Source organism: Pistacia vera, unplaced genomic scaffold, assembly GCF_008641045.1.
Source record: "Pistacia vera cultivar Batoury unplaced genomic scaffold, PisVer_v2 Contig760, whole genome shotgun sequence".
Taxonomy (NCBI): domain Eukaryota; kingdom Viridiplantae; phylum Streptophyta; class Magnoliopsida; order Sapindales; family Anacardiaceae; genus Pistacia; species Pistacia vera.
The window spans coordinates 137,237-209,325 of NW_022196624.1; the positions used below are offsets into that span (position 1 = coordinate 137,237).

General features: G+C 33.9%; 6 protein-coding genes and 4 pseudogenes across 7 annotated transcripts; 3 read left to right on the forward strand and 7 right to left on the reverse strand.

Annotated features, from left to right (window-relative positions):
* Positions 1-8,150: 8,150 nt before the first annotated feature.
* LOC116116099 (mitochondrial import receptor subunit TOM5 homolog) lies at positions 8,151-10,065 on the reverse strand. Its single transcript, XM_031402207.1, has 2 exons — positions 9,913-10,065; positions 8,151-8,419 (listed from the first exon to the last, which is right to left on the reverse strand). The coding sequence occupies exons 1-2, from the start codon at positions 9,997-9,999 to the stop codon at positions 8,342-8,344; spliced, it is 165 nt and encodes a 54-aa protein (XP_031258067.1). The 5' UTR covers positions 10,000-10,065; the 3' UTR covers positions 8,151-8,341.
* A 742-nt stretch (positions 10,066-10,807) lies between these two features.
* On the forward strand, positions 10,808-30,458 carry LOC116116073. The gene is made up of 3 exons (XM_031402173.1): positions 10,808-10,847; positions 29,445-29,628; positions 29,873-30,458. Exons 2-3 carry the CDS (start codon positions 29,467-29,469, stop codon positions 30,290-30,292), a joined length of 582 nt encoding a protein of 193 aa, XP_031258033.1. The 5' UTR covers positions 10,808-10,847; positions 29,445-29,466; the 3' UTR covers positions 30,293-30,458.
* LOC116116072 lies at positions 10,814-11,862 on the forward strand. The gene is made up of 2 exons (XM_031402172.1): positions 10,814-11,031; positions 11,277-11,862. The coding sequence occupies exons 1-2, from the start codon at positions 10,870-10,872 to the stop codon at positions 11,694-11,696; spliced, it is 582 nt and encodes a 193-aa protein (XP_031258032.1). The 5' UTR covers positions 10,814-10,869; the 3' UTR covers positions 11,697-11,862.
* LOC116116060 lies at positions 11,844-16,798 on the reverse strand (annotated as a pseudogene).
* Positions 23,076-26,097, reverse strand: LOC116116061 (annotated as a pseudogene).
* Positions 30,440-36,628, reverse strand: LOC116116071 (nuclear transport factor 2-like). 2 transcript variants are annotated; one of them, XM_031402171.1, is made up of 9 exons: positions 36,467-36,628; positions 35,293-35,472; positions 34,288-34,591; positions 33,946-34,151; positions 33,666-33,846; positions 33,275-33,396; positions 33,130-33,192; positions 31,140-31,203; positions 30,440-31,024 (listed from the first exon to the last, which is right to left on the reverse strand). In XM_031402171.1, exons 2-9 carry the CDS (start codon positions 35,470-35,472, stop codon positions 30,741-30,743), a joined length of 1,404 nt encoding a protein of 467 aa, XP_031258031.1. In that variant the 5' UTR covers positions 36,467-36,628; the 3' UTR covers positions 30,440-30,740. The 2 variants fall into 2 exon arrangements, with proteins under 2 accessions (XP_031258031.1, XP_031258030.1); XM_031402170.1 differs by having other exon boundaries at positions 33,946-34,181.
* A 5,976-nt stretch (positions 36,629-42,604) lies between these two features.
* On the reverse strand, positions 42,605-47,148 carry LOC116116062 (annotated as a pseudogene).
* A 3,213-nt stretch (positions 47,149-50,361) lies between these two features.
* Positions 50,362-52,199, reverse strand: LOC116116063 (mitochondrial import receptor subunit TOM5 homolog). Its single transcript, XM_031402164.1, has 3 exons — positions 52,134-52,199; positions 51,930-52,019; positions 50,362-50,469 (listed from the first exon to the last, which is right to left on the reverse strand). Exons 1-3 carry the CDS (start codon positions 52,197-52,199, stop codon positions 50,392-50,394), a joined length of 234 nt encoding a protein of 77 aa, XP_031258024.1. The 3' UTR covers positions 50,362-50,391.
* Positions 52,200-54,071: 1,872 nt separating this feature from the next.
* Positions 54,072-59,401, reverse strand: LOC116116064 (annotated as a pseudogene).
* A 4,020-nt stretch (positions 59,402-63,421) lies between these two features.
* Positions 63,422-66,537, forward strand: LOC116116086. The gene is made up of 2 exons (XM_031402194.1): positions 63,422-63,897; positions 66,245-66,537. Exon 1 carries the CDS (start codon positions 63,511-63,513, stop codon positions 63,889-63,891), a length of 381 nt encoding a protein of 126 aa, XP_031258054.1. The 5' UTR covers positions 63,422-63,510; the 3' UTR covers positions 63,892-63,897; positions 66,245-66,537.
* Positions 66,538-72,089: the final 5,552 nt, after the last annotated feature.

The window sequence follows — 72,089 nt, forward strand, 5'->3', positions numbered from 1 at the left end:
TTGGGAATGTTGAACAGAAAGTTTTGATTTTAAGAAAGAGGTTGAACAACTCCAGCGTGCGGTTGATCTTGAGCCTTTTAATCGGGATCCTTCGAGCTTGTGAAGCTACCTTTTCGACAGCCCTTGATGCTGCTCTCTTGGATAAGAAAGCTTTGGAAGCAAAAGACAAAGATTCTTTGGCTCAATGTTGGTGACAATAATTCTTCTTATTTCCACAGCTTTGAAAAGTCTTCAAAACAAGCGAAGAGTGAGCGCATCTTCTCCGAAGAGGGAGAGATGTTGAAGGGCCTCAATTGTTGGAGCTTTTTTTTGTCCTTTATCAAAAGCTCCTAGGAACCTCTAAACCAATGAACAATCGCAAAACTTAGAGGATTTATTTCTCACTAACTGTCTAATCACCAATAGGATTTCATGGTTAGTCCCATTACTGATTTTGAAATTAAAAATGCTATGTTCAGTATAGGTGGTGATAAGTCCCCTGGGCCAAATGGCTTTACTTCCAATTCTTCAAGGCTGCTTGGATGTTGGGAAAGATACCTATAAGTTATTTAGATTTTTTCACATATGGGTGTCTTCTCAAAGAGTGAACTCACCTTTATACTCTGTTCCTAAAAAGAATCCCCCCTTCCTCGTCACTAATTATCGACCTATTGCTTGCTATAACGTTTTTATATAATGTTTTCAAAGATCCTTGCTAATAGAATTAAAGTTGCCTTTGGGAAATTGTTGATTCTACTCATGTCCGCTTTCATTCCAAGAGAAAGATTAGCGATAATGTCCTTCTTGCTCAAGAAATCCTCAGAAATTACCATCTTGATAAGGGTCTTCCCGATGTGCTCTCAAAGTCGACATTCAAAAAGCTTATGACTGGTAAGTGGAACTTTTTATTCGATGCGTTGGAGTTATTTGGTTTTCCCTCTAGATGATCCCTGTTGATAAAGAATGTGTTACTTCTCCCTCTTATTATGTTTCCTTAAATGGTGAGCTTCATGGGTTCTTCAAAGATACGGGGGCTTCGGCAAGGGATCCATTTCATCATACCTTTTTACTATTGTTATGCAGGTGTTTTCTTTATTGATTAATAGAAGGATGAAGACAGTAACGATTCAAATTCCATTTCGATGTGCTTCATAAGAAATTTCTCATCTTAGTTTTGCTGACGACCTGGTTTGTTTGCTATGGCAACTTAGTTTCTGTTCAGTTATTGAAAGACGCCTTAGATGATTTTTCGAAGCCATCAGGTCTCTACCCCAATTTAACAAAAAGTTCTATTTTTACCTACAATGTTAGTCAGGAGCTTAAAACCCTTTTCAAAGGTATCACGGGCTTTTCTGAGGGCCACCTTCCTGTCAGATACTTGGTTGTTCCGCTCATCACAGCAAAACTTAAGTATAATGAATGTCTTCACCTGATTGAGAAAGTTGAATCTAGATTACATCCTGGAAAAATAAGAGTTGATCTTATCGAGGAGATCCAACTTGTTATATATGTGCTCTCTATCAAGTCTATTGGGCTTCTTGTTATTATTCCCAAGGCAGTGACTAAGGCCATTAATGTCTGATGAGGATGTTTCTCAGGTCCAGAATTGAACTTGTTAAGGGCAAAGTTCATGTGGCCTGGAAGAATGTTTGTGCTCTAAGCTGAAGGTGGGCTGGAATTCGACTTTTAAGCATGTGGAACTTCTCTTATGGTTTTCACTTTGGATGTATAGTCTCGGATAGGAAATCTCTCTGGGTGTAGGATTCATTCTGTTAGGCTCCAGGGCAAAACTTTTGGCACATAAAAATCCCCTGGGATGCAAGTTGGAGTTGGAGACAATTCTTAATCTAAGAAAATGGTTCGCAACACATTGGGGTGTCGGTTTGTAATGGTGAACGCACTTCTTTATGGTTTGATTTCTGGCACCCCTTGGGCCCTCTTGAGGAGATTGTCCCATCTAGATTCTTCTATCAATCAAGGATAGGTTTTAAAGCTAAATTAAGTGCTCTTCTTAGGGGGGGGGTTTAGGATTGGCCCTCTGAATTCACAAGGATTATCCTCTCATTGTCAATAGATCTCTCGCTCTTATCTATGACTATTTTCATTATTGCACCTACTGGAGGACTAAACAGGTAAGAAAGTTTCCTATCCCAACTTGGCATGATCTCTCCCCTAACTCTAGGAATGTGCCTTGGTTCTCCTTGATCTGGTATGGCCAGTGGCAGATTTACTTAATGATGAGTGGGGACCACGGCCTCCACTCAAACTTTAAAAAATTTCAGATTTTATAATATTTATATTTATTTGCATTTTACCCCCTCTAAGACTTGACATTTTGCCCCCACAAGACTTTGACATTTTGCCCACATATAACTTTGAATTTGGGAAAAGAACAGCTTTTTTGGTTTTTGAACTCTTACAGTACCAGAACAAAACACACGCTAAAACCTCTCTTTCCTCTTTCTCTCTTCCCTTTTTCTCTCATGGTGCAGGTGCTTTAACTCTCAAGTCTCTCTCAGACTCAGACTCTCACCAAACTCTCCTTCCAAGTCTGAACGGCTGAACCAACACTCCAACAGTACTTTTCATCCATTTATCAAAAGGTAATGTCCCTAATCCTAAAGGTTAAATCCCTAATTTTCTCTATTCATTCTATGTTTTACAGTTTTAGAGCTTTTTTTTATTGTAGTTTCCAATAAAATTGAGTATTATATATTTAGAATTTGTGATTTACTAAACCTGAATCTTGCTCCTAATGGCCAACCAGAGTCTTTGAAATTGAAGGGGCCCTTACCATTTAGCCAATGCAGCAATGCCCAAACGTCCCCACGCACAATGAAAAACAGGACAAAAAAATAAATTATTCATTCATCAAGAATTATGCCTCATTTACTGTGATGGTTGGATTTGGAACTTGGATCATGTTACATGTATCATTTCAGTTTGTTTCTTTAATTTAATTATTGTTGAGAAATAAGTTTGGTTTGGTTACTTTGGTTGGTGTATTTTAATTTTAATCCTCTCAATTGGGAAAGACAAAAATACAAAAATGAAAGAGTTCTCAAAACTCTCTGCATGACCTTTACTGAATCAACCCCACGGTCCCTACTTGAATTTGTGAATCTCCTTTTTGCCATGTTTATCAAAAGTATAACTTTGTTCTCCAGAGATATCAGTACATGTTATAAATTTCAACTGGAAACTACTCATGACCCCCACGGCCCCACTTATTTATTTATTGATTCAAAGTGTAAACGAAATGAAGGTTAGATGATTGTAACCAATATATAGCTCTATCTCACTGCTTAGCTGGACCCTCCAGAATTTTCAGTTTCAACACAGAACCCATTCATCCCTTTTTCTTCATTTAGTTCTCAATATGGTTCAATTTTTCTGTATTTATTTCAGTGTTGCTTTTTAAGAACAGGAGACTTAGTTAATTTTTAGATTTCCATACGAAAAGTTTAGTTTTTCATTTTATTTAAAATAAAGCAATACTATTATGTATTAGAAAAATGAGAAAAGATAATGAAAAATTAAAGTGGGGTTAGAATTTTGAGGGGCTTAAAAGTTTCTTTAAAAAAGGGAGAGGGGTGGTCCATGCCCACATTTACATGTCCCAGTAGGGATGATTCAAGAGGAGTCTTCTCTTCAATAAAGGTCAAAGTTACACTATATAATAGTTCTTTGAATAAAGGTCAAGGTTACACTATATAATAGTTCTTTGTTGACAATATCAAAAACTTTTTAAACTTTATAAACATAAACAACTAATTATTTATTGTTTGTAAAGATTTGCTTGAGAAATCATTGTTTATGTATCTTTTCTTTCATCCTCATTAAATTACTTGACTAAGTCAAATTTTATAAAAGGAGTTGACTTCTTTTTTCTATAAATATGCATGATTCATGTTAAATGAGTCTAAAAGGAATTTAAACCCACAAAATATTCACATTGTTATTGTCTTTCCATTACTATATAGAAATCACTATGGTTACTATATATGTCTTATTGTCTTTCATACTATGTATGTAAATCCACTATGGGTTACTATGTATGTCTTATGTCTTTTCATTACTATGTATGTAAATCAATAGGTTATTAATCTTGTACAATTCCTTATTGTTTTATTTTTTTAAACTTTTATTAGGTATGCAATATGGATAATTTCTAAAAGAAAATTAGCAAAGATCAATCATCCTCATCAGTCCAAAGAAGTAAGCAATGATAAAGAAAATGATCCATTAAAAGAAAGTCATGTAAAACTTGAGGCTATCTTGAAAGATCTTCATCGATCCAGCTCTACAACCTAAAATCAATATTATCATCCTAATTATAGGGATGCAATTCGAAGATTTATACTTGCAAAGAGTTGTTGCCAGCCTTGAAATCATGCATTTCCATAACAAAATTGGAAAAGGATATCGTCGATTTAATCCTACTTGGTTTGATGTGTATGGCGATTGGCTTGAGTATAGTGTGATCAAAGATGCTGCATTCTGTTTGTATTGTTATTTTTTAGACCTTTCATTATAAGCCAAGCCGGTATGACGCTTTCGTTAGTGAGGGATTTTGTAATTGAAAAAAACCAGAACGCTTCAAATTCATGTTGGCCAGCCAAATAGTGCTCATAACCAAGCACGACGAGTTGTGTGAATTTAATGAATCAAAAGCAACATATCGAAGTGGCTCTACGAAGCAATCAGATCAAGTAGGACTAAATACCAACTCGCTTGACTGCATCCATTGTTTGCATTAGATTTCTTTTGCATCAAGGGTTGGCATTTCGTAGTCATGATGAAACTTAAGACTCAAGACCAAGGTAATTTCTCGGACTTCTTCATTTTCTAGCTCAGCATAATGAACATTTTAGAGTGTTGTTTGAAGAATGCACCTGAATCTTAAATTGATAGCACCAGTGTTCAGAAAGATATTGTGAATGTTGCAGCAAATGAAATCACAAAAGCTATCATTGTGATCTTGGAGATGAATATTTTCAGTTTTGATTGATGAGTCTCGAGATGTGTCAATTAAGAACAATGGCTATTCATATAGTTATGTAGATAAAAGGGTCATGTACTTGAGGGATTTTTTGGCATGTACATGTTAGTGACACAACTGCAGTATCACTTAAGATGGCTCTTGAGTCATTATTCTGTCAACATGGATTGAGTTGTTCAAGATTACTGGACAAGGTTATGATGGGGCAAGTAATATGCAAGAGAATTTAATGGTCTGAAAAGTTTGATTTTGAGGGAGAATGAATATGCTTATTATGTTCATATTTTGCTCACCACCTTCAGTTGACACTGGTAGCCTTGCAAAAATCACATTTCTATTGCTTCATTTTTTAGCTTGGTTACTAATCTGTAAATGTTGTGGAGGTTCATGCAAGCGTGAGACATGCTTCGGGAGAGCCAAATTAATAAACTTGTTCAAGCACCAGAAATGTTGTGAAGTTAGCAAGGGACGAGGTTTGAATCAAGAGCAAGTCTAAAACGAGCTGGTGATACACGTTGGGGCTTGTATATTATACATTGATCAACTTATCCTTGTTATCTTCTGGCCATGTGCTGAGGTTATTGAAGAAGATGGTTAAATCCTGAACAAAGGGTGAGACACCGTAATCTATTAGATTTAATCTATTCCTTTGATTTTGCATTTAACCTACAAATGATGAAATGGTATTGGCGATTACTAAGAGTTGTCACCAGCATTGCAGAAAAGATCAGACATTGTAAATGATGTGGCTCTAGTCAAAGTTTCCAAACAACGGTTACAATTGTGAGGATGAAGATGTGAATCTTTGTTGAGTGAAGTTTCTTCATTTGCCAAAAGCATGATTTGCCATTTTGAATATGGATGATATGTTTGCCATTCGAGGGTGGCCACGACGGAGTGTGAGCACATGAAATTTGCATCACTATCGTTGAATTGTTTTTTATTGTGAGAATATGCAACTTCAAGAACTTAACACTCGTTTCACTGAGGTTAGTACTGAGTGCTTCTTTGTATGCATGTTTTAGATCCAAGTAATTCATTCTCTGCTTTTGACAAACATAAGTTGATTCGTTTGTGCAGTTTCATCCATCTGATTTTGCATTTGAGTTGATGATACTTGAGAACCAGACTGAGACTTATGTTATTGACATGCATTCTGTGAGGAATTTGCTAAGTTACAAGGAATTGTGATTTGGCTAAGAATTTAGTTGGTTTAAAAAAGACATTTTGTATCCATTGTGTATAAGCTTGTGAAACTTGCATTGGTTTTACCAGTTGCGACTGCGACCATTGAAGGGCTTTTTCTGTAATGAATATTGTGAAAGTCGGTTACACAATCGAATGGGAGATCAATGGATGAATGATTGTTTGGTCACCTATATTGGAGAAAGTGTATTTGATACAATTGACGATGAGTGATTATCCAATGTTTTAGAATATGAAAACTCGTCAGGACAATTGTAAAAAAATTGTTTTTTTGAATATGGATTGTTATTTTGTACTTTTTGTTGAAGTTCCACTAATGAAAAAAAAAATATAGTTTGATTGGTTTAAATTTTTTTTGTTTATTTTTTGCCCCATCGAGTGAAATTTCTGGATCCACCACTGGGATGGCTCGTGTATCCCCAACACATTCATAGCCTGGCTTGCTATTAAGAGGAAACTCCTCATCCAGACTATGCAACTCTGGCACACTAATGAAGTTTTGAGCTGCTCTTTTTGCAATGGTCCTTGTGATTCGCATGACATCTTCTTTAATTGCCCTTACAAAACTATTTAGGAGGCTGTCCAATCTAAAGGTAATTTCGAGCTCCTTTCTGGTGGATAATATTGTTTATGGTGTGCAACCTTTTCCGTGCAAAGCATACGCTACTATTAACAATTACTATTTGGGCTTCTATCTACATTATTTGGCAAGAAATGAACATCAAGCCGTGAAGCTATTGAAAGCTTATTGTGGAGAAGTTAGATTGCAGTTATTGTCTCTCAAATTCAAAAGAAATCCCAGAGTTCCTTCTACCTTGCAAAGATGGGATATTCCAGTTGCGTGAAGTGGATCCTCTTATAGTTGCTCTTTGATGCATACTATATAGACTTTTTTGTATAGTGGCCTCCTACTCACTTTGTCTTTAGGGGCTTGTTTTTGATGTGGCCCCTGCCTCGTTTTCATCTCTTGGGCATGTCCAAGATGATTCTAACGTGAGATTTTCCTATTTCTTTGTATTCTTTTTATTTTTTAATGAAATTACTGGATTACCCAAAAAAAGATAAACTAATTGAACATTTTGAAGTAAATCTTCTAAATATAAAAATTTAACAGCAAACACTCAGGCTTGTTTGATACATTATTTGAAATATGATATTCTGAAAAATTATTCTGAATAGTATAGGATAGAGTTCTAAGAATGTATTTGGTACATTTTTTAAAATATTTAAACCATTGTTAACCCCCTACATTTGTTAATTTAGCTAAACATCTCTCCTCCTAACAATAAAAGTTTATAAATTAACAAAAACATCTTTACTCACCCAATCGACTGTCAACAGTCGACCATCACCGTCGAACGGTGGCCAACAATCATCGAAATGGCGCACAACCGATTGGATTTGGCCACTAGTGGACCAATCTAACATTTTTCAACTAGATCCACTGTTTCCAACTAGATCTACAACCAAATTTCTAACTGTTGTTAACAACCAAAATATGGTCGTCGTCAATAGCCAGATCTAGTTGTTTTCGACCAGATCTGGTTGTTTTCAACCAGATCAACACATGATCAACCAAATCTAACTGATCATGCGTCGTTCCGACATTGGCAATGACCGACGATGACAACGACTGGCAACCAACAATGGTTGCTAACAACCGACAGTGGCTTGGGTGGGTGAGGATGTTTTTGTTAATTTATAAGCTTTTATTGTGAAAGGTAATTGTATGTTTTAAGTTAAATAGAATATGATTGAATTTTTAACTAATGGTGTTTTTACTGTTTACATTAAATAGGATAGTAGAATAGTGTTTTAAAAAGTGTACCAAACAGGGGGTTAAATCTTGAAATCAACTATCCACAACTGATACCTTGATATTCTGGTTTTCCTTTTGGCTTTCATAAATCTAGTACCTATAATTTTATTTGTTTTTGTGTTTTTGTTTAATTGACATATTAAATTATAAACTGAAGAACATTACTCAACTAAAGAGTATACCACAAAAGTTATAACATAATCCTAAAATTGATCCACAAAAATATGAAATACACCTTCAGTTTTGGAAATAAGTATGGGGTGGGGAGAAAACCCACATGGTGTTTACTTCAGTAGAAGATCAGCTCATTCTAAGGACGGACACTCCATCATTTCTCATATTGCCATAAGATCACCATAATTGCGCATCAGAAAAATCGATCCAGCAAACAACCCAGCAGCACGCAGCAGTTTCTACAAGAAAAAGGGAAACCATGAAATCACACTTACCAGGAGACAAATTAGACATCTAATCGAAACTAATAAGACTCCACTGCATCTGAAGAGAACTAACGCTTAAAAAGAGTTCATTGTTTTCAATAATAAAATAACATTTAGGATTTAGCAATAGAATTTGAACATCAAGTTGAATGTAACTAATGTTTATCACAGCAGGCTCTGTAAAATATAAATCACAAGGTAAAGGAAAAAGAACAAGCACATCAGCCGGAGCTTATTTCAATATGCACTCTAGATCCCAAATCTCATTCCTTTTTTACCATAAATTTTCTAGGTCTGACATGTAATCTGGAGCCGGTTCTAAACTTACTCAGATCAGAAACAAATGTTTCTATTAACTTTTCAACAGTTTTTCAACAAGCCCTTAATCTAAATATGAAATAATCATGAGGCAAACTATGAAATGCAGAAACCTGAATGCATTAAGGAATGACTGAATCCATTGATTCCAATCTATGAAACTAATTCAGGATTCGACTTTTGCAGGTAAAAAATTTAACATTGTTATGTGCTAAAATGGCGTTCACTTTAAATCAGTATATGAATGGAAGAAGCACCCTACCACCAGCCACACATATCCATCATTCATGAACCATCGAACATCTAAAATAGGGGATTAACGCTAACGCTATATGAAAGCTAACATTTAGACAATTCAAAATTTTGTCCTAAGACAATGTCATTAAGAAAAGTAGTAGTTAAAACATGTGCAATTCATCGGGTGAAATGAGAACAGAATTTCCAAAGATGGGTTAGTGTTTGGTTCTTTCAGAACAAAACAATTGCAGGGCAAAAATTTTATTAGATGGGTTTGAAACCTGACATCCTGCTTTTCTTTACTAAAATTCCCACGAAAATGGAAGACATATTCTTCTTCTGAAGGCTTACTTTTACTTGTCAGATACATTACCCAATAAAGCTTGGAGAGAAGATAAAAGATGAACTCTAACAACAATTCCTGCTGTCTAAACTATTATCCTCCATTCATCAAAACAAACATAAAGAGAAACAAACCCTTGATCTTGTTTCTTGTACGAAATTTCAAGTCACTCCACAAGCATGAAAAAGAACTAGTAGAGATAAAATAATCAATTTTGATTATTCGGTGAAATTCTCTTATATATACATAATGATAAGAATCCAAATTCATGCACTGAAACAAATTAACCAATCACTAAAATATCGATTCCACGTCCAAGAAACAATGCCCAGAAGAGCGCATTCAAAACCTAACCCTCAAATTAAAATAAAGTAGCAACAGTTTCTCAGTTTTACTAGGACCCAAGTACAGAGAAATTGAAATTTATTTCTTATCATATCCTAACACTTCTAAATAAGGAGTTAAGATATTGATGAATTGAAAAAAAGAAAAAAACTTTAAAGCAACGAAATATTGAAGAAGTTAGACGAGAGAGAGAGAGAGAGAGAGAGAGAGAGAGAAAGCAAACCACGTTGAGGGCCCATTTCTCCTCGTCGTGAATCTGAGAATGCCAGATGGTTTTCAGCTTATCAAGAGAAATCACGGAGTCCGCCATTGACGCTCTGTTAGAGAGAGAGTGTCTGTTCGATTTCGATGCTAGGGTTTTGGGTTTAGAGGGAAGCTAAAAGAGACTCTGGATGAGAGACCTATATTGCCATTGGGCTTTACGACGCAATTACCAAAATGACCTTAGAAAATAGAAAATGTAAAGATATAACGTATATAACCTTCATATATCGGTCAATAACGGTCAACATATACATATATTTATTTTTAGAGCTTATTACATTTTTCCCCTAAGGTACCGTAAAATCAAAATTCACCCCTCAAGTATCTGAAATGACATTTTACTTCTTATAGTCACTACTCCGTTAATGTTTTCATAATCTAATTAATACATTTTCCATGTTAATCAGTTAAATTAAACACTAATCCTAACAAAATATTAACAATAGGGGATAAATTGTTATTTATGATATCTAAAAGGGCAAATAATAAAATTCCTCCAAAAGTTTTGAAATAAACATTAAATTTTAGGTGTTAAAAAAATAAATAAAAATATTCATAAATATAAAATTAACTCATAATAATAAAATTTTTAATGGGTCAATAACAGTGACAGATTTTTTTTTTTTTTTGAAAAACATTAGGATAATGTTTGTTATTAGATAAAGTCCAGGGGTAGTTTTATTTTTATTTGTTATTTTCTTAAATATAGTAATTTGTTTGCATAAATTGGTAGATTTTTCTTAAATAAGATGGATTCTCATTAACCAATCAAAATAAACATGCAAAAAAGGTACCACACGTATTCTGACACGTGGATGTCCCAGTCATTTATCATCCACTTCTGTGCTGTCCATCACACATTCAGAATTTCCACAGAGAGAGAGAGAGAGAGAGATTCAATTGAATTGAAGAGAGTATGGAGGCCACAGCAATTTGTGGGAGCAGAAGCGGAGGACTACCATCGCCATGCATCCATTCTTCTTCTCCAAGAACGCCAAATCCATCTGCCCTTGTCATTAAATCCATGGCCACCCAGAAACCTCTTCCATCTGCCACCAAAACCGTCAGCTCCAGAAAGGTCAGTTTCTTACCCTCTTTTTTTCTACCATCGTGACCTGTAGTACATAATATGAGAGCATTACTCTTGTTTGGGTTGGCCTAGAAGGAAGAATTTTTCTTTTTCACTTATACTATTCTGCTTTTAGTATGTTGTTACTGATGCTCATAATCAACTGTAAGAACAAAAACCTAGCAGAAAGTGGTATCTGCTCATTTGAGAATTTCAGTGCAATTTTCTCATTTGCCTCATGGTGAAAAATGCAGAACACAGTTGTGTTTCCTCTGGGAGAGCCAGGCCCCAGGAACCGGCCACTGGCGACTAGTCCTCCGGTCAAGCTACTAACAAGAGTGGAGCAACTCAAACTACTGTCAAAAGCTGAGAAAGCCGGCCTGTTATCAGCGGCTGAGAAGTTTGGTTTCTCTCTATCAGCCATTGAGAAACTGGGTCTCCTCTCTAAAGCAGAAGAGTTTGGAGTGCTTTCTGCAGCTACGGATCCTGGAACACCAGGGGCTCTGTTCAGCCTCAGCTTGGGGCTACTGCTTTTAGGCCCCTCTTGTGTTTATCTTGTGCCTGAAGATTATCCATGGCAGGTTGCCTTGCAAGTTGTTGTTGCTCTAGTTTCTGTAGCTGGTGGTTCTGCAGCTTTTGCTGCCGCAAATTTGGTATCCAATTTGCAGAAATAGAACTGAATTTGGTCTTAATGAGTTTTATAATTGATATTGTTACGCTTTTTAGTTTTTATCCTCCTGTGTAATTGTCATCTATGGACATTGTTCATTTGTAGGCTGTAGCATCGAGCCAAATAAGAGGCAAATATCAAAACTTCAAACTAAAACATCAACAAAATCAGTATTCATTGAATTTCGCTACTGCTATGAATTTCAGTGTAAATGTGGGCACAAATAAAGGTTGAGAGATGAAAATACAGATGATTTCATGAAAAAAATACATGATTGCACCAAAATACCCTTCCATGTTATGTAAGCTTTTTTATGAAGTTCCTCAAGATAAAATAGAAACCGCAAGAATCCTCTCATAAGCAGGCAGTTGCAACTATAAAAATCAGACAAGAATTTCTAGAATCTTCAAACCCCTCATTTTGTACTGTCAAAAAAGATCTTCTGGACTGTTTCAAGCTGGAACAGAACTGCGATTACCCCCTCCTTGATGGCCACCCCTTCTATTTCCATTCTGATTCACCCGTCCCTCTCCGCTACGTCCACCACTTGAACCCTTTGGTCGCGCTGAAAATTCACCCTGACTTCTAAATTCATTCCTACCCTCACCTTGGTTTCTGAATTCATTCCTGCCATAACCACGACCTCCACCAAAGTTCCCACGACCCTTGAAACTATCATTGCGGAACATAACTCTTCCGGAAGAAAACCTACCTCTTCCACCGCCGCCACCACTAACTGCAAATAACCAGTGATATCATTAAATCTTTCACATAATTATACATATTATTATAGTTAAGTTGGCTTATGAGTAGTCAAAACTAATAAAAAGATGACTACACTGTCAACTAACCTCGAGAGTTTGCTCTCTTTGCCTCAACATCTGCTTGACGATCCCCAATTGGTATAGGAGAAGCCTGTAATTTTTAATTTTTTAAGTACATCGCATCAAATAAGCTCAGAATCAAACAATAGCAGGCAAGATAAAGTAAAGTTGGCTATTGAACCATCAGTACTTCAATCAACAATACATCCAAAAGTTAGATCCCAAAACCTACTTAACCCAATTTCCCCACTCCTATCACCCGAGATAACATTATACTAAAAATCAAGAAAGACACTTTGATATAATGTGTAGCACTTCCTGGTAACTCTTATGAAGCACAAATTTATATGATGCATTTGCCAAAAATTTATGTGGTAGCATGACAAGTACAAAGACATCATTTACTGGTATCTTTAAAACATACAAATGTTCCAAAATTATATTGTATATGAAAAATGGGAAATCATGTAGCAAACACAATCACAGAGCAAAATAAGCCTTCTATGACAATAAAGGAACAAAGATCATAACCAACAGAGCGCATTGACCAAGTGAGTTAAGATTTTATAGTTTAACAGGAGAGACATGCAATGTTTAAAGAATGGATATCCTTTATGCCACAGCTTCATCTCTTGAGCAACATCCTTATGCCTTAGTTAGCCTCAGACAGTAACACCCTATGCACTGCCAATTTAGTCAGGCCTTCTAAGAAGGACCTAACATAAGCAAATAGTCAAAGGCCAAGCGAACAATATATTTATTTCCAATCTGGTTGAATCTGCCGTTGCGATCATAGAAGCCAGCAGATTGAATGCATTCACTAGAGATCACGAATACGATGAAGACAAAGGGTCTTTGTTTCTTATCTTATGAATGCAATCCAAGTAACTGAAAATTTGTCAAAATAAACTAAATTAACTGAATTATCTTTTATCCCAGATTAACCTTACGTCTTAAAGAATTCATTTATTGAAGTTCTGAAACCACTTAACAATACATAAACTTTTAAACTCTCAAATTACAAGGCAACTGAATAGGTGCTATTCATCTAATGTAATTCATTAAGTTCCCAGAATACATTCATTAAAAAAGAATATCTTGACAAGTTATATAGTATTCTGTGCACCTTCAACTGTCAACCGACTAAGTTCATTATTATGAAGTTGTAAAAACCACTTCCGAAAAGATAAAACTAAAATCCAAAACGACAACATAAATTATTGGTATCCGCAATTATCCATTACAACTCAGTACATCCCCATAATATAGCTATAAAGGAAACTGACCTGAACTAGAACAAGCTATATTAAAATTTCCACAACCAAAAACTTATCACCTCCATAAATAACTGCATGCTATAAGTTCTATGCAGCCAAGAAATGTCAAATCTGAGTTTATAAACTTCTTATATATCACCTGGTATGATACAGAACAAAGAAGTAAAGAACTACCAGAAATTGATGGATCCATTACAAAACGACTAGGCCAGCAGTAAGGCGGACATTATTTTGGACACACTAATTTTGAGAAATTCATGTAAAGTGATGAAGGAAGTGCCAAGAAAGTCGTCAAAACAAATCTAGTGAATGTCTTGCTTGACAATATTTTTAAACATCCCTCCTCAGAATTAGAGTAATAGAAACCTACTAATAGCTGATGTCATGCTCTCCTATGTTTCTATTGCCCTCAAAAATGGGGCAAAGACAAAGAAAATCTGTGAAATAAATTTATCCTCAAGAGCACTAAGCCATAATTAGAAATACATTTTTTTTCTTCAAAGTGTAATTAGGAAATGGATTAGCAAAAGGAACTCCCATTGCCCATAAATTGCCAAGAATACTTCACAAGATATAAATTGAGCTCATTTATTTTGTACACTATGATATAGACATACAACTAAAATTAGAACTTTAATTAAAATACTGATTTGAAGCAAATAATATAGAACACAATTTACAGCGGGATAGTGAGCAAAAAGTGTACCTCAAGTGCACTCTGCACCGAACTTGGCATCTCAAATGCAACAAAGCAAAACAATATCCTTGCTGCAGAGCACAAATATAGGACCTTTAAAAACTGCACAAAAAGGTCATGTGTGTGTACAGTAAGATATAATCCAAAACGAACCTTATTACTTCTGACTTGGATGCCATTTTTCTTATATGGCCAAATTTCTTAAACGCCTCCTCAAGCTGTGCAGTTGTTGCACTAAAAGATAATTCCGTACATATATGGAGTAACCTTCAGCTGTAATGAGCAGAATAAATAGATCATCATTTTTTAAGCAAAACATACAAATACATAAACATTAATATGTCTTCAAAATGTAACCCAGACATAGAAAAAGATATCCTACCACATTGAACTCTATCTCACCATAAATTAGCACCTTGTGTCTCAATAGATAGTAAACATATCTTGTTCACAATGATTCACATGCATGTCTCATACCAAGCAAGAATTCTGAAAGTCCAGACAGTACTCTTTCAAGTCAAAGTAACATGTGCATACCTTCCTCTTCACGCTGCTACTTTCAGGAGCATTGTCAATACTGGAGCTGAAGTTTCTGGTGGCAGGAGCGGTTTTGCTGAAACAACTGACTGCTGATCAGTATTTGCTGGTGGTGGCTTCACTTTATTGGTAGGGACATATGCTCGACTAGGTGTTGGATTACCTTTCGCTACTTTCAACTATATGAAACTCAGTCATATATAATTGTCAAGGGTAACAAAAGAAATCCCAAAAGTTGCAAAAGATAAAACTAAAAACATCAAGAGATCAACTCACAATTGAAGCATATGATTTCTTCTGAGGAAGATCCTCCTCAGTCACAGTTGCTGAATCATCAACTGTATGAATCTCACTCTGAACAGAACAACTGGTGGTTCAACAACTTCTTCTTCGATCACTGACCCTTCCTCCTTATCAGATGGATCATAGACTTCAGGACCATTATCAAGATCTTCACCTTCAATGGCAATTGCCCGTTCCACTGGAACATGATCGTGATTATGAGCAGGCTCTGGAAAAAAAAAAAAAAAAAAAAAACACAGTTCTATAATTCTAGTCTGAAGTTAATTTTAGCATGATCTTTCATGAATAGAACTATGCCAACCTGGTGCCTGAGTCACATTGGCTGTTACAGCATTTTTCATTGCTATTATTTGAGTCAGAATTGATTTGCAATGATTCACTCTCCTCAACAAATCTAAAAACATCATTCAAGACAAAGTACCTTTGTCTTGTGGAGCTAGAAAGAAAGTTTGAGTGAATTTCTTTCTCACATTGTCCTTTCCAGTTAACATCCAGTCACTAGAACAATCACCCCTTTCTCATATGACTCCTGTGCATCAGCCGTTTTTATTTCTGCTATGCAATCTTCGTATTCAAGGACAGAATCTTGTCATTGATTGCCTGCTCCAAGTTGAACAATGAAATTTTTGTGATCATTTATGCTAAGCAGAGGTGTAAAATACATAAATTCAATTCAATTTTAATTGAAGGTCATATTTTACCCTAATCAATTTAAACAAACCCCGAAGAATCTGTCATTGATAGCGAGACTGTTGTTTGGATAGGGTAACATTTTTATAATCTGTACCTTCTTCAGATATCACTTATCGGATGACACAACTGTAAAAATTATCGAAATGCTTAAAAATTTTATTTATCAGAAACTAATCATTTCCAGGCTCAAAACTCTCTAAAACCTACAACCTTAATTTATTTTCATCGTCCATTATTTCAAAACTAAGTAGCATTTGTTTATCAGATTTCTTATGCCCTTTGCACATGCAACACAACTGAATGCATTGCTCACACAATGATCAAGGATAATCACTATAATGCATAGGTCCTCATCTAAATAGAACACCACTATTCAACCATGCCAGTTAAATGACCTAATTCGTGTAACAATGATTGGATCCATCTTTAGGTATCAGCTGAAACCTACCAGTATCCAGTAAATACCTCATCTTCCAATTGGATCAGGATTTAGTAAAAAGTTTAAACAGTATGATGCAAAAGATTAAAATTTCAACATGCATTTATATAAATTATGTGCAAGTGTATTCCTACCGATCTTAGTTCCTGATAACTTACTTGCATGGTTGTCACTGTTGTCATAGCACCTTTGGTGTCTGGACGGCTTAGCAAACTAGAATCCTGGTAAAATCTGTGCACCAAACCCGGGGACGGTGAAGAATATGGTAATACTGATCCACAAAGGCATTGCCACAACTTGGGCACTTGGAGCTGCACTGCCTTCTTGCGCTGCCATCTACAAGTTAGGAAAACATTAACATATTAGCAAAACAAATCTATAAACAAAAGATCAAATAAAAAGAACATTTCCAAAATGCACAAGGTGCCCCTTTCTGTCGAAAAGATTTTTTTTTTTTTTTAAAAAAAAAAAGGCTACTATTTATGAATACAAGAAGTTATACTATATATTAAAAGGTACTTATAAAATACAAGAAATACAAATACAAAACAGAGGCAATTCCAGTGCCCCAGAAGACTAAGTAAATTAAGATATAGATTGTTTCATGTTAAGTGCACATCCAAGTTTAATTCAATACGCTATGAAACCGTGGAATCAACTGGAATGGAAGGAGAGATTTCATAGTTGATCCGTGCCTTGGGTTCGATAAACTTCATAAAGTAAATAGAACCAAAAGGTAAATCATTCACAACTTAAGAAATCTCCAATCTAGTACTAGGGGTATCATAAACTAATACCACACCAGCTGAACCGTATAAATTCAGAAACAATTTGAAACAGTTTGCAAGCCCAGAAGCCATCAAAACATGTAAAGGAGACAAAATCCAATGAAGATCTTTTCTATCAACTCAAGCAAAGTGCGAGGTTAACTAATAAAAGCAACAGTCAGAAAAGCAAAGCACCTACAGACACCAGATAGCTATTTGCAAAGAGAGACAAAAACAGCAAAGACAAAGATAAAGTAAAAATGCAACATACCCATAAGAAAAGTCCACTAAAACAAGGAAAAAATTCACATTTAATCGCAATAACAAACCCTAATTCCATTAAAGCACAAAACCCTGAAAAACCCTAAAGTAAACAACACAAAATAAGAAAAAATAAAAACAACCCTGAAAGAAAATCGAATTTTGAAATATGGGTTTGATCCAGATCAGTGAGATAGTACAACAAACAATAAGTACAGATCAAAGGAAACATAAGTAAATGAGGCGAAAAAAGTCGGAAAGAAGAAGAAGTACCGTAGAGTGGGTAGTTTGCGGTAGAGAAGAGAGGGGAGGAGATCTTAAAAGAGTGAGAAAAAGAGAAACTGAGCAAGCGTGAGAACGAAGAAAAGGATGAAGGACAAACAGAGAGAAAAGAGCAGAGATACTGAGAGAGATTAATAAAAGAGAAAGATGAAAGGTTTTTATTTATATATATAAAATATTATTCTCTTGACAAATATTGTGACATGAGATCAAACACAGAAGGTCACTTTTGGCTTTGGTTTTTGGTTTTTTTTTTTTTTTTTTTAATTAAAGTTATTTGAAATTGGTGATGAATTTCAGAATTTGGGTATTGACTTCTCTTGTGTTTTTTTAGGGTTTTATTAACCTAATTTTCAATTTCATTTTTGGCGTGAATACAAAAGGGTCGGTAAGATTAGATTTTATTTTTTTATAATTTATATAAAAATAGAAGTCTGAAATAGACTTTTACATAATTAGGTCCTCTATGAACCATTTCATTGATTTAAAAAATCAATTAAATTTATATATTAAGGGGTAATTACATTGAGCCCCAATTTTTTTTTTTTATGAAATGATAAAAAAAAAAAAAAGATATAAATTTAGGAAAGAGTGACCTCTCATTATTATTTTTTTTTTAATCACAATTTCATCCTTCATAAAAATTACTAATAAAACATATAAAAAGAGTTACGACAGGAACCAAAACATTACTAAAAGTTTTTATAAAGCTAAAAACTTAGACCAGACCTTGGGGACGAAATTGTTATTATTCCTTCGCTAATCAAACCCCAATATTTTTATGAAATGATTAAAAAAAAAAATGTTATAAATTTAGGAAATCAAACTATAACCTCTATTTTGTTAAAATCTCTTAATAAAAATTTATTAATTTTGGATATGATGTTTTTATCTTCCACATAAATTTAACAATTAACACTAGCCCTAAAACTTATTAAATTTTTAATTACCAACCAAAAATTGATCAAATTCTATTTACCAACGGTTATGGATAAAAATACACTGGCAAATGAGCTGTCAGTCTTATCAATCAAGGTTCAACAAGAGCTAATGAACAAAATAACATTAGTTATCAAAACCAGATCGACTATTAAGAGCATTTATATCAATCATATCCATTTTAAGACATGATTAAGGAGGGGTTTCCACGTGTCAAGACAACTTACAAAAACATTTGTTACATTGGACTAAGCTATATTAATGAGCAACAATCTTCTACAAAGGGGGGTTGGGCGTATGAGAGCTGGGCATACATTCGCGCTTCAACCATTATTTTTTTTTTTTTTTATAAACAAAGTATTACTCTATCTGTGTATGTCTTACATGCGATATCAGAAAAATAGTCGAGAACAATAAAATAGCAGTGGACGTAAGATTTGCTTCAAGCATCCGAACCATTATAAAAATATCTTTTGTTAATCTTTTATTTATGTTTCTTCAAATATATATCACCACTGCACTATAATCAACTTTCATAATTATCTCACGTGTGACTTTTTAGCGTTTTACACATACAAAATTGTTGGTGTCAAAATCAAGCATCAACACCAACCAATACCATATTTTGAACAATCATCCATTACTACCTTAAACAACCAAACAACCATTCAAATTCAACAAGCAAAATCCAAAAACATTTCTACCTTTTTTTTTTTCCGTATAATCTTACATAATATTTAATGTTATAAGTTTATGTAAAATGTAAACAAAAGTTTATAGATTTACGATGATGTAGAACAATTCAGTAAAACCTCTCTAGAGTCATTATGGTGGAACTAACTAATTTTATTATTATGAGGAGGTTATAACTTAATAAAGATGTAGTTACAAAAAAATCTTTTTTATAATTCATGTTTTAATAGTATTAGAGTTTCAATTCAGAGTTTCAGTTGCCTACTTTTGAAACGGATAGAAGATCGTGTCTTGGAACCAACAAAGATAAGTGTCATTGATAAAACTGTACAATGTAGTTGTTGCATAGTCAATTGATGTGAAGCCACGGACAATTGCCAATTGTTTTAAGCATTGCAAAATTAGGACTCCGATGTCGATGAATTGCAAGTTACAAATGACGTGGATGAGGAAAATCAAAGAGTCATTGTAGAATTAAGTGATTAGATTCAATAACTTCACTATACTAATTGAATGGATATTAATTGGCATGTTTGGCTTATTATTTCTGCTCATATTCCCAATCCTATTCTCCAACTAATGTTTGACACATTATTTCAGAAATATTACCATATTTTTTTAATTACTTTTAGATCCCATAAGGTTATTAATTTCATTAAATATCCCCTGGAAAAAAGTTTAAAAATTAGCAAAAACACCCCTGCGACCCATACTTGCCATATTCCAGCAACCACCGTTGGTGGTAGCCGGAATCTGTACAACGGCCTACCTGTCGACCAGAAATGGCCGGAAGTTCACCGATCTGGCATTTTCCGGCCAGATCCACTAGATATGGCCGTCGTTTTGCCTTTTCCAGCCGTCGCGACCACAGCAAGCCGTAGATCTAATTGGAAAAGGCCATAATGACGCATTACGACACAGATCCGACTGGTCTGTGTCGTAAAGTGATTTTCCGGCCAAATTCTGGCGGTGGTGGCTGGAATCTGGCACTGCAGGTAGTGGGGGTGTTTTTGTCATTTTATATATTAGGGTGTTTAATTAAATTAGCAAACCTAGGGGCTTTTTCATAAATTTTTAAATTTTACCTTGTAATACTCCCCTATCCAACTACCCAATATTATTCTCAAAATCCTATCCAAAATAATAAACCAAATGCACCCATTGTCTTCTTCAATCATTCAAATAAGCAACAAGTCACGTATACTTTAACTGAATAAGAAATCATTGCTACAATTAGACAAGAAAAAAAAAAGGAAATAATAATGAGGATGATAGTACAGAAATATAAAAATTCTCATGCCAAGAAGCTCTAAACATGCTTGAGAAGCTACAAATGTTTTGGCTTCAACAAAAAAATGTCAATGACAGCGAGTAATGTACCTGCAAGTTAAAAGATGTAATAACAACTCTAAGAAATAAATCATTATCCCAAACAACTTTAGATAAATATTTTTATTTCATCTTAAACATTTAATGTAACATAACATATTCTTTTTTAAATATACAAATAATTATTATTATGTAGAGACAATTTTCCTTAAGACGGAAATTAAAAACATTATAACTTATTACAATGTGGAGTTTATTCTTGTTTATAACTATCCCAAATTGGGAATATAATTTTTTATGATTACGTAGAGTTTATTTCTATATAGTATATCACTATAAAGAGACTTTACTGTATATAAGTTACCATGCTCTTGGACCTACGTCAGAGTTTCCAAACTATGGACAAATATGCAAACATATGTTTCGTGCTTTTTGAGTAATATCAACAAGATCACGATATCATGGTGAGAATAGTTAGGGGTCCGTTTGGTTTTTTATTTTGGATATGATTTTGGGAATATTATTGGGCAGTTGAACATGGTGAGTATTATGAGGTAAAATTTAAAATTTAACAAAAAAACCCTATAGGTTAACTAAACACCCCAATATATAAATTTTTTGTAAAATAACAAAAACACCCCCACCCACCCACCCATAGTTGCCAGATATGGTGGTTGCCGAAATCGGTCACAACGGTGTAGAAACGACAGCAACTAGCCTATAATTCGTCGATCTGGCCTTTTCCAGTCAGATCCACAGTGGAAAAGGCCAGATCTTGGTCATCATTGATGGCCAAATTTGGCCTTTTGCGGTTGTCGACAGCCAGATCTGGCCGGAAAAGACCATATCGATGCATGACCGGCCAGATCCGATCGGTCTGTGTCGTAAAGCCATTTTCTAGACAGATTCCAGTGGTGGTGTTTTTGTTAATTTTTAAACTTTTTTTCTAGGGGTGTTTGATTAAATTAATAAACTTAAGGGGTCTAAAAATAATTTAAAAATATAAAGTATTTTCTAAATAATTAAACAAACAGATATTTTAGGAATAGGATAGGAAATAAGGTATGAAATAATAAAAAAAGGGTACCTATGATTTTCTACAAAAGATAACATTTGTTTGATGAAAAATAAATATAAATACCAATAATTTAAATGATTGAGACTGAAAATAACTACTTTCGCACAAAAAGCCAAATTTCATCTTGTGCCAACCGTTTTGTGTTTTGACTTTTAAATTGAAAAAGAAGGGAGGAAGAAGAAAGATAAGATGGGAAAAAGACAGAAGAATAAACATGGACCGTCAAAGATAATAAAATTTTGTTCAAAGAATGAAATACTCTTTTAACTTAACAAAACTATAACACAATCTTGTGTTTTATATCCTTAATTTATGTGATTTATGCTATTTTTTAATCAATTTTTAAAATAATTGATCCTAAATAAGAATACCCTTTTTTACCATTATATATTCATGGGCTGAAAATGGGCTAAAACCATTAGGTGGTCTCCGCAATTTGAACTCAAGACCAAACATACAATGTTCCAAAATATTTGTATATGAAAAAAATGGGAAATCATGTAAGCAAACACAAACAGAGCAAAATAAGCCTTCTATGACAATAAAGGAAACAAAAGATCATAAACCAACAGAGCGCATTGACCAAGTGAGTTAAGATTTTATAGTTTAACAGGAGAGACATGCAATGTTAAAGAATGGATATCCTTTTATGCCACAGCTTCATCTCTTGAGCACATCTATCCTTAGTTAAGCCTAGACAGTAACAACCCTTGCACTGCCAATTAGTCAGGCCTTCTAAGAAGGACCTAACATAAGCAATAGTCAAAGGCCAAAGGAACAATATATTTATTTCCAATCTGGTTGAATCTGCAGTTGCATCATAGAAGCCAGCAGATTGAATGCATTCACTAGAGATCAGAATACGATGAAGACAAAGGGTCTTTGTTTCTTATTTATGATAAAATGCAATCCAAGTAACTGAAAATTTGTCAAAATAAACTAAATTACTGAATTATCTTTTATCCCAGATTAACCTTACGTCTTAAAGAATTCATTTATTGAAGTTCTGAAACCACTTAACAATACATAAACTTTTAAACCTCAAAATTAAAGGCAACTGAATAGGTGCTATTCATCTAATGTAATTCATTAAGTTCCCAGAATAAATTATAAAAAAGAATATCTTGACAAGTTATATAGTATTCTGTGCACCTTCAACTGTCAACCGATAAGTTCATATTATGAAGTTGTAAAAACACTTCCGAAAAGATAAAATACTAAAACCAAAAACCAACAAAATTAATTGGTATCCGCAAAATATCCATTACAACTCAGTACATCCCCATAATATAGCTATAAAAGGAAACTGAGCCTGAACTAGAACAAGCTATATTAAAATTTCCACAACCAAAAACTTATCACCTCCATAAAATAACGCATGCTATAAGTTCTATGCAGCCAAGAAAGTGTCAAATCTGAGTTTATAAACTTCTTATATATCACCTGGTATGATACAGAACAAAGAAGTAAAGAACATACCAAGAAATTGATGGATCCATTACAAAACGACTAGGCCAGCAGTAAGGCGGACATATTTTGGACACACTAATTTGAGAAATTCATGTAAAGTGATGAAGGAAGTGCCAGAGAAGTCGTCAAAACAAATCTAGTGAATGTCTTGCTTGACAATATTTTTAAACATGCTCCTCAGAATAGAGTAATAGAAAACTATAATAGCTGATGTCATGCTCTCTATGTTTCTATTGCCCTCAAAAATGGGGCAAAGACAAAGAAATCTGTGAAATAATTTATCCTCAGAGAGCACTAAGCCATAATTAGAAAATACATTTCTTTTTCTTCAAAGTGTAATAGGAAATGGATTAGCAAAAAGGAACTCCCATTCCATAAATTGCCAAGAATATCTTCACAAGATATAAATTGAGCTATTTATTTGTACACTATGATATAGACATACAACTAAAATTAGAACTTTAATTAAAATACTATTTGAAGCAAATAATATAGAACACAATTTACAGCAGGGATAGGAGGCAAAAAGTGTACCTCAAGTGCACTCTGCAGAACTTGGCATCTCAAATGCAACAAAGCCAAAACAATATCCTGCAGAGCACAAATATAGGACCTTTAAAAACTGCAAAAAAGGTCATGTGTGGTACAGTAAGATATAATCCAAAACAACCTTATTACTTCTGACTGGATGCCATTTCTTAATAGGCCCAAATTCTTAAAGCCTCCTCAAGCTGTGCAGGTGTTGCACTAAAAGATAAATTCCGTACATATATGGAGTAACCTTCAGCTGTAATGAGCAGAATATAAATAATCATATATTTTTAAGCAAAACATACAAATACATAATCATTAATATGTCTTCAAAATGTAACCCAGACATAGAAAAAATATCCTACCACATTGAACTCTATCTCACCATAAATTAGCACCTTTGTGTCTCAATAGATAGTAAACATATCTTGTTCACAATGAGTTCACATGCATGTCTCATACCAAGCAAGAATTCTGAAAGTCCAGACAGTACTCTTCAAGTCAAAGTAACAGTGGCATACCTCCTCATTCACGCTGCTACTTTCAGGAGCATTGTCAATACTGGGAGCTGAAGTTTCTGGTGCAGGAGCAGGTTTTGCTGAAACAACTGACTGTGATCAGTATTTGCTGGTGGTGGCTTCACTTATTGGTAGGGACATATGCTCGACTAGGTGTGGATTACCTTTCGCTACTTTCAACTATATGAAACTCAGTCAGTATATAATTGTCAAAGGGTAACAAAGAAATCCCAAAAGTTGCAAAAGATAAAACTAAAAACATCAAGAGATCAACTCACAATTGAAGCATATGATTTCTTCTGAGGAAGATCCTCCTCAGTCACAGTTGCTGAATCATCAACTGTATGAATCTCACTCTGAACAGAAACAACTGGTGGTTCAACAATTCTTCTTCGATCACTGACCCTTCCTCCTTATCAGATGGATCATAGACTTCAGGACCATTATCAAGATCTTCACCTTCAATGGCAATTGCCCGGTCCACTGGAACATGATCGTGATTATGAGCAGGCTCTGGAAAAAAAAAAAAAAAAAAAAAAAAACAGTTCTATAATTCTAGTCTGAAGTTAATTTTAGCATGATCTTTCATGAGAATAGAACTATGCCAACCTGGTGCCTGAGTCACATTGGCTGTTAAGCATTTTCATTAATGTATTATTGAGTCAGAATTGATTTGCAATGATTCACTCTCCTCAACAAATCTAAAAACATCATTCAAGACAAAGTAGCCTTTGTCTTGTGGAGCTAGAAAGAAAGTTTGAGTGAATTTCTTTCTCACATTGTCCTTTCCAGTTAAACATCCAGTCACTAGAACAATCACCCCTTTCTCATATGACTCCTGTGCATCAGCCGTTTTTATTTCTGCTATGCAATCTTCGTAATTCAAGGACAGAATCTTGTCATTGATTGCCTGCTCCAAGTTGAACAATGAAATTTTGTGATCAATTATGCTAAAGCAGAGGTGTAAAAATACAAATTCAATTCAATTTTAATTGAAGGTCATATTTTACCCTAATCAATTTAAACAAACCCCGAAGAATCTGTCATTGATAGCGAGACTGTTGTTTGGATAGGGAACATTGTATAATCTGTACCTTCTTCAAGATATCACTTATCGGATGAACACAACTGTAAAATTATCGAAATGCTTTAAAAATTTTATTATCAGAAACTAATCATTTCCAGGCTCAAAAATCTCTAAAACCTACAACCTTAATTTTTCATCGTCCATTATTTCAAAACTAAGTAGCATTGTTATCAGATTTCTTATGCCTTTGCACATGCAACACAACTGAAATGCATTGCTCACACAATGATCAGAGGATTAATCACTATAATGCATAGGTCCTCATCTAAATAGAACACCACTATTCAACCATGCCAGTTAAATGACCTAATTCAGTGTAACAATGATTGGATCCCTTTAGGTATCAGCTGAAACCTACCAGATCCGTAAATACTCATCTTCAATTGGACAGGATTAGTAAAAAGTTTAAACAGTATGATGCAAAAGATTAAAATTTCAACATGCATTATATAAATTATGTGCAAGTGTATTCCTACCGATCTTAGTTCCTGATAACTTACTTGCATGGTTGTCACTGTTGTCATAGCACCTTTGGTGTCTGGACGGCTTAGCAAACTAGAATCCTGGTAAAATCTGTGCACCAAACCCGGGGACTGGTGAAGAATATGGTAATACATGATCCACAAGGCATTGCCAACAACTTGGGCACTTGGAGCTGCACTGCCTTCTTGCGCTGCCATCTACAGTTAGGAAAACATTAACATATTAGCAAAACAAAATCTATAAACAAAAATCAAATAAAAAGAACATTTCCAAAATGCACAAGGTGCCCCTTTCTGTGAAAAGATTTTTTTTTTTTTTTTAAAAAAAAAAAAGGCTACTATTTATGAATACAAGTAGTTATACTATATATTAAAGGTACTTATAAAATAAACAAGAAATACAAATACAAAACAGAGGCAATTCCAGTGCCCAGAAGACTAAGTAAATTAAGATATAGATGTTTCAGTGTATAAGTGCACACCAAGTTTAATTTCAATACGCTATGAAACCGTGGAATCAAACTGGAATGGAAGGAGAGTTCATAGTTGATCCGTGCCTTGGGTTCAGATAAACTTCATAAAGTAAATAGAACCAAAAGGTAAATCATCACAACTTAAGAAATCTCCAATCTAGTACAGGGGTATATAAACTAGTACCACAACAGCTGAACCGTAAATTCAGAAACAATTTGAAACAGTTTGCAAGCCCAGAAGCCATCAAAAAATGTAAAGGAGACAAAATCCAAGAATGAAGATCTTTTCTATCAACTCAAGCAAAGTGCGAGGTTAACTAATAAAAGCAACAGTCAGAAAGAGCAAAGCACACATACAGACACCAGATAGCTATTTGCAAAGAGAGACAAAAACAGCAAAAGACAAAGATAAAGTAAAAAATGCAACTACCCATAAGAAAAAGTCCACTAAAACAAGGAAAAAATTCACATTTAATCGCAATAACAAACCCTAATTCCATTAAGCACAAAAACCCTGAAAAACCCTAAAGTAAACAACACAAAAATAAGAAAAAATAAATAAAAACAACCCTGAAAGAAAAATCGAATTTTGAAATATGGGTTTGATCCAGATCAGTGAGATAGTACAACAACAATAAGTACAGATCAAAGGAAAACATAAGTAAATGAGGCGAAAAAAGTCGGAAAGAAGGAAGAAGTACCTGGTAAGTGGGTAGTTTGCGGTGAGAGAAGAAGAGGGAGGAGGAGATCTTAAAAGAGTGAGAAAAAGAGAAATGAGCAAGCGTGAGAACGAAGAAAAGGATGGAAGGACAAACAGAGAGAAAAGAGCAGAGATACTGAAGAGAGATTTAAGAGAAAGAGAAAGATGAAAGGTTTTTATTTATATATATATAAATATTATTCTCTTGACAAATATTGTGACATGAGATCAAACACAGAAAGGTCACTTTGGCTTTTGGTTTTTGGTTTTTTTTTTTTTTTTAATAAAGTTATTTGAAATTGGTGATGAATTCAGAATTTGGTATTGACTTCTCTTGGGTTTTTTAGGGTTTTATTAAACTAATTTTCAATTTCATTTTTGGCGTGAATACAAAAGGGTCGGTAAGTTAGATTTATTTTTTATAATTATATAAAAATAGAAGTTGAATAGACTTTTACATAATTAGGTCCTCTATGAACCATTTCATTGATTTAAAAAATCAATTAAATTTATAATAAGGGGTAATTACATTGAGCCCCAATTTTTTTTTTTGAAATGAATAAAAAAAAAAAAAAGATATAAATTTAGGAAAGAGTGACCTCTATATTATTATTTTTTTAATCACAATTTCATCCTTCATAAAAATTACATATAAAACATATAAAAAGAGTTACGACAGGAACCCAAAACATTACTAAAAGTTTTTTAAAGCTAAAAACTTAGACCAGACCTTGGGGACGAAATTGTTATTATTCCTTCGCTAATCAAACCCCAATATTTTTATGAAATGATTAAAAAAAAAAATGTTATAATTTAGGAAATCAAACTATAACCTCTATTTTGTTAAAATCTCTTAATAAAAATTTATAATTTTGGATATGATGTTTTTATCTTCCACATAAATTTAACAATTAACACTAGCCCAAACTTATTAAATTTTTAATTACCAACCAAAAATTGATCAAATTCTATTTACCAACGGTTATGGATAAAAATACACTGGCAAATGAGCTGTCAGTCTTATCAATCAAGGTCAACAAGAGCTAATGAACAAAAATAACATTAGTTATCAAAACCAGATCGACTATTAAGAGCATTTATATCAATCTATCCATTTAAGACATGATTAAGGAGGGGTTTCCAGTGTCAAGACAACTTACAAAAACATTTGTTACATTGGACTAAGCTATATTAATGAGCAACAATCTTCTACAAAGGGGGGTTGGGCGTATGAGAGCTGGGCATACATTCGCGCTTCAACCATTTTTTTTTTTTTTTTATAAAAAAGTATTACTCTCTGTGTATGTCTACATGCGATATCAGAAAAATAGGCGAGAACAATAAAATAGCAGTGGACGTAAGATTGCTTCAAGCATCGAACCATATAAAAATATCTTTTTGTAATCTTTTATTTATGTTTCTTCAAATAATATATCACCACTGCACTATAATCAACATTTCATAATTATCTCACGTGTGACTTTTAGCGTTTTACACATACAAAATTGTTGGTGTCAAATCAAGCATCAACACCACCAATACCCTATTTTGAACAATCATCCATTATACCTTAAACAACCAAACAACCATTCAAATTCAACAAGCAAAATCCAAAAACATTTCTACCTTTTTTTTTTTCCGTATAATCTTACAATATTTAATGTTATAGTTTATGTAAAATGTAAACAAAGTTTATAGATTTACGATGATGTAGAACAATTCAGTAAAACCTCTCTAGAGTCATTATGGTGGAACTAACTAAATTTATATATGAGGAGGTTATAAATTAATAAAGTGAGTTACAAAAAAATCTTTTTTAATTCATGTTTTAATAGTATTAGAGTTTCAATTCAGAGTTTCAGTTGCCTACTTTTGAAACGGTAGAAGATCGTGTCTTGGAAACAACAAAGATAAGTGTCATTGATAAAACTGTACAATGTAGTTGTTGCTAGTCAATTGACTAAAAGGGCAAATAATAAAATTCCTCCAAAAGTTTTGAAATAAACATTAAATTTTAGGTGTTAAAAAAATAAATAAAAATATTCATAAATATAAAATTAACTCATAATAATAAAATTTTTAATGGGTCAATAACAGTGACAGATTTTTTTTTTTTTTTTTTTGAAAAACATTAGGATAATGTTTGTTATTAGATAAAGTCCAGGGGTAGTTTTATTTTTATTTGTTATTTTCTTAAATATAGTAATTTGTTTGCATAAATTGGTAGATTTTTCTTAAATAAGATGGATTCTCATTAACCAATCAAAATAAACATGCAAAAAAGGTACCACACGTATTCTGACACGTGGATGTCCCAGTCATTTATCATCCACTTCTGTGCTGTCCACCACTCATTCAGAATTTCCAGAGAGATTCAATTGAATTGAAGAGAGTATGGAGGCCACAGCAATTTGTGGGAGCAGAAGCGGAGGACTACCATCGCCATGCATCCATTCTTCTTCTCCAAGAACGCCAAATTCATCTGCCCTTGTCATTAAATCCATGGCCACCCAGAAACCTCTTCCATCTGCCACCAAAACCGTCAGCTCCAGAAAGGTCAGTTTCTTACCCTCTTTTTTCTGCCATCGTGACCTGTAGTAGATAATATGAGAGCATTACTCTTGTTTGGGTTGGCCTAGAAGGAAGAATTTTTCTTTTTTACTTATACTATTCTGCTTTTAGTATGTTGTTACTGGTGCTCATAATCAACTGTAAGAACAAAAACCTAGCAGAAAGTGGTATCTGCTCATTTGAGAATTTCAGTGCAATTTTCTCATTTGCCTCATGGTGAAAAATGCAGAACACAGTTGTGTTTCCTCTGGGAGAGCCAGGCCCCAGGAACCGGCCACTGGCGACTAGTCCTCCGGTCAAGCTACTAACAAGAGTGGAGCAACTCAAACTACTGTCAAAAGCTGAGAAAGCCGGCCTGTTATCAGCGGCTGAGAAGTTTGGTTTCTCTCTATCAGCCATTGAGAAACTGGGTCTCCTCTCTAAAGCAGAAGAGTTTGGAGTGCTTTCTGCAGCTACGGATCCTGGAACACCAGGGGCTCTGTTCAGCCTCAGCTTGGGGCTACTGCTTTTAGGCCCCTCTTGTGTTTATCTTGTGCCTGAAGATTATCCATGGCAGGTTGCCTTGCAAGTTGTTGTTGCTCTAGTTTCTGTAGCTGGTGGTTCTGCAGCTTTTGCTGCCGCAAATTTGGTATCCAATTTGCAGAAATAGAACTGAATTTGGTCTTAATGAGTTTTATAATTGATATTGTTACACTTTTTAGTTTTTATCCTCCTGTGTAATTGTCATCTATGGACATTGTTCATTTGTAGGCTGTAGCATCGAGCCAAATAAGAGGCAAATATCAAAACTTCAAACTAAAACATCAACAAAATCAGTATTCATTGAATTTCGCTACTGCTATGAATTTCAGTGTAAATGTGGGCACAAATAAAGGTTGAGAGATGAAAATACAGATGATTTCATGAAAAAAATACATGATTGCACCAAAATACCCTTCCATGTTATGTAAGCTTTTTTATGAAGTTCCTCAAGATAAAATAGAAACCGCAAGAATCCTCTCATAAGCAGGCAGTTGCAACTATAAAAATCAGACAAGAATTTCTAGAATCTTCAAACCCCTCATTTTGTACTGTCAAAAAAGATCTTCTGGACTGTTTCAAGCTGGAACAGAACTGCGATTACCCCCTCCTTGATGGCCACCCCTTCTATTTCCATTCTGATTCACCCGTCCCTCTCCGCTACGTCCACCACTTGAACCCTTTGGTCGCACTGAAAATTCACCCTGACTTCTAAATTCATTCCTACCCTCACCTTGGTTTCTGAATTCATTCCTGCCATAACCACGACCTCCACCAAAGTTCCCACGACCCTTGAAACTATCATTGCGGAACATAACTCTTCCGGAAGAAAACCTACCTCTTCCACCGCCACCACCACTAACTGCAAATAACCAGTGATATCATTAAATCTTTCACATAATTATACATATTATTATAGTTAAGTTGGCTTATGAGTAATCAAAACTAATAAAAAGATGATTACACTGTCAACTAACCTCGAGAGTTTGCTCTCTTTGCCTCAACATCTGCTTGACGATCCCCAATTGGTATAGGAGAAGCCTGTAATTTTTAATTTTTTAAGTACATCGCATCAAATAAGCTCAGAATCAAACAATAGCAGGCAAGATAAAGTAAAGTTGGCTATTGAACCATCAGTACTTCAATCAACAATACATCCAAAAGTTAGATCCCAAAACCTACTTAACCCAATTTCCCCACTCCTATCACCCGAGATAACATTATACTAAAAATCAAGAAAGACACTTTGATATAATGTGTAGCACTTCCTGGTAACTCTTATGAAGCACAAATTTATATGATGCATTTGCCAAAAATTTATGTGGTAGCATGACAAGTACAAAGACGATCATTTACTGGTATCTTTAAACATACAAATGTTCCAAAATTATATTGTATATGAAAAAATGGGGAAATCATGTAAGCAAACACAATCACAGAGCAAAATAAGCCTTCTATGACAATAAAGGAAACAAAGATCATAAACCAACAGAGCGCATTGACCAAGTGAGTTAAGATTTTATAGTTTAACAGGAGAGACATGCAATGTTTAAAGAATGGATATCCTTTTATGCCACCAGCTTCATCTCTTGAGCAACATCCTTAGTTAAGCCTTAGACAGTAACACCCCTTTGCACTGCCAATTTAGTCAGGCCTTCTAAGAAGGACCTAACATAAGCAAATAGTCAAAGGCCAAAAAGTAAACAATATATTTATTTCCAATCTGGTTGAATCTGCAGTTGCAATCATAGAAGCCAGCAGATTGAATGCATTCACTAGAGATCATGAATACGATGAAGACAAAGGGTCTTTGTTTCTTATCTTATGATAAAATGCAATCCAAGTAACTGAAAATTTGTCAAAATAAACTAAATTAACTGAATTATCTTTTCGCCCAGATTAACCTTACGTCTTAAAGAATTCATTTATTGAAGTTCTGAAACCACTTAACAATACATAAACTTTTAAACCCTCAAAATTATAAGGCAACTGAATAGGTGCTATTCATCTAATGTAATTCATTAAGTTCCTAGAATATATTTATTAAAAAAGAAATATCTTGAAAGTTATATAGTATTCTGTGCACCTTCAACTGTCAACCGACTAAGTTCATTATTATGAAGTTGTAAAAAACCACTTCTGAAAAGATAAAATACTAAAACCCAAAAACTACAACACAAATTAATTGGTATCCGCAATTTATCCATTACAACTCAGTACATCCCCATAATATAGCTATGAAAGGAAACTGAGCCTGAACTAGAACAAGCTATATTAAAATTTCCACAACCAAAAACTTATCACCTCCATAAAATAACTGCATGCTATAAGTTCTATGCAGCCAAGAAAGTGTCAAATCTGAGTTTATAAACTTCTTATATAATCACCTGGTATGATACAGAACAAAGAAGTAAAGAACATACCAAGAAATTGATGGATCCATTACAAAACGACTAGGGCCAGCAGTAAGGCGGACATTATTTTGGACACACTAATTTTGAGAAATTCATGTAAAGCGATGAAGGAAGTGCCAGAGGAAGTCGTCAAAACAAATCTAGTGAATGTCTTGCTTGACAATATTTTTAAACATGTCTCCTCAGAATTAGAGTAATAGAAAACCTACTAATAGCTGATGTCATGCTCTCCTATGTTTCTATTGCCCTCAAAAATGGGGCAAAGACAAAGAAAATCTGTGAAATAAATTTATCCTCAGAGAGCACTAAGCCATAATTAGAAAATACATTTCTTTTTCTTCAAAGTGTAATTAGGAAATGGATTAGCAAAAAGGAACTCCCATTTCCCATAAATTGCCAAGAATATCTTCACAAGATATAAAATTGAGCTTATTTATTTAGTACACTATGATATAGACATACAACTAAAATTAGAACTTTAATTAAAATACTAATTTGAAGCAAATAATATAGAACACAATTTACAGCAGGGATAGTGAGGCAAAAAGTGTACCTCAAGTGCACTCTGCACCGAACTTGGCATCTCAAATGCAACAAAGCCAAAACAATATCCTTGCTGCAGAACACAAATATAGGACCTTTAAAAACTGCACAAAAAAGGTCATGTGTGGTACAGTAAGATATAATCCAAAACAAACCTTATTACTTCTGACTTGGATGCCATTTTTCTTAATAGGCCCAAATTTCTTAAATGCCTCCTCAAGCTGTGCAGGTGTTGCACTAAAAGATAAATTCCGTACATATATGGAGTAACCTTCAGCTGTAATGAGCAGAATATAAATAGATCATATATTTTTAAGCAAAACATACAAATACATAAATCATTAATATGTCTTCAAAATGTAACCCAGACATAGAAAAAAATATCCTACCACATTGAACTCTATCTCACCATAAATTAGCACCTTTGTGTCTCAATAGATAGTAAACATATCTTGTTCACAATGAGTTCACATGCATGTCTCATACCAAGCAAGAATTCTGAAAGTCCAGACAGTACTCTTTCAAGTCAAAGTAACATGTGCATACCTTCCTCATTCACGCTGCTACTTTCAGGAGCATTGTCAATACTGGTAGCTGAAGTTTCTGGTGCAGGAGCAGGTTTTGCTGAAACAACTGACTGCTGATCAGTATTTGCTGGTGGTGGCTTCACTTTATTGGTAGGGACATATGCTCGACTAGGTGTTGGATTACCTTTCGCTACTTTCAACTATATGAAACTCAGTCAGTATATAATTGTCAAAGGGTAACAACAGAAATCCCAAACGTTGCAAAAGATAAAACTAAAAACATCAAGAGATCAACTCACAATTGAAGCATATGATTTCTTCTGAGGAAGATCCTCCTCAGTCACAGTTGCTGAATCATCAACTGTATGAATCTCACTCTGAACAGAAACAACTGGTGGTTCAACAACTTCTTCTTCGATCACTGACCCTTCGTCCTTATCAGATGGATCATAGACTTCAGGACCATTATCAAGATCTTCACCTTCAATGGCGATTGCCCGGTCCACTGGAACATGATCGTGATCATGAGCAGGCTCTGGAAAAAAAGAAAAAAAGAAAAAAAAAAAAAAAAGAACAGTTCTATAATTCGAGTCTGAAGTTAATTTTAGCATGATCTTTCATGAGAATAGAACTATGCCAACCTGGTGCCTGAGTCACATTGGCTGTTAAAGCATTTTCATTAATGCTATTATTTGAGTCAGAATTGATTTGCAATGATTCACTCTCCTCAACAAATCTAAAAACATCATTCAAGACAAAGTAGCCTTTGTCTTGTGGAGCTAGAAAGAAAGTTTGAGTGAATTTCTTTCTCACATTGTCCTTTCCAGTTAAACATCCAGTCACTAGAACAATCACCCCTTTCTCATATGACTCCTGTGCATCAGCCGTTTTTATTTCTGCTATGCAATCTTCGTAATTCAAGGACAGAATCTTGTCATTGATTGCCTGCTCCAAGTTGAACAATGAAATTTTGTGATCAATTTATGCTAAAGCAGAGGTGTAAAATACATAAATTCAATTCAATTTTAACAAATTTTAATTGAAGGTCATATTTTACACTAATCAATTTAAACGAACCCCGAAGAATCTGTCATTGATAGCGAGACTGTTGTTTGGATAGGGTAACATTTATTTATAATCTGTACCTTCTTCAAGATATCACTTATCGGATGACACAATTTTTAAAATTTTTTTAATTTTTTTATAAATTTTATTTATCAGAAACTAATCATTTCCAGGCTCAAAAATCTCTAAAACCTACAACCTTAATTATTTTCATCGTCCATTCTTTCCAAACTAAGTAGCATCAGATTTCTTATGCCCTTTGCACATGCAACACAACTGAAATGCATAGCTCACACAATGATCAATGGATTAATCACTATAATGCATAGGTCCTCATCTAAATAGAACACCACTATTCAACCATGCCAGTTAAATGACCTAATTTAGTGTAACAATGATTGGATCCATCTTTAGGTATCAGCTGAAACCTACCAGTATCCAGTAAATACCTCATCTTCCAATTGGATCAGGATTTAGTAAAAAGTTTAAACAGTATGATGCAAAAGATTAAAATTTCAACATGCATTTATATAAATTATGTGCAAGTGTATTCCTACCGATCTTAGTTCCTGATAACTTACTTGCATGGTTGTCACTGTTGTCATAGCACCTTTGGTGTCTGGACGGCTTAGCAAACTAGAATCCTGGTAAAATCTGTGCACCAAACCCGGGGACTGGTGAAGAATATGGTAATACTGATCCACAAAGGCATTGCCAACAACTTGGGCACTTGGAGCTGCACTGCCTTCTTGCGCTGCCATCTACAAGTTAGGAAAACATTAACATATTAGCAAAACATATCTATAAACAAAAGATTAAATAAAAAGAACATTTCCAAAATGCACCAGGTGCCCCTTTCTGTTGAAAAGATTTTTTTTTTTTTTTTAAATAAAAAAAAGGCTACTATTTATGAATACAAGTAGTTATACTATATATTAAAAGGTACTTATAAAATAAACAAGAAATACAAATACAAAACAGAGGCAATTCCAGTGCCCCAGAAGACTAAGTAAATTAAGATATAGATTGTTTCAGTGTATAAGTGCACATCCAAGTTTAATATGAATACGCTATGAAACCGTGGAATCAAACTGGAATGGAAGGAGAGATTTCATAGTTGATCCGTGCCTTGGGTTCAGATAAACTTCATAAAGTAAATAGAACCAAAAGGTAAATCAGTCACAACTTAAGAAATCTCCAATCTAGTAATAGGGGTATCATAAACTAAGTACCACAACAGCTGAACCGTATAAATTCAGAAACAATTTGAATCAGTTTGCAAGCCCAGAAGCCATCAAAACATGTAAAGGAGACAAAATCCAAGAATGAAGATCTTTTTCTATCAACTCAAGCAAAGTGCGAGGTTAACTAATAAAAGCAACAGTCAGAAAGAGCAAAGCACACATACAGACACCAGATAGCTATTTGCAAAGAGAGACAAAAACAGCAAAAGACAAAGATAAAGTAAAAAATGCAACATACCCATAAGAAAAAGTCCACTAAAACAAGGAAAAAATTCACATTTAATCGCAATAACAAACCCTAATTCCATTAAAGCACAAAAACCCTGAAAAACCCTAAAGTAAACAACACAAAAATAAGAAAAAATAAATAAAAACAACCCTGAAAGAAAAATCGAATTTTGAAATATGGGTTTGATCCAGATCAGTGAGATAGTACAACAAACAATAAGTACAGATCAAAGGAAAACATAAGTAAATGAGGCGAAAAAAGTCGGAAAGAAGGAAGAAGTACCTGGTAAGTGGGTAGTTTGCGGTAGAGAAGAAGAGGGAGGAGGAGATCTTAAAAGAGTGAGAAAAAGAGAAACTGAGCAAGCGTGAGAACGAAGAAAAGGATGGAAGGACAAACAGAGAGAAAAGAGCAGAGATACTGAAGAGAGATTTAAGAGAAAGAGAAAAGATGAAAGGTTTTTATTTATATATATATAAATATTATTCTCTTGACAAATATTGTGACATGAGATCAAACACAGAAAGGTCACTTTGGCTTTTGGTTTTTGGTTTTTTTTTTTTTTTAATTAAAGTTATTTGAAATTGGTGATGAATTTCAGAATTTGGGTATTGACTTCTCTTGTGTTTTTTTAGGGTTTTATTAACCTAATTTTCAATTTCATTTTTGGCGTGAATACAAAAGGGTCGGTAAGATTAGATTTTATTTTTTTATAATTTATATAAAAATAGAAGTCTGAAATAGACTTTTACATAATTAGGTCCTCTATGAACCATTTCAGTGATTTAAAAAATCAATTAAATTTATATATTAAGGGGTAATTACATTGAGCCCCAATTTTTTTTTTTTATGAAATGATAAAAAAAAAAAAAAGATATAAATTTAGGAAAGAGTGACCTCTCATTATTATTGTTTTTTTAATCACAATTTCATCCTTCATGAAAATTACTAATAAAACATATATAGTGGGCCTATGGGAGACCCTTCAATCATTTTTTTTTTTATAAACAAAGCATTACTCCATCTTTGTATGTCTTACAGGTGATATCAGAAATATAGTAAGAGAACAATAAAATAGCAATGAACGTAAGATTTGTTTCAAGCATCCGAACCATTATAAAAATATCTCTTGTCAATATTTCATTTATGTTTCTTCAAACATATATCACCACTGCACTATAAGCAACTCTCATAATCATTTCACGTGTGACTTTTTAGTGTTTTACACATATGAAGTTGTTGGTATCAAAATCAAGCATCAACACCAACCAATATCATATTTTGAACAATCATCCATTACTACCTTAAACAACCAAACAACCATTCAAATTCAACAAGCAAAATCCAAAAACATTTCTACTTTTTTTTTTTTCCGTATAATCTTACATAATATTTAATGTTATAAGTTTATGTAAAATGTAAGCAAAAGTTTATAGATTTACAATGATGTAGAACAATACAGTAAAACCTCTCTATAGTCATAATGGTGGAACTAACTAATTTTATTACTATGAGGAGGTTATAACTTAATAGAGATTTAGTTACAAAAATTTATTATTTCATAATTCATGTTTTAATAATACAATATTAAGATTTCAATTCATGTTTTAATAGTATTAGAGTTTCAATTTAGCACTTTAATTGCCTATTTTTGAAACGGATAGAAGATCGTGTCTTGGAACCAACAAATATAAGTGTCTTTGATGAAATTGTAAATGCAGTTGTTGCATGATTAATTGATGTGAAGCCACGGACAATTGTCAATTGTTTTAAGCATTGCAAAATTAGGACCCCCAATGTCGATGAATTGCAATTTACAAGTGAAGTGAATGAGGAGAATCAAAGAATCATTGTAGAATTGAGTGATCAGATTTGACAGTTTCACTATACTAATTAAATAGATATTAATGTCTTCTTCAATCATCCAAATAAGCAACAAGTCACATATGCTTTAACTGAATAAAAAATCATTGCTACAATTAGACAAGAATATAAAGGAAATAATAATAAGGATGATAATATAAAAAATCTCATGTCAAGAAACTTTAAACATGCTTGAGAAACTATAAATGTTTTGGCTTCAACAAAAAAATGTCAATGCTAGCGAGTAATTGTACTTGCAAGTTAAAAGATGTAATAACAACTCTAAGAAATAAATCGTTGTCCCAAACAACTTTAGATAAATATTTTTATTTCATTTTAAACCTTTAATGTAATATAACATACATTTTTTTGCAATATACAAATAATTATTACTATTTGGAGGCAACTTTCCTTAAGATGAGAATTAAAAATATTATAGCTTATTACAATGTGGAGTTTATTCTTATTTGTAACTATCCCAAATTGGGAATAAATTTTTTTATGACTTTATAGAGTTTATTCCTATATAGGGTATCACCATAGAGATATACTTTACTGTATATAAATTACCATGCTCTTGGACCGACGTCGAAGTTTCCAAACTATGGACAAATATGCAAACATATGTTTCGTGCTTTTTGAGTAATAGCAACAAGATCACGATATCATGGTGAGAATAGTAGTGCGTTTGGTTTATTATTTTGGATAAGATTTTAGGAATAATATTGAATAGTTAAATAGGGGAGTATTACAAGGTAAAATTTAAAAATTTATAAAAAAGTTTCTAGGTTTACTAATTTAATTAAACACCCTAACATATAAAATGACAAAAACACCTCCACCACCTACAGTGCCAGACTTCGGCCACCACCGCCAAAAATTGGCCGAAAAATTGCGTTACGACACAGACGGGTCAGATCTGTGTTGTAACGCGTCGTTATGGCCTTTTCCGGCCAGATCCACGGCCTGTTGTGGCCGCCAACGGCCGGAAAAGGCCAAAACGACTGCCATCTTGACGGCTAGATTGGTGAACTACCGGCCAGTGGCCGTCGTGGTATAGGCCGTTGTACAGCTTCCGGCTATCACCGACGGTGGTTGCCAGAATCTGGCAAGTATGGGTTGATGGAGGTGTTTTTGTTTATTTTTAAACTTTTTTTGGGGGGTATTTATGAAATTAATAAATTTAAAGGGTCTAAAAGTAATTAAAAAAATAGTAATATTTATGGAATAATGTGTCAAACAATATTTGGAGAATATGATTGGAAATATGGGTAGAAATATTGAACCAAACGCACCCTAGAATTTTCTACAAAAGATAACATTTGTTCGATGAAAAATAAAAATAAATATCAATAATTTAAATGATAGAGACTGCATACAAAAAGCCAAATGTCATCTTGTGCCAACCGTTTTGTGTTTTGACTTTTAAATTGTAAAAGAAGGGAGGAAGAAGAAAGATAAGATGGGAAAAAGAGAAAGAAGAATAAACATGGACCATCAAAGATAATAAAATTTTGTTCACCCTGAACATCTAATACAGGGGATTAACGCTATATGAAAGCTAACATTCAGACAATTCAAAATTTTGTCCAAGACAATGCCATTAAGAAAAGCAGTAGTTAAAACATGTGCAATTCATCGGTGTGAATGAGAACAGAATTTCCAAAGATGGGTTAGTGTTTGGTTCTTTCAGAACAAAACAATTGCAGGGCAAAATTTTATTAGATGGGTTTGAAACCTGACATCATGCTTTTCTTTACTAAAATTCCCACGAAAACAGAAAACATATTCTTCTTCTGAAGGCTTACTTTTACTTGTCAGATACATTACCAAATAAAGCTTGGAGAGAAGATAAAAGATGAACTCTAACAACAATTCCTGCTGTCTAAACATTATCCTCCATTCATCAAAACAAACATAAAGAGAACAAACCCTTCATCTTGTTTCTGTACGAAATTTCAAGTCACTCACAAGCATGAAAAGAACTAGTAGAGATAAATAATCAATTTTGATTATTCGGTGAAATTCTCTTATATATACATAATGATAAGAATCCAAATTCATGCACTGAAACAAATTAACCAATCACTAAATATCGATTCCACGTCCAAGAAACAATGCCCAGAAAGCGCATTCAAACCTAACCCTCAAATTAAAATAAAGTAGCAACAGTTTCTCAGTTTTACTAGGACCCAAGTACAGAGAAATTGAAATTTATTTCTTATCATATCCTAACACTTCTAATAAGGAGTTAAGATATTGATGAATTGAAAAAAAGAAAAAAACTTTAAAGCAACGAAATATTGAAGAAGTTAGAGAAGAAAGAGAGAGAGAAAAGCAAACCACGTGAGGGCCCATTTCTCCTCGTCGTGAATCTGAGAATGCCAGATGGTTTTCAGCTTATCAAGAGAAATCACGGAGTCCGCCATTGACGCTCTGTTAGAGAGAGAGTGTCTGTTCGATTTCGATGCTAGGGTTTTGGGTTTAGAGGGAAGTGAAAAGAGACTCGGGATGAGAGACCTATATTGCATTGGGCTTTACGACGCAATTACCAAAAAACCTTAGAAGAAAATGACCTTAGAAGATGTAAAGCTATAACTTATATAACCTTCATACATCGGTCAATAGCGGTCAACATATACATATATTATTTTTAGAGCTTATTACATTTTTCCCCTAAGGTACCGTAAAATAAAATTCACCCCTCAAGTATCTGAATGACATTTTACTCTTATAGTCATTACTCAGTTAATGTTTTCATAATCTAATTAAACATTTTACATGTTAATCAGTTAAATTAAACACTAATCCTAACAAATATACAATAGGGGAAATTGTTATTTATGTACCTAAAGGCAAATAATAATTCTCCAAAAGTTTTGAAATAACTTAAATTTTAGGTGTTAAAAAAATAAATAAAAATATTCATAAATATAAAATTAACTCATAATAATAAAAGTTTTAAATGGGTCAATAACAGTGACAGATTTTTTTTTTTTTGAAAAACATTAGGATAATGTTTGTTATTAGATAAAGTCCAGGGGTAGTTTTATTTTTATTTGTTATTTTTCTTAAATATAGTAATTTGTTTGCATAAATTGGTAGATTTTCTTAAATAAGTGGATTCTCATTAACCAATCAAAATAAACTGCAAAAAAGGTACCACACTATTCTGACACGTGGATGTCCCAGTCATTTATCATCCACTTCGTGCTGTCCACCACTCATTCAGAATTCCAGAGAGATTCAATTGAATTGAAGAGAGTATGGAGGCCACAGCAATTTGTGGGGCAGAAGCGGAGGACTACCATCGCCATGCATCCATTCTTCTTCTCAAGAACGCCAAATTCATCTGCCCTTGTCATTAAATCCATGGCCACCAGAAAACCTCTTCCATCTGCCACAAAACCTCAGTCCAGAAAGGTCAGTTTCTTACCCTCTTTTTCTGCCATCGTGACCTTAGTAGATAATATGAGAGCATTACTCTTGTTTGGGTTGGCCTAGAAGGAAGAATTTTTCTTTTTACTTATACTATTCTGCTTTAGTATGTTGTTACTGGTGCTCATATCAACTGTAAGAACAAAACCTAGCAGAAAGTGGTATCGCTCATTTGAGAATTTCAGTGCAATTTTCTCATTGCCCCGTGAAAAATGCAGAACACATTGTGTTTCCTCTGGGAGAGCCAGGCCCCGAACCGGCCACTGGCGACTAGTCCTCCGGTCAAGCTACTAACAAGAGTGGAGCAACTCAAACTACTGTCAAAAGCTGAGAAAGCCGCCTGTTATCAGCGGCTGAGAAGTTTGGTTTCTCTCTATCAGCCATTGAGAAACTGGGTCTCCTCTCTAAAGCAGAAGAGTTTGGAGTGCTTTCTGCAGCTACGGATCCTGGAACACAGGGGCTCTGTTCAGCCTTAGCTTGGGGCTACTGCTTTTAGGCCCCTCTGTGTTTATCTTGTGCCAGAAGATTATCCATGGCAGGTTGCCCTGCAAGTTGTTGTGGCTCGTTTCTGGTAGCTGGTGGTCTGCAGCTTTTGCTGCCGCAAATTGGTATCAATTTGCAGAAATCGAACTGAATTTGCTCTTAATGAGTTTATAATTGATATTGTTACGCTTTTTAGTTTTATCCTCCTGGTAATTGTCATCTAATGACATTATTCATTTGTAGCATCGAGTCAAATAAGAGGCAAATATCAAAACTTCAAACTAAAACTCAACAAAATCAGTATTCATTGAATTTCGCTACTGCTATGAATTTCAGTGTAAATGTGGCACAAATAAAGGTTGAGAGATGAAAATACAGATGATTTCATGAAAAAATACATGATTGCACCAAAATACCCTTCCATGTTATGTAAGCTTTTTTTAGTTCCTCAAGATAAATAGAAACCGCAAGAATCCTCTCATAAGCAGGCAGTTGCAACTATAAAAATCAGACAAGAATTTCTAGAATCTTCAGCCCCTCATTTTGTACTGTCAAAAAAGATCTTCTGGACTGTTTCAAGCTGGAACAGAACTGCGATTACCCCTCCTTGATGGCCACCCCTTCTATTTCCATTCTGATTCACCCTCCCTCTCCGCTACGTCCACCACTTGAACCCTTTGGTCGCGCTGAAAATTCCACCTGACTTCTAAATTCATTCCTACCCTCACCTTGGTTTCTGAATTCATTCCTGCCATAACCACGACCTCCACCAAAGTTCCCACGACCCTTGAAACTATCGTTGCGGAACGCAACTCTTCCGGAAGAAACCTACCTCTTCCACCGCCGCCACCACTAACTGCAAATACCAGTGATATCATTAAATCTTTCACATAATTATCATATTATTATAGTTAAGTTGGCTATGAGTAGTCAAAACTAATAAAAAGATGACTACACTGTCAACTAACCTCGAAGTTTGCTCTCTTTGCCTCAACTCTGCTTGACGATCCCCAATTGGTATAGGAGAAGCCTGTAATTTTTAATTTTTAAGTACATCGCATCAAATAAGCTCAGAATCAAACAATAGCGGGCAAGATAAAGTAAAGTTGGCTATTGAACCATCAGTACTTCAATCAACAATACTATCCAAAAGCTAGGTCCCAAAACCTACTTAACCCAATTTCCCCACTCCTATCACCTGAAATAACATTATACTAAAAATCAAGAAAGACACTTTGATATATGTGTAGCACTTCCTGGTAACCTTTGAAGCACAAATTTATATGATGCATTTGCCAAAAATTTATGTGGTAGCATGACAAGTACAAAGACCATCATGTAATGGTATCTGTATATGAAAAAATGGGAAATCATGTAAGCAAACACAAGCAAGGAGCAAAATAAGCCTCTATGACAATAAAGGAAACAAAAGTCATAAACCAACAGAGCGCATTGACCAAGTGAGTTAAGATTTTATAGTTTAACGGAGAGACATGCAATGTTTAAAGAATGGATATCCTTTTATGCCACCAGCTTATCTCTTGAGCAACATCCTTAGTTAAGCCTTAGACAGTAACACCCCTTTGCACTGCCAATTTAGTCAGCCTTCTAAGAGGACCTAACATAAGCAAATAGTCAAAGGCCAAAAAGTAAACAATATATTTATTTCCAATCTGGTTGAATCTGCAGTTGCAATCATAGAAGCCAGCAGATTGAATGCATTCACTAGAGATCATGAATACGATGAAACAAAGGGTCTTTCTTTCTTATCTTATGATAAACGCAATCCAAGTAACTGAAAATTTGTCAAAATAAACTAAATTAACTGAATTATCTTTTCGCCCAATTAACCTTACGTCTTAAAGAATTCATTTATTGAAGTTCTGAAACCACTTAACAATACATAAACTTTTAAACCCTCAAAATTATAAGGCAACTGAAGGTCGATTCATCTAATGTAATTCATTAAGTTCCTAGATATATTTATTAAAAGAAATATCTTGAAAGTTATATGTATTCTGTGCACCTTCAACTGTCAACCGATTAAGTTCATTATTATGAAGTTGTAAAAAACCACTTCTGAAAAGATAAAATACTAAAACCCAAAAACTACAACACAAATTAATTGGTATCCGCAATTTATCCATTACAACTCAGTACATCCCCAATATAGCTATGAAAGGAAACTGAGCCTGAACTAGAACAAGCTATATTAAATTTCCCAAACCAAAAACTTATCACCTCCATAAAATAACCGCATGCTATAAGTTCTATGCAGCCAGAAAGTGTCAAATCTGAGTTTATAACTTCTTATATATCACCTGGTATGATACAGAACAAAGAAGTAAAGAACATACCAAGAAATTGATGGATCCATTACAAAACGACTAGCCAGCAGTAAGGCGGACATTATTTTGGACACACTAATTTTGAGAAATTCATGTAAAGCATGAAGGAAGTGCCGAGGAAGTCGTCAAAACAAATCTAGTGAATGTCTTGCTTGACAATATTTTTAAACATGCCTCCTCAGAATTAGAGTAATAGAAACCTACTAATAGCTGATGTCATGCTCTCCTATGTTTCTATGCCCTCAAAAATGGGGCAAAGACAAAGAAAATCTGTGAAATAAATTTACCTCAGAGAGCACTAAGCCATAATTAGGAAATACATTTCTTTTTCTTCAAGTGTAATTAGGAAATGGATTAGCAAAAAGGAACTCCCATTTCCCATAATTGCCAAGAATCTTCACAAGATATAAATTGAGCTTATTTATTTAGTACACTATGATATAGACATACAACAAATTAGAACTTTAATTAAATACTAATTTGAAGCAAATATATGAACACAATTTACAGCAGGGATAGCGAGGTAAAAAGTGTACCTCAAGTGCACTCTGCACCGAACTCGGCATCTCAAATGCAACAAAGCCAAAACAATATCCTTGCTGCAGAACACAAATATAGGACCTTTAAAAACTGCATAAAAAAGGTCATGTGTGGTAGAGTAGATATCTCCAAAACAACCTTATTACTTCTGACTTGGATGCCATTTTTCTTAATAGGCCCAAATTTCTTAAATGCCTCCTCAAGCTGTGCAGGTGTTGCACTAAAAGATAAATTCCGTACATATATGGAGTAACCTTCACTGTAATGAGCGCAGAATAAAATAAATCATATATTTTAAGCAAAACATACAATACATAAATCTTAATATGTCTTCAAAATGTAACCCAGACATAGAAAAAATATCCTACCACATTGAACTCTATCTCACCATAAATTAGCACCTTTGTGTCTCAATAGATAGTAAACATATCTTGTTCACAATGAGTTCACATGCATGTCTCATACCAAGCAAGAATTCTGAAAGTCCAGACAGTACTCTTTCAAGTCAAATAACATTGCATACTTCCTCATTCACGCTGCTACTTTCAGGAGCATTGTCAATACTGGTAGCTGAAGTTTCTGGTGCAGGAGCAGGTTTTGCTGAACCAACTAACTGTTGATCAGTATTTGCTGGTGGTGGCTTCACATTATTGGTAGGGACATATGCTCGACTAGGTGTTGGATTACCTTTCGCTACTTTCAACTATTGAAACTCAGTCAGTATATAATTGTCAAAGGGTAACAACAGAATCCCAACGTTGCAAAAGATAAAACTAAAAACATCAAGAGAATCAACTCACAATTGAAGCATATGATTTCTTCTGAGGAAGATCCTCCTCAGTCACAGTTGCTGAATCATCAACTGTATGAACTCACTCTGAACAGAAACAACTGGTGGTTCAACAACTTCTTCTTCGATCACTGACCCTTCGTCCTTATCAGATGGATCATAGACTTCAGGACCATTATCAAGATCTTCACCTTCAATGGCGATTCGCCGGTCCACTGGAACATGTCTGTCATGAGCAGGCTCTGGAAAAAAAAAAAAAAGAAAAAAAAAAAGAACAGTTCTATAATTCGAGTCTGAAGTTAATTTTAGCATGATCTTTCATGAGAATAGAACTATGCCAACCTGGTGCCTGAGTCACATTGGCTGTAAAGCATTTTCATTAATGCTATTATTGAGTCAGAATTGATTGCAATGATTCACTCTCCTCAACAAATCTAAAAACATCATTCAAGACAAAGTAGCCTTTGTCTTGTGGAGCTAGAAAGAAAGTTTGAGTGAATTTCTTTCTCACATTGTCCTTTCCAGTTAAACTCCAGTCCTAGAACAATCACCCTTTCTCATATGACTCCTGTGCATCAGCCGTTTTTATTTCTGCTATGCAATCTTCGTAATTCAAGGACAGAATCTTGTCATTGATTGCCTGCTCCAAGTTAACAATGAAATTTTGTTTCAATTTATGCTAAAGCAGAGGTGTAAAATACATAATTCAATTCAATTTTAACAAATTTTAATTGAAGGTCATATTTTACACTAATCAATTTAAACGAACCCCGAAGAATCTGTCATGATAGTGAGACTGTTGTTTGGATAGGGTACATTTTTTATAATCTGTACCTTCTTCAAGATATCACTTATCGGTGACACAACTGTAAAAATTATCGAAATGCTGACATAAATTTTATTTACAGAAACTAATCATTTCCAGGCTCAAAAATCTCTAAAACCTACAACCTTAATTATTTTCATCGTCCATTCTTTCCAAACTAAGTAGCATCAGATTTCTTATGCCCTTTGCACATGCAACACAACTGAAATGCTAGCTCACACAATGATCAATGGATAATCACTATAATGCATAGGTCCTCATCTAAATAGAACACCACTATTCAACCATGCCAGTTAAATGACCTAATTTAGTGTAACAATGATTGGATCCATCTTTAGTATCAGCTGAAACCTACCAGCATCCAGTAAATACCTCATCTTCCAATTGGATCAGGAATTAGTAAAAAGTTTAAACAGTATGATCAAAAGATTAAAATTTCAACATGCATTTATATAAATTATGTCAAGTGTATTCCTACCGATCTTAGTTCCTGATAACTTACTTGCATGGTTGTCACTGTTGTCATAGCACCTTTGGCGTCTGGACGGCTCAGCAAACTAGAATCCTGGTAAAATCTGTGCACCAAACCCGGGGACTGGTGAAAATATGGTATACTGATCCACAAAGGCATTGCCAACAACTGGGCACTTGGAGCTGCACTGCCTTCTTGCGCTGCCATCTACAAGTTAGGAAACATTAACAATTAGCAAAACATATCTATAAACAAAGATTAATAAAAGAACATTTCCAAATGCACCAGGTGCCCTTTCTGTTGAAAGATTTTTTTTTTTTTTTTTAAATAAAAAAAGGCTACTATTTATGAATACAAGTAGTTATACTATATATTAAAAGGTACTTATAATAACAAGAAATACAAATACAAAACAGAGGCAATTCCAGTGCCCCAAGACTAAGTAAATTAAGATTAGATTGTTTCAGTGTTACAAGTGCACATCCAAGTTTAATATGAATACGCTATGAAACCGTGGAATCAAACTGGAATGGAAGGAGAGTTTCATAGTTGATCCGTGCCTTGGGTTCAGATAAACTTCATAAGTAAATAGAACCAAAAGGTAAATCAGTCACAACTTAAGAAATCTCCAATCTAGTAATAGGGGTATCATAACTAAGTACCACAACAGCTGAACCGTATAAATTCAGAAACAATTTGAATCAGTTTGCAAGCCCAGAAGCCATCAAAACATGTAAAGGAGACAAAATCCAAGAATGAAGATCTTTTGCTATCACTCAACAAAGTGCGAGGTTAACTAAATAAAGCAACAGTCAGAAAGAGCAAAGCACCATACAGACACCAGATAGCTATTCGCAAAGAGAGACAAAACAGCAAAAGACAAAGATAAAGTAAAAAATGCAACATACCCATAAGAAAAAGTCCACTAAAACAAGGAAAAAATTCCCATTTAATCGCAATAACAAACCCTAATTCCATTAAGCACAAAAACCCTGAAAAACACCTAAAGTAAACAACACAAAAAAAAAAAAAAAATAAAACAACCCGAAAGAAAAATCGAATTTTGAAATATGGTTTGATCCAGATCAGTGAGATAGTACAGCAAACAAGAAGTACAGATCAAAGGACAAAGATAAATGAAGCGAAAAAAGTCGGAAAGAAGGAAGAGAATACCTGGTAGTGGGTAGTTTGCGGTAGAGAGAAGAGGGAGGAGGTCTTAAAAGAGTGAGAAAAAGAGAAGTGAGTAAGCGTGAGAACGAAGAAAAGGATGGAAGGACAACGAGAGAAAGAGACAGAGATACTGAGAGATTTAAGAGAAAGAGAAAGATGAAAGGTTTTTATTTTTATATATATAAATATTATTCTCTTGACAAATATTGTGACATGAGATCAAACACGAAAGGTCTCTTTGGCTATTGGTTTTTGGTTTTTTTTTTTTTCAAATTAAGTTATTTGAATTGGTGATAAATTTCAGAATTTGGGTATTGACTTCTCAAGTGTTTTTTTGGGGTTTTATAACCTAATTTTCAATTTCATTTTTGGCGTGAATACAAAAAGGTAGGTAAGATTAGATTTTTTTTTTTTATAATTTATATAAAAATAGAAGTCTGAAATAGACTTTTACATAATTAGGTCCTCTATGAACCATTTCAGTGATTTAAAAAATCAATTAAATTTATATATTAAGGGGTAATTACATTGAGCCCCAATTTTTTTTTTTTTATGAAATGATAAAAAAAAAAAAAAATATAAATTTAGGAAGAGTGACCTCTCATTATTATTGTCAACTCTGGCACACTAATGAAGTTTTGAGCTGCTCTTTTTGCAATGGTCCTTGTGATTCGCATGACCATCTTTTCTTTAATTGCCCTTTCACAAAACTTATTTAGGAGGCTGTCCAATCTAAAGGTAATTTCTGAGCTCCTTTTTCTGGTTGGGATAATATTGTCTTATGGTGTGCAACCTCTTTCCGTGGCAAAGGCATTACTGCTACTATTAACAGATTACTATTTGGGGCTTCTATCTACATTATTTGGCAAGAAATGAACATCAAGCCGTGAAGCTATTGAAAAGCTTATTTGTGGAGAAGTTAGATTGCAGTTATTGTCTCTCAAATTCAAAAGAAATCCCAGAGTTCCTTCTACCTTGCAAAGATGGGATATTCCAGTTGCGTGAAGTGGATCCTCTTATAGTTGCTCTTTGATGCATACTACATAGACTTTTTTGTATAGTGGCCTCCTACTCACTTTGTCTTTCGGGGCTTGTTTTTGATGTGGCCCCTGCCTCGTTTTCATCTCTTGGGCATGTCCAAGATGATTCTAACGTGAGATTTTCCTATTTCTTTGTATTCTTTTTATTTTTTAATGAAATTACCGGATTACCCAAAAAAAGAAAAACCAATTGAACATTTTGAAGTAAATCTTATAAATATAAAAATTTAACGGCAAAAACTCAGGCCTGTTTGATATATTATTTGAAATATGATATTCTGAATAGTATAGGATAGGGTTCTAAGAATGTATTTAGTACATTTTTGAAAATATTTAAACAATTTGTTAATCCCCTACATTTGTTAATTTAGTTAAATACCTCTCTAAATAAAAGTTTATAAATTAACAAAAACACCTTTACTCACCCAATCGACTGTCAACAGTCGGCCACCACCGTCGGACGGTGGCCGACAGTCATCAAAATGGTGCACGACTGATTGGATTTGGCCAGTCGTGAACCAATCTGACATTTTTCGACCAGATCCACCGTTTCCAACTAGATCTACGACCAAATTTCTAGTCGTTGTTAACGACCAAAATCTAGTCATTGATAACGACCAAGATATGACCGTCATCAACAACCAAATCTAGTTGTTTTCGACCAGATCAACGCATGATCGATCAAATCTAACTAATCATGCGTCGTTCCGACGCTGGCGATGACCGACGGTGACAATGACTGGCAACCAACAATAGCTTGGATGGGTGAGGATGTTTTTATTAATTTATAAATTTTTATTGTGAAAGATAATTGTATGTTTTAAGTTAAATAGAATATGATTGAGTTTTTAACTAATTGTGTTTTTACTGTTTACATTAAATAGGATAGTAGAATAGTGTTTTAAAAAGTGTACCAAACAGGGGGTTAAATCTTGAAATCAACTATCCAGAACTGATACCTCAATATTTTGGTTTTCCTTTTGGCTTTCATAAATCTAGTACCTATAATTTTATTTGTTTATTTGTTTTTGTTTAATTGACATATTAAATTATAAACTGAAGAACATTACTCAACTAAAGAGTATACCACAAAAGTTATAACATAATCCTAAAATTGATCCACAAAATTATGAAATACACCTTCAGTTTTAGAAATAAGTATGGGGTGGGGAGAAAACCCACATGGCGTTTACTTCATTAGAAGATCAGCTCATTCTAAGGACGGGCACTCCATCATTTCTCATATTGCCATAAGATCACCATAATTGCGCATCAGAAAAATCGATCCAGCAAACAACCCAGCAGCACGCAGCAGTTTCTACAAGAAAAAGGGAAACCATGAAATCACACTTACCAGGAGACAAATTAGACATCTAATCGAAACTAATAAGACTCCACTGCATCTGAAGAGAACTAACGCTTAAAAAGAGTTCATTGTTTTCAATAATAAAATAACATTTAGGATTTAGCAATAGAATTTGAACATCAAGTTGAATGTAACTAATGTTTATCACAGCAGGCTCTGTAAAATATAAATCACAAGGTAAAGGAAAAAGAACAAGCACATCAGCCGGAGCTTATTTCAATATGCACTCTAGATCCCAAATCTCATTCCTTTTTTACCATAAATTTTCTAGGTCTGACATGTAATCTGGAGCCGGTTCTAAACTTACTCAGATCAGAAACAAATGTTTCTATTAACTTTTCAACAGTTTTTCAACAAGCCCTTAATCTAAATATGAAATAATCACGAGGCAAACTATGAAATGCAGAAACCTGAATGCATTAAGGAATGACTGAATCCATTGATTCCAATCTAAGAAACTAATTCAGGATTCGACTTTTGCAGGTAAAAAATTTAACATTGTTATGTGCTAAAATGGCGTTCACTTTAAATCAGTATATGAATGGAAGAAGCACCCTACCACCAGCCACACATATCCATCATTCATGAAACCTAGGACATCTAATACAGGGGTATTAACGCTATATGAAAGCTAACATTCAGACAATTCAAAATTTTGTCCAAAGACAATGCCATTAAGAAAAGCAGTAGTTAAAACATGTGCAATTCATCGGGTGAAATGAGAACAGAATTTCCAAAGATGGGTTAGTGTTTGGTTCTTTCAGAACAAAACAAATGCAGGGCAAAATTTATTAGATGGGTTTGAAACCTGACATCATGCTTTTCTTTACTAAAATTCCCACGAAAACAGAAAACATATTCTTCTTCTGAAGGCTTACTTTACTTGTCAGATACATTACCAAATAAAGCTTGGAGAGAGAGAAAAGATGAACTCTAACAACAATTCCTGCTGTCTAAACTTATCCTCCATTCATCAAAACAAACATAAAGAGAAACAAACCCTTCATCTTGTTTCTTGTACGAAATTTCAAGTCACTCCACAAGCATGAAAAAGAACTAGTAGAGATAAAATAATCAATTTTGATTATTCGGTGAAATTCTCTTATATTACATAATGATAAGAATCCAAATTCATGCACTGAAACAAATTAACCATCACTAAAATATCGATTCCACGTCCAAGAAACAATGCCAGAAGAGCGCATTCAAAACTAACCCTCAAATAAAATAAAGTAGCAACAGTTTCTCAGTTTTACTAGGACCCAAGTACAGAGAAATTGAAATTTATTTCTTATCATATCCTAACACTCTAAATAAGGAGTTAAGATATTGATGAATTGAAAAAAAAAAAAAATTAAGCAACGAAATATTGAAGAAGTTAGAGAAGAAAGAGAGAGAGAGAAAGCAAACACGTTGAGGGCCCATTTCTCCTCGTCGTGAATCTGAGAATGCCAGATGGTTTTCAGCTTATCAAGAGAATCACGGAGTCCGCCATTGACGCTCTGTTAGAGAGAGAGTGTCTGTTCGATTTCGATGCTAGGGTTTGGGTTTAGAGGGAAGCTAAAGAGACTCTGGATGAGAGACCTATATTGCATTGGGCTTTACGACGCAATTACCAAAATAACCTTAGAAGAAAAGACCTTAGAAGATGTAAAGCTATAACTTATATAACCTTCATACATCGGTAATAGCGGTCAACATATACATATATTTATTTTTAGAGCTTATTACATTTTTCCCTAAGGTACCGTAAAAAAAAATTCACCCCTAAGTATCTGAAATGACATTTTACTCCTTATAGTCATTACTCAGTTAATGTTTTCATAATCTAATTAATACATTTTACATGTTAATCAGTTAAATTAAACACTAATCCTAACAAAATATAACAATAGGGGATAAATTGTTATTATGATACCTAAAGGGCAAATAATAAAATTTCCAAAAGTTTGAAATAACTAAATTTTAGGTGTTAAAAAAATAAATAAAAATATTCATAAATATAAAATTAACTCATAATAATAAAAGTTTTAAATGGGTCAATAAACAGTGACAGATTTTTTTTTTTTTTGAAAAAACTTAGGATAATGTTTGTTATTAGATAAAGTCCAGGGGTAGTTTATTTTTATTTGTTATTTCTTAAATATAGTAATTGTTTGCATAAAATTGGTAGTTTTTCTTAAATAAGATGGATTCTCATTAACCAATCAAAATAACATGCAAAAAAGGTACCACACGTATTCTGACACGTGGATGTCCCAGTCATTTATCATCCACTTCTGTGCTGTCCACCACTCATTCAGAATTTCCAGAGAGATTCAATTGAATTGAAGAGAGTATGGAGGCCACAGCAATTTTGGGAGCAGAAGCGGAGGACTACAATCGCATGCATCCATCTTCCTCCAAGAACGCCAAATTCATCTGCCCTTGTCATTAAATCCATGGCCACCCACCAGAAACCTCTTCCATCTGCCACCAAAACCGTCAGCTCCAGAAAGGTCAGTTTTTACCCTCTTTTTTCTGCCATCGTGACCGTAGTAGATAATATGAGAGCATTACTCTTGTTTGGGTTGGCCTAGAAGGAAGAATTTTTCTTTTTACTTATACTATTCTGCTTTAGTATGTTGTTACTGGTGCTCAAATCAACTGTAAGAACAAAAACCTAGCAGAAAGTGGTATATGCTCATTTGAGAATTTCAGTGCAATTTTCTCATTAGCCCCATGGTGAAAAATGCAGAACACAGTTGTGTTTCCTCTGGGAGAGCCAGGCCCCAGGAACCGGCCACTGGCGACTAGTCCTCCGGTCAAGCTACTAACAAGAGTGGAGCAACTCAAACAATACTGTCAAAAGCTGGAGAAAGCCGGCCTGTTATCAGCGGCTGAGAAGTTTGGTTTCTCTCTATCAGCCATTGAGAAAACTGGGTCTCCTCTCTAAAGCAGAAGAGTTTGGAGTGTTTCTGCAGCTACGGATCCTGGAACACCAGGGGCTCTGTTCAGCCTTAGCTTGGGGCTACTGCTTTTAGGCCCCTCTTGTGGTTATCTTGTGCCAGAAGATTTCCATGGCAGGTTGCCTGCAAGTTGTGGGCTCTAGTTTCTGTAGCTGGTGGGTCTGCAGCTTTTGCTGCCGCAAATTGGTATCAATTTGCAGAAATCGAATGAATTTGCTTTAATGAGTTTTATAATTGATATTGTTACGCTTTTTAGTTTTATCCTCCTGTGTAATTGTCATCTAATGACATTATTCATTTGTAGCATCGAGTCAAATAAGAGGCAAATATCAAAACTTCAAACTAAAACATCAACAAAATCAGTATTCATTGAATTTCGCTACTGCTATGAATTTCAGTGTAAATGTGGGCACAAATAAAGGTTGAGAGATGAAAATACAGATGATTTCATGAAAAAAAATACATGATTGCACCAAAATACCCTTCCATGTTATGTAAGCTTTTTATGAAGTTCCTCAAGATAAAATAGAAACCGCAAGAATCCTCTCATAAGCAGGCAGTTGCAACTATAAAAATCAGACAAGAATTTCTAGAATCTTCAAGCCCTCATTTTGTACTGTCAAAAAAGATCTTCTGGACTGTTTCAAGCTGGAACAGAACTGCGATTACCCCTCCTTGATGGCACACCCTTCTATTTCCATTCTGATTCACCCGTCCCTCTCCGCTACGTCCACCACTTGAACCCTTTGGTCGCGCTGAAAATTCACCCTGACTTCTAAATTCATTCCTACCCTCACCTTGGTTTCTGAATTCATTCCTGCCATAACCACGACCTCCACCAAAGTTCCACGACCCTTGAAACTATCGTTGCGGAACGCAACTCTTCCGGAAGAAAACCTACCTCTTCCCCCGCCGCCACCACTAACTGCAAAATAACCAGTGATCATTAACCACATAATTTATCATATATATAGTTAAGTTGGCTTATGAGTAGTCAAAACTAATAAAAAGATGACTACACTGTCAACTAACCTCGAGAGTTTGCTCTCTTTGCCTCAACATCTGCTTGACGATCCCAATTGGTATAGGAGAAGCCTGTAATTTTTAATTTTTTAAGTACATCGCATCAAATAAGCTCAGAATCAAACAATAGCGGGCAAGATAAAGTAAAGTTGGCTATTGAACATCAGTACTATACAATCAAATATACCAAAAGCAGGTCCCAAAACCTACTTAACCCAATTTCCCCACTCCTATCACCTGAAAAACATTTACTAAAAATCAAGAAAGACACTTTGATATAATGTGTAGCATTCCTGGTAACTCTTATGAAGCACAAATTTATTGATGCATTTGCCAAAATTTATGTGGTAGCATGACAAGTACAAAGACCATCATGTATGGTATCTGTATAGAAAAAATGGGAATCATGTAAGCAAATCAAGCAACGGAAGACAAAAAATAAGCCTTCTATGACAATAAAGGAAACAAAGATCATAAACCAACAGAGCGCATTGACCAAGTGAGTTAAGATTTTATAGTTTAACAGGAGAGACATGCAATGTTTAAAGAATGGATATCCTTTTATGCCACCAGCTTCATCTCTTGAGCAACATCCTTAGTTAAGCCTTAGACAGTAACACCCCTTGCACTGCCAATTTAGTCAGGCCTTCTAAGAAGGACCTAACATAAGCAAATAGTCAAAGGCCAAAAAGTAAACAATAATTTATTTCCAATCTGGTTGAATCTGCAGTTGCAACATAGAAGCCAGCAGATTGAATGCATTCACTAGAGATCATGAATACGATGAAGACAAAGGGTCTTTCTTTCTTATCTTATGATAAAACGCAATCCAAGTAACTGAAAATTTGTCAAAATAAACTAAATTAACTGATATCTTTTCGCCAGATTAACCTTACGTCTTAAAGAATTCATTTATTGAAGTTCTGAAACACTTAACAATACATAAACTTTTAAACCCTCAAAATTATAGGCAAAATGAATAGGTGATATCATCTAATGTAATCATTAAGTTCCTAGAATATATTTATAAAAAAAATATCTTGAAAGTATATAGTATTCTGTGCACCTTCAACTGTCAACCGATTAAGTTCATTATTATGAAGTTGTAAAAAACCACTTCTGAAAAGATAAAATACTAAAACCCAAAACTACAACACAAATTAATGGTATCCGCAATTATCCATTACAACTCAGTACATCCCATAAATAGCTATGAAGGAAACTGAGCCTGAACTAGAACAAGCTATATTAAATTTCCAAACAACAAAACTTATCACCTCCATAAATAACCGCATGCTATAAGTTCTATGCAGCCAAGAAAGTGTCAAATCTGAGTTTATAAACTTCATATAATCACCTGGTATGATACAGAACAAAGAAGTAAAGAACATACAAGAAATTGATGGATCCATTACAAAACGACTAGGGCCAGCAGTAAGGCGGACATTATTTTGGACACACTAATTTGAGAAATTCATGTAAAGCGATGAAGGAAGTGCCAGAGGAAGTCGTCAAAACAAATCTAGTGAATGTCTTGCTTGACAATATTTTTAAACATGCGCTCCTCAGAATAGAGTAATAGAAAACTACTAATAGCTGATGTCATGCTCTCCTATGTTTCTATTGCCCTCAAAAATGGGGCAAAGACAAAGAAAATCTGTGAAATAAATTTAAATCGAGAGCACTAAGCCATAATTAGGAAATACATTTCTTTTTCTTCAAAGTGTAATTAGGAAATGGATTAGCAAAAAGGAACCCATTTCCCATAAATTGCCAAGAATATCTTCACAAGATATAAAATTGAGCTTATTTATTTAGTACACTATGATATAGACATACAACTAAAATTAGAACTTTAATTAAAATACATTTGAAGCAAATAATATAGAACACAATTTACAGCAGGGATAGCGAGGTAAAAAGTGTACCTCAAGTGCATCTGCACCGAACTCGGCATCTCAAATGCAACAAAGCCAAAACAATATCCTTGCTGCAGAACACAAATATAGGACCTTTAAAAACTGCATAAAAAGGTCATGTGTGGTAGAGTAAGATATAATCCAAAACAAACCTTATTATTCTGACTGGATGCCATTTTCTAATAGGCCCAAATTTCTTAATGCCTCCTCAAGCTGTGCAGGTGTTGCACTAAAGATAAATCGTACATATATGGAGTAACCTTCAGCTGTAATGAGCAGAATAAATAAATCATAATTTTTAGCAAAACATACAAATACATACATCTAATATGTCTTCAAATGTAACCCAGACATAGAAAAAAAATATCTACCACATTGAACTCATCTCACCATAAATTAGCACCTTTGTGTCTCAATAGATAGTAAACATATCTTGTTCACAATGAGTTCACATGCATGTCTCATACCAAGCAAGAATTCTGAAAGTCCAGACAGTACTCTTTCAAGTCAAAGTAACATGTGCATACCTTCCTCATTCACGCTGCTACTTCAGGAGCATGTCAATATGGTAGCTGAAGTTCTGGTGCAGGAGCAGGTTTTGCTGAACCAAACTAACTGTTGATCAGTATTTGCTGGTGGTGGCTTCACATATTGGTAGGGGCATATGCTGACTAGGTGTGTGGATTACCTTTCGCTACTTTCAATATATGAAACTCAGTCAGTATATAATTGTCAAAGGGTAACAACAGAAATCCCAAACGTTGCCAAAGATAAAACTAAAAACATCAAGAGATCAACTCACAATTGAAGCATATGATTTCTTCTGAGGAAGATCCTCCTCAGTCACAGTTGCTGAATCATCAACTGTATGAATCTCACTGAACAGAAACAACTGGTGGTTCAAAACTTCTTCTCGATCACTGACCCTTCGTCCTTATCAGATGGATCATAGACTTCAGGACCATTATCAAGATCTTCACCTTCAAGGCGATTGCCCGGTCCATGGAACATGATCGTGATCAGAGCAGGCTCTGGAAAAAAGAAAAAAAGAAAAAAAAAAAAAAAAAAGAAACAGTTCTATAATTCGAGTCTGAAGTTATTTTAGCATGATCTTCATGAGAATAGAACTATGCAACCTGGTGCCTGTCACATTGGTTAAGCATTTTCATAATGCTATTATTTGAGTCAGAAATGATTTGCAATGATTCACTCTCCAACAAATCTAAAAACATCATTCAAGACAAAGTAGCCTTTGTCTTGTGGAGCTAGAAAGAAAGTTTGAGTGAATTTCTTCTCACATTGTCCTTTCCAGTTAAACATCCAGTCACTAGAACAATCACCCCTTCTATATGACTCCGTGATCAGCCGTTTTATTCTGCTATGCAATCTTCGTAATTCAAGGACAGAATCTTGTCATTGATTGCCTGCTCCAAGTTAACAATGAAATTTGTTTATCAATTTATGCTAAAGCAGGTGTGAAAATACATAAATTCAATTCAATTTTAACAAATTTAATTGAAGGTCATATTTTACACTAATCAATTTAAACGAACCCCGAAGAATCTGTCATTGATAGTGAGACTGTTGTTTGGATAGGGTAACTTTATTTTAATCTGTAATTCTTCAAGATATACTTATCGGATGACAAAACTGTAAAATTATCGAAATGCTGACAATAAATTTATTTATCAGAAACTAATCATTTCCAGGCTCAAAAATCTCTAAAACCTACAACCTTAATTATTCATGTCCATTCTTTCCAAACTAAGTAGCATCAGATTTCTATGCCCTTTGCACATGCAACACAACTGAAATGCATAGCTCACACAAGATCAATGGATAATCACTATAATGCATAGGTCCTCATCTAAATAGAACACCACTTTCAACCATGCCAGTTAAATGACCTAATTTAGTGTAACAATGATTGGATCCACTTTAGGTATCAGCTGAAACCTACCAGCATCCAGTAAATACCTCATCTTCCAATTGGATCAGGAATTAGTAAAAAGTTTAAACAGTATGATGCAAAAGATTAAAATTTCAACATGCATTTATAAATTATGTGCAAGTGTATTCCTACCGATCTTAGTTCCCGATAACTTACTTGCATGGTTGTCACTGTTGTCATAGCACTTGGCGTCTGGACGGTCAGCAAACTAGAATCCTGGTAAAATCTGTGCACCAAACCCGGGGACTGGTGAAGAATATGGTAATACTGATCCACAAAGGCATTGCCAACAACTTGGGCACTTGGAGCTGCACTGCCTTTTGCGCTGCCATCTACAAGTTAGGAAAACATTAACATATAGCAAAACATATCTATAAACAAAAGATTAAATAAAAAGAACATTTCCAAAATGCACCAGGTGCCCCTTTCTGTTGAAAGATTTTTTTTTTTTTTAAATAAAAAAAGGCTACTATTTGAATACAAAGTAGTTATACTATATATTAAAGGTACTTATAAAATAAACAAGAATACAAATACAAAACAGAGGCAATTCCAGTGCCCCAGAAGACTAAGTAAATTAAGATATAGATGTTTCAGTGTACAAGTGCACATCCAAGTTTAATATGAATACGCTATGAAACCGTGGAATCAAACTGGAATGGAAGGAGAGATTTCATAGTGATCCGTGCCTTGGGTTCAGATAAACTTCATAAAGTAAATAGAACCAAAAGGTAAATCAGTCACAACTTAAGAAATCTCCAACTAGTAATAGGGGTATCATAAACTAAGTACCACAACAGCTGAACCGTATAAATTCAGAAACAATTTGAATCAGTTTGCAAGCCCAGAAGCCATCAAAACATGTAAAGGAGACAAAATCCAAGAATGAAGATCTTTTGCTATCAATCAAGCAAAGTGCGAGGTTAACTAATAAAAGCAACAGTCAGAAAGAGCAAAACACATACAGACACCAGATAGCTATTCGCAAAGAGAGACAAAAACAGCAAAAGACAAAGATAAAGTAAAAAATGCAACATACCCATAAGAAAAAGTCCACTAAAAAAAGGAAAAAATTCACATTTAATGCAATAACAAACCCTAATTCCATTAAAGCACAAAAACCCTGAAAAACCCTAAAGAAAAACACAAAAATAAGAAAAAAAATTAAAACAACCCCGAAAGAAAAATCGAATTTGAAATATGGGTTGATCCAGATCAGTGAGATAGTACAGCAACAAGAAGTACAGATCAAAGGAAAACATAAGTAAAGAAGCGAAAAAAGTCGGAAAGAAGGAAGAAGAGTACCTGGTAGTGGTAGTTTGCGGTAGAGAAGAAGAGGGAGGAGGAGATCTTAAAAGAGTGAGAAAAAGAGAAAGTGAGGAAGCGTGAGAACGAAGAAAAGGATGAAGGACAAACGAGAGAAAAGAGCAGAGATACTGAAGAGAGATTTAGAGAAAGGAGAGATGAAAGGTTTTTATTTTTATATATATAAATATTATTCTCTTGCAAATATTGTGACATGAGATCAAACAAAGAAAGGTCTCTTTGGCTATTGGTTTGGTTTTTTTTTTTTTCAATTAAAGTTATTTGAAATTGGTGATAATTCAGAATTTGGGTATTGACTTCTCAAGGTTTTTTGGGGTTTATTACCTAATTTTCAATTTCATTTTTGGCGTGAATACAAAAGGTAGGTAAGATTAGATTTTTTTTTTTTATTATATAAAAATAGAAGTCTGAAAAAGACTTTTACATAATTAGGTCCTCTATGAACCATTTGTGATTTAAAAAATCAATTAAATTTATATTAAGGGGTAATTACATTGAGCCCCAATTTTTTTTTTATGAAATGATAAAAAAAAAGATTATTTAGGAGAGGACCTCTCATATTATTGTTTTTAATCAACCTTCTTCTGAAATCTAATAAAAAATATAGTGGGCTATGGGGACCTCTCATTTTTTTTTTTTTAAAAAAGATAAAATGTCTATATTTATGTGTTTACTCAGATTATCTTAGGCTATACAAGAATATATTAGAGATTTGATTATTCATTAGAATGATATAAGTTTGTTTCACCCTTCCGCTATTATGTTACAATATTATACATTAATTACTCTTTGTACTTGTGCTTATTGTATTTATGATTTATGTCTTCAAGAGCTAACGATTATTCTACACCATCTGCATATAAGCAAAATTCTAATTTAGTAGTGACTTTTAGTGTTTTTACACCCATATAAGACTCTCTTTGTGCTTGTACTTAAAGTTTTTCAAATAAGCATACAACACCACCAAATATCATATTTGAACAATCATCACTACATCTATAACAATCATTCAAAATCAACAAGCAAATCCAAAAACATTTCTACTTTTTTTTTTTTTTTCCGTATAATCTTACATAATATTTAATGTTATAAGTTTATTGAAAATGTAAGCAAAAGTTTTAGATTTACAATGAGTTGAACAATACAGTAAAACCTCTCTATAGTCATAATGGTGGAACTAACTAAATTTAACTTGAGGAGGTTATAACTTAATAGAGATTTAGTTACAAAAATTATTATTTATAATTCATGTTTTAATAATACAATATTAAGATTTCAATTCATGTTTATAGTATTAGAGTTCAATTTAGCACTTTAATTGCCTATTTTTGAAACGGATAGAAGATCGTGTCTTGGAACCAACAAATATAAGTGTCTTTGGATGAAATTGTAAATGCAGTTGTGCATGATTAATTGAGTGAAGCCACGGACAATTGTCAATTGTTTTAAGCATTGCAAAATTAGGACCCCAATGTCGATGAATTGCAATTACAAGTGAAGTGAATGAGGAGAATCAAAGAATCATTGTAGAATTGAGTGATCAGATTTGACAGTTTCACTATACTAATTAAATAGATATTATGTCTTCTTCAAAATCCAAATAAGCAACAAGTCACTATGCTTTAACTGAATAAAAAATCATTGCTACATTAGACAAGAATTAAAGGAAATAATAATAAGGATGATAATATAAAAAATCTCATGTCAAGAAACTTAAACAGCTTGAGAAACTATAAATGTTTTGGCTTCAACAAAAAAAATGTCAATGCTAGCGAGTAATTGTACTTGCAAGTTAAAGATGTAAAACAACTCTAAGAAATAATCGTTGTCCCAAACAACTTTAGATAAATATTTATTTCATTTTAAACCTTAATGTAATATAACATACATTTTTTTGCCATATACAATAATTATTACTATTTGGAGGCAACTTTCCTTAAGATGGAAAAATAAAATATTATAGCTTATTACAATGTGGAGTTTATTTTATTGTAAATCCCAAATTGGGAATAAATTTTTTTATGACTTTATAGAGTTTATTCCTATATAGGGTATCACCATAGAGATTTACTTTACTGTATATAAATACCATGCTCTTGGACCGACGTCGAAGTTTCCAAACTATGGACAAATATGCAAACATATGTTTCGTGCTTTTTGAGTAATAGCAACAAGATCACGATATCATGGTGAGAATAGTAGTGCGTTTTTTTTATTTGGATAAGATTTTAGGAATAATATTGAATAGTTAAATAGGGGAGTATTACAAGGTAAAATTTAAAAATTTATAAAAAAGTTTCTAGGTTTACTAATTTAATTAAACACCCTAACATATAAAAAGACAAAACACCTCCACCACCTACAGTGCCAGACTTCGGCCAACACGCCAAAAATTGGCCGAAAAATTGCGTTACGACACAGACGGGTCAGATCTGTGTTTTAACGCGTCGTTATGGCCTTTTCCGGCCAGATCCACGGCTGTTGTGGCCGCCAACGGCCGGAAAAGGCCAAAAGACTGCCATCTTGACGGCGATTGGTGAACTACCGGCCAGTGGCCGTCGTGGTATAGGCGTGTTGTACAGCTTCCGGCTATCACGCACGGTGGTTGCCAGAATCTGGCAAGTATGGGTTGATGGAGGTGTTTTTGTTTATTTTTAAACTTTTTTGGGGGGTATTTATGAAATTAATAAATTTAAAGGGTCTAAAAGTAATTAAAAAAATAGTAATATTTATGGAATAATGTGTCAAACAATATTTGGAGAATATGATTGGAAATATGGGTAGAAATATTGAACCAAACGCACCCTAGAATTTTCTACAAAAGATAACATTTGTTCGATGAAAAATAAAAATAAATATCATATATTTAAATGATAGAGACTGCATACAAAAAGCCAAATGTCATCTTGTGCCAACCGTTTTTGGTTTTGACTTTTAAATTGTAAAAGAAGGGAGGAAGAAGAAAGATAAGTGGGAAAAAGAGAAAGAAGAATAAACATGGACATCAAAGATAATAAAATTTGTTCGAAGAATGAAATACTCTTTTAAAATTAACAAAACTATAACACAATCTTTGTTTTATATCCTTAATTTATGCTATTTTTGAATCAATTTTTAAAATAATTGATCCTAAATAAAATACCCTTTTTCACCATTATACATTCACGGGCTGAAAAGGCTAAAACCATTAAATGGCCTCGGCGATTTGAACTCAAGACCACGTAGAAAGCCATAGGTCCATCGGGCTTTAATCCCAAAATATAAAGTTGCATAAGAGAGTGAGTGGCAGTTTTACATCACAACTGTAAATCTAAATAATATAATTTCTTAATTATCAAAAATCCCCAAAGAATATAAAAAAATATTATTATAAATATAAAAGTCTTAATAAGTCTCAAAAATCGTTTGGGTTCTTGAAGGACAAATAAAATGTACATTTAAGAAAAATTAAAAAATTATTCGATAATTGTAATATTTAACTCAGTGAAGAAAATCTCATTAATTTAACTTAATCAATATATACAAAATTAATTCAATATATAAATTTAATATCCAAATAATTAGTTTTCAAATAATTTTATCATTATACTTATGAGTTATCACTGAAAATTAATTTTCATTTAAGAGAGCTTAATATCCAAAGTTAATATTCCAAGTTTTAAACCCCTAATTTTTAGGTAAATTCAGATAATCCAACATTTTTTGTAGACTAACCAAAAAACCCCTCAAATCTGGCAACAAAATCAAAATCACAAATTCAATATTTTTATGCGAGTGCAATCCATCAATCTAAGGAATCCATTGTGTTTCTCTCTACAGCTCAGCCATGGCGAAGGCCGCTTCCTCCCTCTTCCAGTCTCTCCGCCGTTACCTGAAGAAGCCATGGGAATTAACCGGCCCTTGCGCCGACCCGGAATACAAATCCGCTATACCATTGGCCACCGAGTACCGGGTCCTCTGCCCCGCCACCATCAAAGAGAAGCCCGTGGTCCCCACTTCTAATCCGGAAACCGTTTTCGACATCAAGTACTACTCTCGTGACCAGCGCAGGAACCGCCCCCCGATACGCAGAACCGTTCTCAAAAAGGCTGACGTGGAGAAAATGATGAAGGAGAAGACGTTTACCGTCAACGATTTTCCTCCCGTTTATTTGACCGCTAAGGTCGAGGAGGATTATAACGCCGTCGGTGGAGGTTATCAGAAATGAAAATAGGTGAGGGTTTCTTTTGTTTTTGTTTTTTATATTAATTTACTTGAGATTTTGTGTTTTAATAAATTTTAGGGTTTTTGGATTTTGTTTATTTAGTTCCGAAATGTTGTAATACAATTTCGTTTCTGGGATTAGATTGATGGATCATTAAAGTTTTTATGATTATTTTCGTTATTTTTTGTGATGGGAATTGTGTATTCTGGGATTTTGGAGGTTTTTTTTTGGATGGAGTTATTAGTTTTACTGATTTTAGGGGCTTTTTTATTTATGAATTTTTTATTTTGGCATTATTTTTTGGTAGAAGGAGGGTCTGATTTTGAATAGAAAATGAGTAGGTGCTATTTTAATGACATTTTACGGAGTGTATGCATTGTGCAATGTTGGTATTTATTGTTTGTCTATTGAAAATCTGTTTTTTGAAGTTGTTGATTGAATTACAAATGGAGGTTTAAAAGTTTGAGTTTTGTAGCTTGATGTTAGGCAATGAGAGTTGTATGAATTTGAAGATATATACGGGTCAGTCTTAGAATTTTAGTTTTTACTCTTTAGAAGGAAAAGTGGGATCACTTGATGATGGGTTTACAGAAGTAAAATTGTGTATTAAGTATTTTGGGGCTATAATGTTATTAAGGTAGACATTTTTTGAGAAAAGGGAAGGGGAGAATTTGATACTAAAAAGTCCCCAATTGAGAAGATCCATAGACCAGATACGAAGAGAAGGATTTATCTACATTAGTTAGTTATTCAGTTAAACCAATGGTTTGCTATTGGAGCAGATGGCAACAACCATTTCATCTGATGTGCATATTTTTTATTTTCCAACAGACTGCATCTTTCTGTTTCATTGATGGAATTTTTTGATGTAGTTATAATAGTGGTTTGCTGTTCAAGGATGCTTGTTTAAGTAGTTCATACCATCCATTTATAGTGTTTTATCTAAGATTCTGGGATGTATTTACTAGACGAATTAAAGTGTTGTTTTGAAACTTGGATATTGGGAATGCTTATGACTGTTTGCTGGAAGTTTATAATTATTTGGGATATCCACTTCTGTTTTGGACTAAAGATTGTAGAAGAGGAGTGAAAGGTCAATTAACGTGATGTCCTCTTTTTCAAAACAAAAAAAGATTGAGGTTATTTTTTCTTGAAAGCTTAATGGCGGTTTTAATTTTTTTTTAATTTTTTACTTCAATCTACTTGTTACATTGGTATAGTTTGTGTTAGCCCTTTAGTCAGATTATCAGCTGGATACTTGTCTAGGAGTTTGTGTTGCAATTTTTTTTGGCAACACACGAGATCATTAATATCTGAAGACATCTAGTAATGTGGTACATTTTTAGAATGTCTTGACATTTAATGTAATGCCTTCAAATTTATTTAGTGGAATCAAAGTGTTTTTCCATTGAATATCATGAGGTATAATATTTTTACATGAATTTTTAACGTAGTGCTCCAAACATGTAAATTTTCAGTTTAGAGAATGAATTATGAAATTTACTGATGTCTATAATTTTCTAAACTTTTATGTTCACTAAACTATATATATATTTTTTTGGAAGGAACCGAAAATTTTGTATTAAGAAAAAAAGAAGATACAAAATAATGGACAAGCTTAGCAAGAAGAAAAGAAACTATCTTAGTCAACATCTCCATCTTTAGAGTTTAGCTTAAAGGAAAGTAAGAGGTTTTTTATATGGTATTACTAGTTTAAAAGAGTAAAGTTATCAGGTGATATTTCTAATCTTATTTGTACTATTTAAAATAATACGAGAATTTGAAATTTTGTGAAGGAGATAATCTCTTCTCTCTTGTAATTCTTAATTTATATTCTTTATAAAAACCTTTCATAAAAAACAAATTATATATTAATCGAGGGCGTTATAATTTAATAGACATAATTTTTGACCCATTGCCCCTTTTTTCCTTATATCTTCTACACTTGTTATTGTAAACTCGTTCTATCTGAAGAAGCTTCTCAAAGACTTGAGTCTTGCCCACCAATTTATGGGGAAATTGCTTCTTCTGCTCAAGTTATGAACTGTGCTGTTATCTTTTGCTTTAAGTTGTAAAATTTAGATAAGAAATTGTAGCTGAGTGTTACAAATTCTAAATTCAAGAACATGGATTTTGAGGGTAAGATTCTTCTTGTTTGTGTGGCTTGGCAAAGCAGAAGCTTGGTATTTTAGGTGACATAGCTCTATGTTTTCCTTTCATATGATCAGGGTTTTCTGACTATATTTGGCCTGTTGTAGTGAGAATGTTCTATTATTCTCTCAGACATTGCTGATATATTTATTTTATGTGCACATTGCTGCTAGTGACTTTGAAAATCTTTATGGCTTTCTACCAGGCTTGTGGGATTGTAGCAAAATTTGTGCACCGGTATTCATCTCTGTCTCTTTTGCTGTCTCTAAGAAGTGTAGGTCGTTTTAGCATAGCAATTTTCCAACACTGCAGTTAAAGAGGATGTGATATTTGATGACAATAAGGGTAGTTGCTTGCACATACATTTTAATTGTTTAGTTTACTTTATTGATGTATGTGTTTGTATAAAATCCAAATGCAACTGCAGTTGGCTGATGATGAATTCACTTTAAACTTGTAAGAATTTCTTCCCATTATTATCTATTGGAACATTTTCTTTGTGATGCTGCGACATTTACATTCTGCAGGCATATTAGCTTTGTAATTGTTGAGCAATCATGGAACTGATTGTCTTAACTTTTATTACTTGAGCAATCATGGAACTGATTGTCTTAACTTTTATTACCTCCCTGTTTTTCTCGAGCCTAATAAGGATGTGCAATTTTTCTATCCGCACTTGCTTGTCCATTGTTTTTTATGGTAACATGGAAGCTGTAGAATGTGCTGTCCTTCTTGGGATTATTGGTAAGTTTCCCTTTCTAATGTGAGGGAGGATAAAAGATTTTGGATACCTGGAAAGTCTGGCTTGTTCTCTACCAAATCCTACTTTTAACACTCTAAAAGTGATCCTTCTATCTGTATTTTTGTTTCCTCAAGTCTGGTCTGGAAAGCAAAAGCTCCTTGCAAGTAAAGATTTTGGCAAGGATAATAGGCCTTAGAAAAACTAACACCAATGACTTCAAATTAGGAGACTGATGGGAACCTCTGTCAATTTAAAACAAACCCAGCCACAAAACAGTCCAAAATGCAAAATATAGCAATCCCATTCTAGAATTAAAACTGTATTGTATTGATTGAATAGACATGAGATTTTAACGGAACAAAATAGAAACAGCAAGAAGCCAAAGAACAGATAATTCCCAGCAGTTCGAGGAGCTGGGGACCTCCCTTAATGACCCTTTGAAAATATGCCTATCCTTCCCTAAACTCCCCTCCCTTTATATACTAATCCCTTAACTAAAATATTCCTCCCACTAACAACTTGATTCTCCAACACGTGAATATTTTTCAACCAACTCCTACAAGCACACATGCCCACTCACACACCCAACACCCTACTGCCTTTATGCCCTTTACATTGATATACTTTACTAATGGGAGGTCTCATCAGAGACTCAAGACATGCCTCTCTCCTAATTAGTGCATTATGTGTAAACAGAGGCTGAGAGTTTCCATCATTTGTTTTTGCAATGCCCTTTACTTTGGCATGTGGATTAATCTTATTTATACATCTAACCTTTGCCGGGATGCTCCTCTCTCTTCTGTTTCTATCCTTTCAGAAATTAAATCTAGCTTCGGAGGTAATAGAAAAGTATATGGGGTTGTGCTGTTATGGGTGTCTTTTAGGTCATTTGGATAGAAAGAAACTGAAGAATTTTTTAAGAGAAAAAAGTGGATGAGACTGAATTCTTATGGGACAGAGGTAAGTTTTGGTCTTTTGTTCTGTGTCGTCTGAGTTTTAAGTTGTGCCTTCTTTTCTTTATTGCTCACAATTGGGAGGCTGCAGTTATGTGATTGAAGGAGTATAGTTTTAGGGTTTTCCTAGATTTTAGGACGTTTCATTGTGCCCTGTATCTTTTGTTAGTTTTTGCTTTTGGGGTTGTCTAGATTCATACATGTAAACTTTTTTCACTTCTACATAATACTTTCTTTAATTTATATAATTTTATTAATTTTCTTATAAAGAAATTATTGTTTGTGATAAAATTTCTTCTGTCTGTTATTGTTTTGTCTGATGACATACCGAAGCTTAGGTAGTTTTGTAACCTTCTGTGGCATTTTCGAGTTGAAATGACTATTGCTACTCCTCTTTCACCTCAATAATATGCAAAATACAGTCCCATTCTAAGAATTTATGTAAAGGAACACTAATGAAGGTGGGGCGTTTTTGGTAGTTGTTGCAGCATGCCCAAGACTTTGGTTATGTGTTGGTCGTTTTCAGTAGGGAAGACATTGGAGAAATTGACATATGGAGAATGCCAGTTTCTTGAATTTGACAGTAGTTGTAAAGAGAGGAAGGGTGGAGCCTTGGAAGGGCTTGAACATTCTAGCAATTAGATTAAGGTTGAATTTGACAGTAGTTTTCATCAACTCTTATGCTGCAAAGTGTATTGAAGCAACAAGTAGAAGCTAACAGAGGACAGTGGTGGTTGATGTTTAGCAGTTAGAGGTTGGTGGGCAGCAACTCTAGATCCTGCCTGTGCTTTTTAAGCAGTGCATAGATAGGGTTAGTCTGTTGGTATGAAACTCACGCCCGTGATATTAGACCGGGTTTTGTTGATATGATGACTAATGCAGGGGTTTTTAAGAACTATTATTTAACAGGTAGGGGCTGTTTGTGATTAATAAAAGGAAGAAAATAATTAAGGGAGGGATAGATAATTACAAGGTATTATATTGGCATGCATAGTACATTCATTACTATTTATTTTGATTATTTTATTTAAGGACCACTTCATACTTCTTCATTCCTATTCCTATACCCTATAGGCTATAGCTACTACCACGCGTACACTGCGTGTAGGCCCAATGCCTACTCCTCTTCCACAAATTTGCCCTTTTCTCTATTAGTAATTCTATTTAAGATTTATAACATTCTTATTTTATTCATTTAAAAAAGATACGTATAATCTTTTTACGAATAAATTATAATTTTTAATACTCTTACGTGTGTCGGATCAAATAACCTTAACAAATCTCTTGAGAATAATTTTTTTTTTTAACCATCATTGGGTGGTCTAATAGTTAAGGAACAAAATAAAGTTTTATGAGCTCAAGTTTCAAGTATTGATAAGATAATTATTGGAATTCTTATTTGACCGATAGTTTTAAAGTCCCAGAGAATTAGTTGAAGTACGTACAAGTTAGCTAAAACACGTTCGGAGACCAAAAAAAAAATAATAAATATTCTAAAAAAAATATTAGAAATCCACAATTTATATAAAAACTTTCATGAGTAGCACCAAATGGGTTGAAAAGTTAATATAAAAATTAAATAAATGAAGATGATTGTTTACAATCAAAATTAATATCACTTAATTTTGTATACAAGAGTTCGTATATGAACTTCTATCAATACATAAGACACTATCATTTAGGCATCAAACTAATCAATAAATATCATATATACATTATTTTCTTTTCTTTCGTGCCTTTAAAGATTTCAATCAAAATCATATTCACTTGTCATATGTCCTTTTTTTTTTTTTTTTAATGATCGGGAATGTCTGGGTTAGTTTACATGCACGTTGTAACTATTCGCTAGGTAAGAGTTCTAGTGACTATCCTTATTAGCAATTGAGGAGGGACTCGAACTCATGACCTTTTGAATAATATGCCTAAGAGTCCCTATCGAACCACTTGACCACTAAGAGATAGTTATATGTCATACTAAATTAAAAGTTATTAGTTTATGGCATAAATTTCTTAAGTAGGACAAAGATTATATCTTTGTGATTTAATTAAAATTTAAAACTATAGAATATTAAAACCTATGACGATGATAAATATTGTATCAAATTAATATGAATTTTAAATAAACAAATAAAACTTTTTGAAATGTTTAATATGTGGAAGGAGTAGAGTAGAGGACCACGAACAATCTTTTTGATGCCACGGGATGGAAGCATGCTTTAAATGTACCCCAACTTGCAATATTATCCTTTAACGTTTCTTGGATCTTGTGAGCTGTTGATTTCAATTAGATGAGTCAGCGTCACCCTCTCTTCTATCCTTTTCATCTTACAAGAATTGCAGATTCCAGTTCAGGCCTCACTCACTTTTTCCCTCCTCCATCCCTTCAATTTCCCTCTTTCAGAGCGTTCATGCAGTGTTTTGATGTAGAAGCTACAAGTTTCGACGTCCGTTTTTCTTGTTGTAGCTAGGTCGGCGTGTGTATGTGCATGAAAGTTTAATCTTTGTAGCTTGCTCGTGAATCAGAGAGAGACCAATTCTCTATTGTTTGGGTTCATGCTGGATGTATATATATGTTGTAATTAATTAAGAACAGAAAAGCTATTGCTAATACTGGTGCTAATTCTATTTAATAAGCTTTTATATAAAGCTCAAGATCATGAGTTTTGAAGTCGCTGGATGCCTCTATCATCATATATTCATATTCATAGAAACTTCAATTATTGGAGAAATGAGAAGCTTTTATATATAGCTGAAGATCATGAATTTTAAAGTATTTGTAATCACTTGTGTCTGCTTTTATATATAATAAATATAATATTATATAAGCTGCATGAAAATTAGCTGGAAAAACCTAATCATGTAGAGCCAGTATTAAGCCAGAGAATGTTTCATATATACAGTTTGATGATATGGAATAAACTAAGTAGAACTTGATATATATATAATATATATATATATATATATATAATATATATATAATATATTTATATATATAATATATGGGAAAAAAAAAATTTTAACATTTTGATTAAAACATGAACGGAATTTGGATATCATAGCTTAAGATGATTAAATTACTTGGTTAAACCTCATGCATGAAAACTCATTGAAGTCGATCGCAAACTAACCTTTATATAATTAAGTAGATTAATCAGGATAATGCCAGCGGATCCCTTTAGTTACCTCTCCACTAATTACAAGAGTAGCTGTGATTAAGCTCGAGCAAAGCTTTTTGCAGTCGACAAGTCTTTTATTTCCTTCTATATATGTTGATGAGGAATCATAATGTCAATGATGTCCATCCTAAACATTTAGGATTGTAATTACATTACTAACTTGATTCATAGTTCTCTATGGTTTGATCCTAAACATGTATTATTGCCCATTACAAAAGTCTACCATGGGCTAGCTCTTGAATACCAATTCTATGATTCAAGAGATATATTTACACCTCAACAATAAATCATGTATGTTCAATAAAGATTGACTCACAACCAAATCTTATAAACTTTCTTTCATAATTCCGATATGACAATTCGTAATCGGTTAGACGGAAAAATTTATCAGAAACCAATTGTAAACTATCACGTTAGAGTTGTGAGAGAAAATTTATACGATTGGATTATAAGTGTAATATTACCCTATTTATTTTATGTGACTTGAAAAGCAGATGTAGCTACTAATATTTCCAAATTAATCACTTATTCATTGGAAAGTACTTGCATATTTAATCATCCGTCAGCAAAGTAGTAACCAGATTACTCACTATATCTCCTGAGGGCAAGTGTGAACAACGCAGACTGAAGCCGGTCACCTTTTTCCACCATTAATTTGGCTAAATAATATACATATGCAGTTTGTTTTTGGTGGGCTAATTACTACTAACTGACAACCCCTTGCTTCCTGAAGCCAAATTTTCGTCTTTTGAATCTAATTATAATAATTAAGAGCTTTTATCATGATCATCTTTCTTCTCTCTCTTAAGAGTAATATTTGAATTTCTCAGTAAGTACTCCTGATCTGTACAAATATATTAAGAATTTAGAGAAACGCACACTTAACTTTCAAGAAAATTTATTAGCTGGCTTAGTAGAGAAATCTTGAAAGTACATATCACTTCTAGTTAATTGACTTTTTGTGTTCAAATTACCTTGAGGTTATCTATCATAATTGTGGTTTACCTAAAATATAGAACTTATAGGGTATTTAATGGGTTTTGGGAATTAATTGAGGTGCATGCAAACTGACTAAGGCACACCGGTTACCAAAAAAAAAAAAAAAATTGGTAGTACCTGCCTAATGTTCATGACATAAAAATTTATATCAAGGGGATGAAGCAGGCAAGCTATACACTA

Excerpts from the sequence above, each read along its gene's own strand:
- LOC116116072 (XM_031402172.1), top strand. The coding sequence starts at position 10,870 with ATGGAGGCCACAGCAATTTGTGGGAGCAGAAGCGGAGGACTACCATCG. Across the intron at positions 11,032-11,276 it reads AAACCGTCAGCTCCAGAAAG|AACACAGTTGTGTTTCCTCT; the intron begins GTCAGTTTCTTA and ends TGAAAAATGCAG.
- LOC116116073 (XM_031402173.1), top strand. The coding sequence starts at position 29,467 with ATGGAGGCCACAGCAATTTGTGGGAGCAGAAGCGGAGGACTACCATCG. Across the intron at positions 29,629-29,872 it reads AAACCGTCAGCTCCAGAAAG|AACACAGTTGTGTTTCCTCT; the intron begins GTCAGTTTCTTA and ends TGAAAAATGCAG.
- LOC116116099 (XM_031402207.1), bottom strand. The coding sequence starts at position 9,999 with ATGGCGGACTCCGTGATTTCTCTTGATAAGCTGAAAACCATCTGGCAT. Across the intron at positions 8,420-9,912 it reads AGAAATGGGCCCTCAACGTG|AAACTGCTGCGTGCTGCTGG; the intron begins GTTTGCTTTCTC and ends TTTTTCTTGTAG.
- LOC116116071 (XM_031402170.1), bottom strand. The coding sequence starts at position 35,472 with ATGGCAGCGCAAGAAGGCAGTGCAGCTCCAAGTGCCCAAGTTGTTGGC. Across the intron at positions 33,397-33,665 it reads TAGCAGCGTGAATGAGGAAG|CTGAAGGTTACTCCATATAT; the intron begins GTATGCACATGT and ends TGCTCATTACAG. Across the intron at positions 31,204-33,129 it reads CGGTGCAGAGTGCACTTGAG|GCTTCTCCTATACCAATTGG; the intron begins GTACACTTTTTG and ends TAAAAATTACAG.
- LOC116116063 (XM_031402164.1), bottom strand. The coding sequence starts at position 52,199 with ATGTATGAAGGTTATATAAGTTATAGCTTTACATCTTCTAAGGTCTTT. Across the intron at positions 52,020-52,133 it reads TTTCTTCTAAGGTTATTTTG|AGCGTCAATGGCGGACTCCG; the intron begins GTAATTGCGTCG and ends TCTCTCTAACAG. Across the intron at positions 50,470-51,929 it reads AGGAGAAATGGGCCCTCAAC|AAACTGCTGCGTGCTGCTGG; the intron begins GTGTTTGCTTTC and ends TTTTTCTTGTAG.
- LOC116116086 (XM_031402194.1), top strand. The coding sequence starts at position 63,511 with ATGGCGAAGGCCGCTTCCTCCCTCTTCCAGTCTCTCCGCCGTTACCTG.